Here is a 72,089-nt window from a genome sequence, read left to right on the forward strand (position 1 = left end):
CAAAGAAAATGGAGTTGATGGAAGGACGAATGGAAAAGTGACCTGGCTCTCCACCTAATCTCTCTCTCTCAGCTTACTTTGGTGATTTACAATAATCAAAATTGTCAACATAACAACAATAACCAAGGGTAAAAAATAACCATACAATAAGCATAGAGGACATGTGCAGGTTGGTTGGTCTGTCAGACACTATCCCTCATCTCTCTCTCTCCCTCTCTCTCAGCAGCAGCAGCTAACACATTGTCATTTAGCCAGAGGAACTAAAGACTGAGAAAGAAGCATGTCTTCCCCTTAGTCCTCATTGTACTGAAGAGGTTATAGAGGGATTCTGGGGTCTGGAGCATTGGGACTCACATGGCTGATGTATTCTTGTGAGCCATTTATACATTTGCGATATTCCAACAACAAAGAGGAAACATCGTTTTTCCCCTTTGACATCGTTGCGAGACGCTCCTCACCTCCGCTTTGTCAACAAAACAAAAACAATACAAAATGTTGGTGAGGGGGACAATGGCGCTGTTTCCCCTAATGCGGATTCCATCTTTAAGATTGAGCATGTCAGATGCCTGGCGTTGGCTGTCCAGCCAAGGAGACGTCTCCTGCCAAAGAGACCGTCTGATAGAAGTGCACAGATCGGGGATGGATTCACAGCCAAGCCGGGCGGGTGTTCGTGACAGCTGACAGGCTGAGTGGCATATTGTGTGGCCGAGCTGAGACGTCGATCGATTCACAGCTGCTGTGATGGCACAGTGTGTGCCAGCGCGCTGCGGTGACAGAGACAAACATGTGCACCATGCCTCTGTCTGTTTATGCCAGTCCAAACCGTCCCCTGACTCCACAGAGTCTGTCAGCGATGTCATGCTGTGTCACAACAGCCGTTCACAACTCCCACTCTCTCCCATCAACTCACAGAGAAGTCTACACAACAGCACATTTCACAAATACATTCTTTGTAGAATAATATTTTTCAATGTGTGTTATTTAGTGCAAGATGAGCTCAGATGAGTCAACTTCTTTGACTCTCTCATCACTCAACGTTCAGAGAGCAAGGCTACTGAAAAAAAAGAACAGAACTGAGAACACAAAGCTCACACGCAAAAATCACACACATAATTCTTCATGGCCACCTACCCAGAGCCCAACAAACAAGGTCTAGTCATGAGTCACAACTAAAAGTGAATGGCTGCATCGTAAATACACTCTACTATACAAAGAGCTGAAGGCCCTCTCTGCATGATAGAGGAAGCAATACAATTTCAACGTCAAAATGTCTTAGTAATAGGTTACTGCCTTAAAGGTCTTTTACATTTCTTGGGCACTGGGTCGTGTGTGTAAATAAACATTTTAAAAAGCTAGTTTGCATTCGTCACGGGTTAGCTAGGCATAAAACTTTTTTCTTCAAAGCACATTTCTAGAGTGGTAATTTGAAAATCTGCAGGCCTCTTTCTCTCACTGCTTTAGTGCTCCTAAGTGGGGATTTTTCTCCCTGCTACTCTTAAACATTAACCACTCACAGCCTACAATACTTTTTAGCTCACTGTATGTACCAACAGGCACCCTATATAACGCACTAATGTTGACCAGGCCCATTTGGGAAGTATACATTGTTCCCATTCTGGACTGGGGGCTGAAAGGTGAGGGGAATACATAGAAAATAACATATGCTCAAAATGGCACCAATTTGAAATGTTTTTATCATTGAATGTCCACTAGGCCCAAGTCTGCTGCAATTACTTTTGGAAAAGTACTCAGATAAAAAGGGTTCATCTTGAGATTTGGGGTTTTGTCTGCTCTGATAATAATCACTGTGGATGATTGAGCTAAATGTATGTTAACATGTCTGAATTATTAGTTAAAATATTTCATAGACTCCAGACATAAACATAACAAACCATCTTCAAAGTTTCTGGTTCTCAGAGGTCCTGGCAAAACAATCGGTGGCACTTTCTGCATGACACATACATTTCCTCTTAAAGAATTCACCTCCTATCCCCTTGAAGAGACTCCGTGTGGTCCTTTCCTAATTTAGTTTTCAGCTCGAGGGGACAAAATAAAGATTGATTCATGTTTTGGGGACGAATAAGAAATAGCTTTGCAGATACACACCATAGATTTGTGTTGTTTCATTATTGCTGAAAATGTGTTAATGGATTGATTATTGATGTTGGTCAAAGGTCAGGTATCAGTAGCGTACTGACGTCACCAAAGCAGGGTCATGATGGACAACATAAAGAGGTCATATGATCACCATAAAACCACAGAGCATGGAGCATGAAGAAAAACTATGATATGAGAAAACAAATCTAGCTACAGTATTTCCACAGAATGGGTCTAAATTGTTATTCTATTGTATTAATAATATGATGTTACCACCCACCTAGCCTACTCTCCAGAGTCACCAGCCGCCTCTCTGACAATGACAAAATAACAACTTTAACAAACTTCTTTGTTCCTTTGTGAGTTTTGCTGTTCATTGAGTTTCATGTATTCATTTGTTTCATTATAAACTCCTAGTGGAATGGATAAGGAAGTCAACAAAGCTCTACTAATTAATTAGATTTAGAATGCCAAGCATGGCAGCATTTTCTTAATTACAGCTACAGTCACAGTGGAGGCTGCTGGAGCGAGGAGGAGGGTAGCACTCCTCTGAAGATTCCCTTACGAGCCAGAAGGGGGAGCCGGTGGACCCAGGGACCAGTCCACAATGGATGTGTCCCAAATGGCACCCTATTCCCTATATAGTGCACTGCTGTTGACCATGGCCCAGAGGGAATAGGGTTACATTTGAGACACACTTTGGCTAAGGTGTGCTAGTTAGCAGTTAAAGGCTAGCAGTTAGCAGGCACAGGGGGGTTCAGGGTTTTATAAGAGGAAAGAGGGGTAATCATAAAAAGCATTTTGTGTGAAGCTAGAGGAGGCTGATTTGAAGTGGAGGATTGAGGTTAATGGAAAACGGTTAATTAGCCCCCTGTAGTGTCTAACCCGGATTTTTTAACAACAGTGTTCACAGTAAAGTCACTAACAGAGAGTCTAGATAAATGCAGTGTTTTTCAAGATGGGATACAGCTTGAGGAAACACAAGGGATTTTCTGTTGTCTGTGTTCAAATTCAAACAGCTAGTCTCTGAACAGAACAGAGTTGCCCTACTTACTGCATCAATCCACATGGGCATTGAATATTTATGAGGATGTTGGAACATTTTCAACTTCCTCCACAGAGGCTAATCAATGTTCATGTAACAGCAGCCGGGGGACTCAAGAGTCTGAAAGGGTATGGATTCAGTTTGATCCACGAGACAGACAACTCACAACAAGCATCCAATCACACAACCCTATTGTCCTTATTTTTAGTAAACAGAAATAACTCTCCTAGCTGCTATTCATCAGATCCATGGAGAGATAAAGTCTCCAGTGGTGAGGGATGGTCTGTCTCTCTGGGTTAGCACAAAGTAGGAGTTTCAGGTCATTATCTGATTGCATCAAACACTTGTTGTGTCCTAACAGCATCAAGGCCACTGGCTGCTAACACTGCTGTTGATGCAGTTAATGAAGACACTGTAGAGACATCATGCCTCCCAGAACACCATCCCAGGGGAAGGCTGGAGGACAGTGTTTAGGGGAGGAGCGATTCATTTGGAGGGAGAGGACAGGAGTACATTGTTGAATCATCCCGAGAGTCTGAGACAGTAACAGTCCCTCCCTCAGGGGAAGCTCTGGGATTGGGACACTGATGCGAGACTGTAATTACAATGTGGACTGTAGGTCTTACAAAGCTCCATCTCTTTCGCTCCTCCGCTCTCCCTCACACACACTCCCTCTCTCTGGCATTGCTGTCTAATGGTGATCGCTGCTCTTGGTCTGTGGTGGCTATGTTTATACCAGCTACAGCTCAAGAGAATAGACCGTGGCAGGTGAGGTGGAGCCTCAGAGGGACAGAGAGAGAGAGATGATGGAGAAACTGTGTGGAGGTTTGGCTCAGAGAGAGTAGGACAGATGGACATGGTGAGGCTGTGTGGAGGTATAGCTCAGAGAGAGGAGAGATATACACACATAATGTCCTCTAGAGAATATACAGTATATATTCTGTTTGGCCAGAAGGAAACTCCAGCAAAGTGATGGTCCTACTGTTGCCCCAAAGAGCATTGTAATGCTTCATGCAGGAGCCTAGTGAGTGAGGTACTAGAATGGCTCATCTCCTCCACTCTATACTTCCAGTCATTAAAATCACATACCAACCCAGGCTTCATCCATGAATCTCTGGCTCAGCCTATAGGCCACTTCCGGTCCTCCTATACATTACTGTACACAACATTATGAACACCTGCTCTTTCCCTGACAGACTGACCAGGTGAAACCTATGATGTCACTTGTTAAATCCACTTCAAATCAAACTTTGTCACATGCACCAATACAACAAGTGTAGACTTTACCTTGAAATGCTTACTTACAAGCCCTTAACAAACAGTGCAGTTCAAGAAGAGTAAAGAAAATATAAGAATAAGTAGACTAAAACAAAAAAGTAATAATAAAAAGTAACACAATAAGAATAACAATAGCAAGACTATATACAGGGGGCACTGGTACCGAGTCAGTGTGCGGGTGTACAAGTTAGTTGATGTCATTTGTACATGTAGGTGGGGGTGAAGTGACTATGACCAGTAATTAACGAACAGCAGAAGTGTACAAAAGGGGGGGTCAATGTAAATTGTTCATCAGTCTTATGGCTTGGGGGTAGAAGCTGTTGAGGAGCCTTTTGGTACTAGACTTGGTGCTCCGGTACCGCTTGCCTTGCGGTAGCAGAGAAAACAGTCTATAACTCCTGAGGGGCCCCAGTGTTAAGGATCGACGTGGCAGAGGTGTTATTGCCTACTCTTACCACCTGGAGGCAGCCCGTCAGGAAGTCCAGGATCCAGTTGCAGAGGGAGGTGTTTAGTCAGTCAGTGTAAATGAAGGGGAGGTGACAGGCTAAAGAAAGATTTTTAAGCCTTGAGACATTTGAGATGAATTGTGTACAGTTGAAGACGGAAGTTTACATACACCTTAGCCAAATACATTTAAACTCAGTTTTTCACAATTCCTGACATTTAATCCTAGTAAAAATTCCCTGTCTTAGGTCAGTTAGGATCACCACTTTATTTTAAGAATGTGAAATGTCAGAATAATAGTAGAGAGAATGATATATTTCAGCTTTTATTTCTTTCATCACATTCCCAGTGGGTCAGAAGCACACATTCACTCATCATGCACATTTGGTAGCATTGCCTTAAATTGTTTAACTTGGGTCAAACGTTTCGGGTAGCCTTCCACAAGCTTCCCACAATAGGTTGGGTGAATTTTGGCCCATTTCTACTGACAGAGCTGGTGTAAATGAGTCAGGTTTGTAGGACTCCTTGCTCGCACACAATTTTTCAGTTCTGGCCACAAATCTTCTATAGGATTGAGGTCAGGGCTTTGTGATGACCACTCCAATATCTTGACTTTGTTGTCCTTAAGCCATTTTGCCACAACTTTGGAAGTATGCTTGGGGTCATTGTCCATGTTGAAGACCCATTTGTGACCAAGCTTTAACTTCCTGACTGATGTGTTGAGATGTTGCTTCAATTTATCCACAATTTAATTGCCTCACGATGCCATCTATTTTGTGAAGTGCACCAGTCCCTCCTGCAGTAAAGCATCCGCACAACATTATGCTGCCACCCCGTGCTTCGTTTGGGATGGTGTTCTTCGGCTTGCAAGCCTCCCCCTTTATCCTCCAAACATAATGATGGTCATTATGCCCAAACAGTTCTATTTTTGTTTCATCAGACCAGAGGACATTTCTCCAAAAGTACAATCTTTGTCCCCATATGCACTTTTTTATGCCGGTTTGTGAGCAGTGGCTTCTTCCTTGCTGAGCGGCCTTTCAGGTTATGTCGATATAGGACTTGTTTAACTTCACAAGGTCCTTTTGCTGTTGTTCTGGGATTGATTTGCACTTTTCGCACCAAAGTACGTTCATCTCTAGGAGACAGAACGCGTCTCCTTCCTGAGCGGTCTGATGGCTGAGTGGTCCCAAGGTGTTTATACTTGCATACTATTGTTTGTACAGATGAACGTGGTACCTTCAGGCGTTTGGAAATTGCTCCCAATGATGAACCAGACTTGTGGAGGTCTACAATTTTTTTCTGAGGATTTGGCTGATTTCTTTTGATTTTCCCATGATGTGAAGCAAAGAGGCACTGAGTTTGAAGGTAGGCTTTGAAATACATCCACAGGTACACCTCCAATTGATTCAAATGATGTCAATTAGCTTATCAGAAGATTCTAAAGCCATGACATAATTTTCTGGAATTTTACAAGCTGTTTAAAGGCACAGTCAACTTAGTGTTCATAAACTTCTGACCCACTGGAATTGTGATACAGTGAATTATAAGTGAATATATCTGTCTGTAAACAATTGTTGGAAAAAATATCTGTGTCATGCACAAAGTTGATGTCCTAACCGACTTGCCAAAACTATAGTTTGTTGAACAAGAAATTTGTGGAGTGGTTGAAAAAACTAGTTTTAATGACTCCAACCAAAGTGTATGTTAACTTCCGACTTCAACTGTATGTGTGCCATTCAGAGGGTGAATGGGCAAGACAAAAGATTGAAGTGCCCATGAACGGGATAACTTAATATTAGGATGGTGTTAACTCAGTGTATCTTCTCCACACTGCTGTCAGAGCTCTCATGGCTTTGTGTGTGTGTTGAGGGCAAGGCTGACCTGGATACTTGGACGTCACAGTCTTACTCTATGGTTGTATTTTATAATATTAAACATTTATTACATGAAGCTAGAACAGTTACCTCCTATATACAGTGCATTCGGAAAGTATTCAGACCCTTTGACTTTTTCCACATTTTGTTACGTTAGCGTTATTCTAAAATTGATTACATTATTGTTTCCCTCATCAATCATCATACAGTACCCCATAATGGCAAAGCAATTTTTGAAAATGTTTTAAAAATATAAAACGAATACCGTATATAACTAAGTATTCAGACACTTTGCGGTGAGACTTGAAATTGAGCTCAGGTGCATCCTGTTTCCAATGATCATCCTTGAGATGTTTCTAGAACTTGACTGGAGTCCACCTGGGGTAAATTAAATTGATTGGACATGATTTGGAAAGGCACAAACCTGTCTATTTAAGGAACCACAGTGCATCAGTGCAAAAACCAAGCCATGAGGTCGAAGGACTTGTCCGTRGAGCTCCGAGACAGGTTGTGTTGAGGCACAGATCTGGAGAAGGGTACCAAAGCTGCAGCATTGAAGGTCCCCAAGAACACAGTGGCCTCCATCATTCTTAAATAGAAGAATTTTGGAACCACCAAGACTCTTCCTAGAGCTGGCCACCTGGCCATGCTGAGCAATCGGGGGAGAAGGGCCTTGGTCATGGAGGTGACCAAGAACCCGATGGTCACTCTGACAGAGCTCCAGAGATCCTCTGTGGAGATAGATTAACCTTCCAGAAGGACAACCATCTCTACAGTACTCCATCAATCAGGTCTTTATGGTAGAGTGGCCAGACGGAAGCCACTCCTCAGTAAAAGGCCCATGACAGCCCTCTTGGAGTTTGCCAAAAGGTACCTAAAGACTCTCAGAACATGAGAAATAAGATTCTCTGGTCTGATGAAACCAAGATTGAACACGTCTGGAGGAAACCTGGCACCATCCCGTCGGTGAAGCTTGGTGGTGGCAGAATCATGCTGTGGGGATGTTTTTCCAGAGGCAGGGACTGGGAGACTAGTCAGGATCGAGGGAAAGATGAACGAAGAAAAGTACAGAGATATCCTTGATGAAAACCTGCTCCTGAGCGCTCAGGACCTCAGACTGGGGCGAARGTTCACCTTCCAACAGGACAACGACCCTGAGCACACAGCCAAGACAAACTAGGAGGGGCTTCGGGACAAGTCTCTGAATGTCCTTGAGTAGCCCAGCCAGAGACCAGACATGAACCTGATCGAACATCTCTGGAGAGACATGAAAATAGCTGTGCAGCGATGCTCCCCATCCAATCTGACAGTTTGAGAGAATCTGCTGAAAATAATGGGATTAACTCCCCAAATACAGGAGTGCCAAGCTTCTAGCTTCATACTCAAGACTCGAGGCTGTAATCCCTGCTTTGTTATTATGGGGTATTGTGTGTAGATTGATGAGGGTAAAAACAATTTATTTTGAAAAAGTCAAGGGGTCTGAATACACTGTATTCTTCAGTCTTGGTAGTTGCCTGAACCTCTGCATGAAAATAAATATGATACCTAGAATTGAAACGATACATTTTGTTTGGACACCTATGAATCAACAGAGGGGTGGTGTTGTCTTGCACACCTGTAACCCAGCTGCAAGAGATGAAACTTCTCAACCACAGAAGTTTTTTTGGGGGTGCCTCCATAAGCAGATAAACTCAGCAAAAAAAGAAACATCCCTTTTTCAGGACCCTGTCTTTCAAAGATAATTYGTAAAAATCCAAACAACTTCACAGATCTTCATTGTAAAGTGTTTAAACACGGTTGCCCATGCTTGTTCATTGAACCATAAACAATTAATGAACATGCACCTGTGGAACGGTCGGTAAGACACTAACAGTTTACATATGGTAGGCAATTAAGTTCACAGTTATGAAAACTTAGGACACTAATGAGGCCTTTCTACTGACTCTGAAAACACAAAGAAAGATGCCCAGGGTCCCTGCTCATCTGCATGAATGTGCCTTAGGCATGCTGCATGGAGGCATGAAGACTGCAGATCTCGGCAGGGCAATAAATTGCAATGTCCGTACTGCGAGACGCCTTAGACAGCGCTACAGGGTGAAAGGACTGACAGCTGACCGTCCTCGCAGTGGCAGACCACGTGTAACAACACCTGCACAGGATCGGTATATCCGAACATCACACCTGCGGGACAGGTACAGGATGGCAACAACTGCCCGAGTTACACCACGAACGCACAATCCCTCCATCAGTGCTCAGACTGTCCGCAATAGGCTGAGAGAGGCTGGACTGAGGGCTTATAGGCCTGTTGTAAGGCAGTTCCTCACCAGACATCACCGGCAACAACGTCGCCTATGGGCACAAACCCACCGTCGCTGGACCAGATGAGTAGCGGTTTTGTCTCAACAGGTGTGACGGTCAGATTCACATTTATCTTYGAAGGAATGAGCGTTACACCGAGGCCTGTACTCTGGAGCGGGATCGATTTGGAGGTGGAGGGTCCGTCATGGTCTGGGGCGGTGTGTCACAGCATCATCGGACTGAACTTGTTATTGCAGGCAATCTCAACGCTGTGCATTACAGGGAAGACATCCTCCTCCCTCATGTGGTACCCTTCCTGCAGAGTCATTCTGACATGACCCTCCAGCATGACAATGCCACCTGCAATACTTCTCATTCTGTGCGTTATTTCCTGCAAGACAGGAATATCAGTGTTCTGCCATGGCCAGCAAAGAGCCCRGATCTCAATCCCATTGAGCACTTCTGGGACCTGTTGGATTGGAGGGTGAGGACTAGGGCCATTCCCCCCAGAAATGTCCGGGAACTTGCAGGTGCCTTGGTGGAAGAGTGGGGTAACATCTCACAGCAAGAACTGGCAAATCTGGTGCAGCCCATGAGGAGAAGATGCACTGCAGTGCTTAATGCAGCTGGTAGCCAAACCAGATACTGAATGTTACTTTTGATTTTGACCCCCCCCCTTTGTTCAGGGACACATTGTTCCATTTCTGTTAGTCACATGTCTGTGTAACTTGTTCAGTTTATGTCTCAGTTGTTGAATCTTATGTTCATACAATTATTTACACATGTTAAGTTTGCTGAAAATAAACTCAGTTGACAGTGACAGGACACAAGCCCAGATCCATCGCACATTTTAGGCATTCTACTCCCTGTCTCCATGGTGAGAGAGAGGTCCATTCGCCACAGCTTTCATGTGGCTTCTGAAATCTCCCTGTGTAATACCCCTGCAAAGTAAAGTGCATCAGGCAGACTCTATCCTCTATCTATACACTTACACTTAAGAGCCATGAGATGAAGAAAATACTATTATACAGGAATGAGAACTATGCAGAGAGAGGGAGAGAATGAGAAGAGAGACGGGGAAGAGAGAGGAAGAGAGATATGGGCAGAAGGAGAAAGATAGAGGTAGAGAGGGATGAAGGGACAGAGGGTGCAGAAGGAGAAACATTGGGCTGTCACTAGAGCTGCTATAATACAGTGGGAACATATTGAAGGCCACAATACAATACTATATTCCCCTAAAGGCTTGTTATTGCTTTTCTTAATCAAAACATGGTGGATCTCCAAAGACCTTTCATCAGATACTAAATGAGGGGAGGGAGATTGTGTGGTTTTTATACGATAGGAAAGCAACACGTTCCTATGGCATACTTCCTGGTCGTGTCCAATGATGTACAGTACTAGTCAAAAGTTTGGACACACCTACTCTTTAAAGGGTTTTTCTTTATTTCAACTATTTTCTACATTGTAGAATAATAGTGAAGACATCAAAAACCTCCCGCCTTTTCCTGTAGTGCACAATCATCTCCTTTGTCTTGCTCACATTGAGGGAGAGGTTGTTGTCCTGGCACCACATTACCAACAATGATGAGAGGTCAGAGACCTGGCAATCAGGCCTACCACTGTTGTGTCGTCAGCAAACGTAATGATGGTGTTGGAGTCGTGTTTGACCACACAGTCGTGGGTGAACAGGGAGTACAGGAGGGGACTAAGAACGCACCCCTGAGGGGCCCCAGTGTTGAGGATGTGTTGTTGCCTACCCTTACAACCTGGGGGTGGCCCGTCAGGAAGACCAGGATTCAGCTGCAGAGGGAGGTGTTTAGTCCCAGGGTCCTTAGCTTAGTGATTAGCTTTGTGGGCACTACGGTGTTGAACGCTGAGTTGTAGTCAATGAACAGCATCCTCACATGGGTGTCAGGTCAGGGAGAAAAGACACCTGCCACGCATGCTTTGAGTACACATCCTGGTAATCTGTCTGGCCCTGTGGCTTTGTGAATGTTGACCTGTTTAAAGGTCTTCCTCAAATCCGCTACCGAGAGCGATATCACACAGTTGTCTGGGAACAGCTAGTGCTCTCATGCATGCTTCAGTGTTGCTTGCCTCGAAGCGAGCATAAAAAGGCATTTAGCTCGTTTGTTAGGCTCGCGTCACTGGGCAGCTCATGGTTGGGTTTCCCTTTGTAGTCCGTAATAGTTTAAGCCCTGCCACATCTGACGAGTGTCCGAGCCGGTGTAGTAGGATTCAATCTTAATCATGTATTGACGTTTTACCTGTTTGATGGTTCGTCTGAGGGTGTAGTGGGATTTCTTTTAAGCATCCTGATTAGTGTCCCATTCCTTGAAAGCGGCAGCTCTAGCCTTTAGCTCGATGCGGATGTTGCCTGTAATCCATGGCTTAAGGTTGGGATATGTACGTACGGTCACTGTGAAGCTGATGACTGAGGTGGTATACTCCAATGCCATTGGATGAATCCCGGAACATATTCCAGTCTGTGCAAGCAAAACATTCCTGTAGCGTAGCATCCGTGTCATCTGACCACTTCCGTATTGAGCGAGGCACTAGTATTTCCAGATGTAGTTTTTGCTTGTAAGCAGGAATTAGGAGGATAGAATTATGTCAGACTTGCCAAATGGAGGGCGAGCTTTGTAAGCGACTCTGTGTGTGGAGTAAAGGTGGTCTAGAGTTTTTTCCCCCTCTGGTTGCACATGTGACATGCTGGTAGAAATGAGGTGAAACAGATTTCAGTTTGCCTGCATTAAAGTCCCCGGCCACTAGGAACGCCACTTCTGGATGAGCATTTTCTTGTTTTCTTATGGCCTTATACAGCTGGTTGAGTGCGTTCTTAGCGCCAGCATCAGTTTGTAGTGGTAAATAGACAGCTACGAATAATATAGATAAACTCTCCTGGTAGATCGTGTGGTCTACAGCTTATCATAAGGTACTCTACCTGAGGTGAGCAATACCTCTAGACCTCTAACATTAGACATTGCGCACCAGCTGTTATTGACAAATAGACACACACCCCCACCACTCGTCTTATCAGACGTAGTTCCTCTGTCCTGCCGATGCATGGAAAATCCCGCCAGCTCTATATTTTCTGTGTCGTCGTTCAGCCTAGACTCTGTGAAACATAAGATAGTTTTTAATGTCCCGTTGGAAGGATAGCCTTAATCGTCTATCATCCATTTTAATGTCCCGTTGGAAGGATAGCCTTAATCGTCTATCATCCATTTTATTTTCCAATGATTGCACGTTGGCCAATAGAACGGATGGTAGTGGAGGTTTACTCACTCGCCTACGAATTCTCAGAAGGCAGCCAGACCTCCGCCCCCTTTTTCTCCGTATTTTCTTCACGCAAATGAGGATTTGTGCCCGTTCCCAGAAAGCAGTACATCCTCCGTGCATGTGCATAAAGGCAGGTAAATTGACTAGGCAATAGGATAGATAAGAATAAAAAAGTACAGAACAGGAGCAGTATATGATGAATGTGAACGTGTGTTGTCAGCATGCGCGCGTGTGTGTTGGGGGGGTGAGTGTCAGTGTAGTGTAGTGTGTGTGTAGTGTGTGTGTGTGTGGTGTGTGTGTAGTGTGTGTGTAGTGTGTGTGTGTGTGTGTGTGTGTATATATATAAACAGTGCCTTCAGATACTATTCATACCCCTGGCTTTTTTCCACATTTTGTTGTTACAGCCTGAATTCAAAATAWAAAATATATGTTTTACATCTACACACAATACCCCGTAATGACAAAGTGAAACTTTAAAAAAAACACACAAAAAAAACACAATAATGTATTGAAAATGAATTACAAGAATACTTTGAAGCACCACCTTTGCCAGAAATTACAGCTTTGAGTCTTCTTGGGTGTCTATCAGCTTTGCACATCTGGATTTGTGGATTTTCTCCCATTCCTCCCTGCAGAGTTTATCAAGCTCTGTTAAGTTAGATGGGGAGCAACAGTGAACATTAAGCTTCAAGTCTTCCCAAAGATTTTAAATGGGATTCAAGTCTGGGCTTTGGCTGGGCCACACAAGGACTTTCAAATTCTTGTTCTGAAGCCATTCCAGTGTTGCTTTGGCTGTATGCTTGATGTCATTGTCCTCAAGAGTATTTATGATATTTATATTTATGAGTATTTAGCAGTCTTATGGCTTGGGGGTAGAACCGGTCCAAGAGCAGATGCTCCAGTACCGTTTGCCGGATGGTAGCAGAGTGAACAGTCTTCGGCTTGAGTGGCTGAAGTCTTCATAAATTTTCTGGGCCTTCCTCTGACACCGGCTGATATAGAGGTCCTGGATGGCAGGGAGCTCGGACCCAGTGCTGTACTGTGCCACTAGCACCACCCTCTGTAGTGCTTTGCGATCGAGGGTGCTGTATTTGCCATAGCAAGCAGTGATGCAGCCAGTCAAGATGCTCTCGATGGTGCAGCTGTTCTGAATGACATTGGTATCGGTAAGGAGAGGACCCACTGATGGCCATTGTGGGTGGAACACATTGTCCAAAATTGATAGTCCAAGGACTCAATGAAAGAAAAAAATGGAACAATAAAAACAGAATACATCAGCAAAGATGAAAGGCAATAAAGAAAGAAAGAGTAGAAGAGTATTAGATATTCACTTTGCTAAAAAACTTGCATAACAATATTCTACAGCTAATTGGCTTAGAAGAACTAACATGAGGTTGAGTGGGCACAATGAACGTGTCTATTACGTGGCTTGATAATTAGCATTTCAAAGGCTGTAAAGAGGAGCAAATAGGACCCGATTTAACTTGGGGTTTGATGTGCAGAATGATATAACATGTCTGATCAAGGAAGGCTGTTTATCTCATGTATCAACAGTTGAAGAAGAATACAAGAATACTCCATTGCCAGAGTTAAGCTACACAGTAGGCTACACGTTTCATCTGCATGTATGATGATAGTGAAGGTTCATAATAGTTTGATGGCTATTGTTGACCCAAAACACACAACATTTCCCTGAGATTTCCTATCAGAATAGTTTGAAGATGCAGCCAAACAATAGAGTGTGTACAGTATAATACTGCCCTCACCTGGAGGATTTTTCAAACGGCAAGCGGTTGGGATAATGACAAGTTGACCACATTCTTTAGGATGATAAACCATTTATTTTAATTTGAGTGCGAGTTGACCATTCATTTATACAGTAGGTTTGCAAATCATTTTAAAGATCTCTTTATAAAAAACAAAACATCTGTAAAATAAGGGAACCCTGTTTCGGTACCAATTTCTGTAACATTATTAGAAAATAGCACTGTTGTAACTCTTTAATTACATTTAAAATCAAATTTGTGTTAACATTAGGAAGACATAATATAAAGTCAATTAAATCAATCTACAGGATAAGTCTATACAGCTGAGGCCAACCAATGACCTACATACACAAAGTAACATTAAACAATGTGAAGTAAAAATATATCCATGTTCCTGCCGCAGTCTTTCAACACCAACCGTTAAATAATTATAGTGTATGTAAGCTTTAGGTTGTGTCTTAAATTATATTAGTTCTAACGTTTCAAATTGTACAACTTCCTTATTTTTTATTACTTTAAATGTCCATTTTAACAATATGGTTCCTTATTACTACGCTGAACAAACGATTAGTCAGCTTATATTATGGGCTGTCACAAAATCACTTAGATAATCAACAGAACACAGTTAAAATGCACATCATTGTGTTTGGGAAAATGGAGCGATGCTGAATAAGGTCTATGTAACACAGCTAGATAGCTGACTAGCAGACACTACATTTGAGTTTCAATTTAACTAATGTCTTGTGGTTGGACAACTAAACCCATCACCGACATGTAGGCTAGCTATAGCCATTTCACATTTACTCCATACAGTTTCCGTACCACTCCATGTATTGTCCCATTAGAAATAAGGTCGGTACCATTGGGTACCCATAAACACACGTTTGAGGGTTTCACCAGCGTCATGTAGTCTAACAAAGTTCTGTATCACATTTAGTTGAACAATAAATCATTAATACTACCGTGTACTAATGTTGACCATCGTCATGATCAACAATCAACACGTATACAATTATTTTCTGTTCTCAAATAAAAATAGGGCAAAGTGTTGAAGGAACTCTAAAAACCAGGTACAGTAAAGGCCTCTTGGGAACATTCTTGCTTTAGGGAACGACAGAGAATGGAGGTGATGTGTGGAACAAAACAGGACATCCTTTGTCACAATCGCCGTCTGTCCCTCTTGTCCTTCCTATTCTGATAGTCAGTGTTGGCACAACGAACCTACAAAATGGCAACTGAAATAGGCCTAAACCACTACACCTCGTTCAGCTAGTTCTTCTCCAGCTCTCCCTGTGGGTTGTCTGGTCCGACAGATCAACGCTGGAGTACAGTAGTACCAGTAGTCCCATGGATTCATATGCAAGGGGTTGGACCGATGGAGGTCACCTCTAGTCCATGGTTTTAACAGTAAGTGGTTTGGCCAAGAGGCCAAATCCCTAGTCCATGGTTTTAGATGCAAGTCGTTTATCTATAGGCCACACTTCTAGTCTGTGGTTTTAACAATGACTGGATGGACTGAGTGGCCACATCCATAGTCCCTTGTTTTAACAATGACTGGATGGACTGAGGGGCCACATCCATAGTCCATGGTTACAGACAGGCTATACCTCTAGTCCGTAGTTTCAGATGTAGCCATCAACAGTGTTCCTTACAGGAGAGGAACAGGCTTGTGCCAGGACAGGGGGCTGTGGAAATTGCAGTCACCAGGGGTCTGTGTGCTCCGTATTGCAGTCCTGCAACCCCCCGGCTCAGTATTGCACTTGTTCTGCAGCCGGGCCAGGGAGAACAGCTAAGGCCGATGGAATCTGAGGAGTGGGGACAGAGAAAAGTCATAATGTGCACTGGCTAAGAAGATCTAGGGTTTCAACTTTCAAAATTTCAACCACAGTTCTCGAGTTTTAGAGAAACCTTGGTTCGTTTGGAGTCCCGGGTCAGGGTATGAGTAAATAAAAGAAAAAAATATATTGGTATTGGATAGGACACTAACCTGGTATAGATCCTGCTCTCTTCGTGAACCTCCATCTCAGAGCTCTTGAACTCGTTCAGTTCCTTGCGGATGGCAGCCTAGATTGAATAGAATAGAGAGCAAACATTGAGTCAGGTGTTATGTGATGTACTGTACAGGCAGCAACATCCTAGAGCAAGTCTACTTGTGAATAATGTACAGTACAGAAACAGATCAAACGATCAGTGCCTACAGTTCAGAATTCTGTCTTTTTTGGATGTGAATAAAATGAAAATGGAGCCACAGAATGTTCTTCTCTCCAGCTGTCAGACGTATTTGCGACGGCACACGGCCTCATATCCAAATCCTGGAACCTCAAAACTCATAAATATCAACCTCTCAAGATTTTTWACTTGTCAATAAAAGTCCTGCAAATTTAAAAAACTAAACAGCAAATGTTTTAAGACCTCAGTTTTAATCTAAGAAACGGTCAAACAATTTTTTCCCTCAGGGATTTTAAACCTCAATAGCAGAAAGTACGCAATAATTTATGTTTCAACCTCTTCTCCTAGCTTAACTGGTCCAGGTAATACTCTGGGGACAACTCAGCAAAGCCATTTAGAAGCGGTTATATGCATTATTGGGATTTTAGTTTGACACAGTATACAGTTGAAGTTGGAAGTTTACATACACTTAGGTTGGAGTCATTAAAACTCGTTTTTCAACCACTCCACAAATTTCTTGTTAACAAACTATAGTTTTGGGAAGTTGGTTAGAACTTCTACTTTGTGCATGACAAGTAATTTTTACAACAATTGTTTTACAGACAGATTATTTCACTGTATCACAATTCCAGTGGGTCAGAAGTTTACATACACTAAGTTGACTTTGCCTTTAAACAGCTTGGTGAATTCCAGAAAATGATGTCATGGCTTTAGAAGAGTCTGATAGGCTAATTTACATAATTTGAGTCAATTGGAGGTGTACCTGTGGATGTATTCAAAGGCCTACCTTCAAACTCAGTGCCTCTTTGCTTGACATGGAAAAATCAAAATAAATCAGCCAAGACCTCAGAAAAAAAATTGTAGACCTCCACAAGTCTGGTTCATCCTTGGGAGCAATTTCCAAACGCCTGAAGTACCACGTTCATCTGTACAAATAATAGTACGCAAGTATTAACACCATGGGACCACACAGCCGTCATACCGCTGAGGAAAGAGACGCGTTCTGTCTCCTAAAGATGAACGTACTTTGGTAAGAAATGTTCAAATCAATCCCAGAACAGCAGCAAAKGACCTTGTGAAGATGCTGGAGGAAACAGGTACAAAAGTATCTATATCCACAGTAAAACGAGTCCTATATTGACATAACCTGAAAGGCCGCTCAGCAAGGAAGAAGCCACTGCTCCAAAACCGCCATAAAAAAGCCAGACTACGGTTTGCAACTGCACATAGGGACAAAGATCGTACTTTTGGAGAAATGTCCTCTGGTCTGATGAAACAACAATAGAACTGTTTGGCCATAATGACCATCGTTATGTTTGGAGGAAAAAGAGGGATGCTTGCAAGCCGAAGAACACCATCCCAACCGTGAAGCACGGGGGTGGCAGCATCATGTTGTGGGGTGCTGTGCTGCAGGAGGGACTGGTGCACTTCACAAAATAGATGGCTTCATGAGGATGGAAAATTGTGGATATATTGAAGCAACATCTCAAGACATCAGTCAGGAAGTTAAAGCTTGGTCGCAAATGGGTCTTCAAAATGGACGACCCGAAGCATACTTCCAAAGTTGTGGCAAAATGGCTTAAGGACAACAAAGTCAAGGTATTGGAGTGGCCATCACAAAGCCCTGACCTCAATCCTATAGAAAATGTGTGGGCAAAACTGAAAAAGCTTGTGTGAGCAAAGAGGCCTACAAACAGGACTCCGTTACACCAGTTTTGTCAAGAGGAATGGGCCAAAATTCACCCAACCTATTATGGGAAGCGACCCAATACGTTTGCTCCAAGTTAAACAATTTCAAGTCAATGCTACCAAATACTAATTAAGTGTATGGAAACTTCTGACCCACTGGGAATGTGATGAAAGAAATAAAAGCTGAAATAATTCTCTCTACTATTATTCTGATATTTCACATTCTTAAAATAAAGTGTTGATCCTAACTGACCTAAGACAGGGGATGTTTACTAGGATTTATTGTCAGGAATTGTGAAAAACTGAGTTTAAATGTATTTGGCTAAGGTGCATGTAAACTCCCGACTTCAACTGTATGTCTGGAACCCTGCTGAAATGGTTAAGTAAAGAACCTCAGGACAAAGGTAAAGATTTTAAAGATTTATCACTCTATACTATAGTTGAAGAGCACTCTTACCATTTTTTACCAATCTTTTACAATCTACAATGTATTTGGTTAGTCGCTTAACTGCGACTCACCTTGTCGGAGGGAGTGAGCTTGGTCCAAGGTTTGTCTGCACGGCGGTCGTAGTCTTGAGTCGTGGTACACTCTACGTACTCATGGAAACGCAGGATCTTCCTGGCCTGAAGCTCTGCTATGGTGGGCCTCTGGGACAGCTGGGGGGAGGTAGAGAGAAAACACACTGAGTGACTGTTGAACTAAAATGATAAACTCTGGTTAGTTACATTTGAGTGTTTTATTTGTATATCCGTGTACAATTGCTTTGTCACCGGTGTGTGTGTATGCACGTTGGTGTACTGTATCTAAATGCGTTTCAATTCTGCAGTGTTTGTGTGTGTGTTAGGTGTGTGTGTGAGTGAGTCAGGCTAACCTTTCTGGTGAGTCTGCGTTTGATCTCGCTCCGCTCTGCCCTGATATCAGCTTCGTTCCTGGCTACAATAAGACAAGACATTCCATCCCATCAGAGACAGAACAAAAACATGCCTCTAGTCAGAGAGAAAATGGTAGACTGGACCAGGGCCCATATTCACTAAGCGTATCAGAATAGGAGTGCTGATCAAGAATCAGTTTTTCCTTTTTAGATCATAATCAATATGATTATATGTTCAGGGGGGGACCTGATCCTAGACTAGCACTCCGGGCCCTGAGCTTCTCCTGGCGTCTTCACAGCACAGGAGTAACGGGAGTCGTTTTAATCAGTCTTTACCCTCTGGGACAAGGAAGTGCATTGTCTCAGATACACTGCAGTCGGAACATTATGTAGTCCTTTTACAGAGCTGTCTAAGGACAACGCTTGTAAGTAGTGCTTTYAGAGTCTAAAGATAACCAAAAGACAAATGTGAAAAACTTTACCTGTAGGCTACATGAGTGAAAATACCTTTTGGACAATATGATATCAAATTCTAAAAAGTGTTGGCACTACCGTTTTGGTGCCAATGCTAGACTCAAGAACAAACAAGTGCAATGGTSAAATTGCACCATGAATCAAGTCATTGCTTTTATTGTATGTAAGTACTCTAACAGACCACAAGGGGGCATCTATAGGGCAGACAGACTGATGTATCGTAATAGATCATTTTGGGTTACTAGTAAAACCAGAGAGATGCTTGTCTATCTAAAGGTGAAGGACATTAAACCAACTGCGAGGGGAGATGAAGCATGAAGTTGATATTGACTGAAAAAGTAGAAGTGACAGAGAAAGAGGGAAAGAGAGTTACCTGGAAGGATGTTTCTCTGCTCCAACTCCTCTGCTGTGGGTCTCTGACTCAACCTCCTGATTAGAGAAACACACAACACACACACGTTTAGGGTAGGGGAACACCCCCCCTCCCCAACTCACACCGATCTCTAGATGTAGTTACCTGTTGAGYGTGGTACCGATCTTGTTCTTGAGTGCCTCCCACTGCTCCCTGCTCTGCAAGCCGACTCCGTCTTGTCCTTCTCCTCCCTCCTGCTCCTCTCTCTCCTGCTGTCTCTCCAGCTTCAGAGCCAGGGTGTCCTTCCTTGTCACACGGCTGGCCAAGGCACCTGGGTGGTGCAGACAAACAGTTCCAGTAACATGGGACAATACTTTCACTCTACATCACATTTGAAAATTGTACAATTCTCAGATTACACTTCTCATTTGGATTATCTTTACCTGCAAGTAGTAAAATACATACAATGAAGAAAATAGAAAGATCGATTTGGAATTTCCCTTATTGATACTGTATTTACTAATAATGAAAGGGCCTTCCTTGATAGTACTGTATTTACTTTGACTTCTGAGATTGAAATCTACACCAGACTTGACTGATTAATTAGGGCCGATTTCAAGTTTTCATAAAAAAAATCGTAAATCGGTATTTTTGGGCGCCGATTTGCCGATTTCTTAAATGTATTTTTTTTACACCTTTATTTAATCTTTATTTAACTAGGCAAGTCAGTTAAGAACACATTCTTATTTTCAATTACGGGCTAGGAACGTTCTGCCTCCTTAAGGGGCAGAACGACAGATTTTTAACCTTGTCAGCTCGGGGGATCTAATCTTGCAACCTTACAGTTAACTAGTCCAATGCTCTAACACCTGATTACATTGCACTCCACGAGGAGCCTGCCTGTTACGCGAATGCAGCAAGCTAAGGTAAGTTGCTAGCTAGCATTAAACTTATCTTATAATAAACAATCAATCAATGACTGTCATTGCTCCAATGTGTACTTAACCATAAACATCAATGCCTTTCTTAAAATCAATACACAAGTATATATTTTTAAATCCTGCATATTTAGCTAAAAGAAATCCAGGTTAGCAGGCAATATTAACCAGGTGAAATTGTGTCATTTCTCTTGCGTTCATTGCACGCAGAGTCAGGGTATATGCAACAGTTTGGGCCGCCTGGCTCTTTGCGAACTAATTTGCCAGAATTTTACGTAATTATGACATAACATTGAAGGTTGTGCAATGTAACAGGAATATTTAGACTCATGGATGCCACCCGTTGGATAAAATACGGAACAGAATAAACGTTATGTTTTCGAGGTGATAGTTTCCGGATTAGTCAAAGGTATATGGTTTAGAGAGAAATAGTCGACGCGTTATAATTCCTGTAATAACTTGCGGCTGAATTTGAAAGGGGTTCCTTCGTTATTTTACCGTTCATGTCTTCCATAGAGAATGTCTTGATCTACTTCAAATAAGGTCTGTGTTTCGTGCAGGCTTAAACCGCCTCGACGTTTTGATACCCGTGTAAATCTCACTAGGATAAGGTAACGTTTGTCAACATATTTTCATAAATCCACTCAACAAAAAAAATGATCTTCGCTTATATTTAGCCAATATTGATCAGAGTTACCTTGTCCTATGGATATCTACACAGTTATAAAATTGGCAAGGTGGTGTAAGCCTACACGAAACACAGACCTTATTTTAATATCCTATGGAATAAATGAAGGAACCGCTTTTCAGATTTTGCTAGAAGGTGTCATGGGAATTATGACTCGCACTTTGGTCGTCAATTCTTACCATGCCCATTATTAAAATAGGATTTCCTGCATATAGAAATGACAGTTTTTGTTTTCAACATTCATCACAGGTAATTTAAACTCTATTTTTATTCAAACAGTTGAGAGTATTTGACTCTTCAGTATCATTGTCACTTCAGAGCTGTGTGTGTGTGTGTGTGTGTATTTATGTATTAAGTTAAAATAAAAGTGTTCATTGTTCATTCAGTATTGTTGCAATTGTCATTATTACAAAAATGTGTGTGTGTGTGTATGATATGTATTTTTATACATTTTTTTTTAAATGATATAGATATATATATATATATATACTGCTCAAAAAAATAAAGGGAACACTAAAATTACACATCCTAGATCTGAATGAATGAAACATTCTTATTAAATACTTTTTTCTTTACATAGTTGAATGTGCCGACTACAAAATCACACAAAAATTATCAATGGAAATCAAATTTATCAACCCATGGAGGTCTGGATTTGGAGTCACACTCAAAATTAAAGTGGAAAACCACACTACAGGCTGATCCAACTTTGATGTAATGTCCTTAAAACAAGTAAAAATGAGGCTCAGTAGTGTGTTTGGCCTCCACGTGCCTGTATGACCTCCCTACAACGCCTGGGCATGCTCCTGATGAGGTGGCGGATGGTCTCCTGAGGGATCTCCTCCCAGACCTGGACTAAAGCATCCGCCAACTCCTGGACAGTCTGTGGTGCAACGTGGCGTTGGTGGATGGAGCGAGACATGTTGTCCCAGATGTGCTCAATTGGATTCAGGTCTGGGGAACGGGCGGGCCAGTCCATAGCATCAATGCCTTCCTCTTGCAGAACTGCTGACCACACTCCAGCCACATAGGTCTAGCATGTCTTGCATTAGAAAAAACCCAGGCAACCGCACCACATATGGTCTCACCAAGGTCTGAGGATCTCATCTCGGTACCTAATGGCAGTCAGGCTACCTCTGGCGAGCACATGGAGGGCTGTGCGCCCCCCAAAGAAATGCCACCCCACACCATGACTACCCACCGCCAAAAACCGGTCATGCTGGAGGATGTTTGCAGGCAGCAGAACGTTCTCCACGGCGTTTCCAGACTCTGTCACGTCTGTCACATGTGCCTCATTGTGCTCATGTGAACCTGCTTTCATCTGTGAAGAGCACAGGGCACCAGTGGCGGAAATTTGCCCAATCTTGGTGTTCTCTGCAATGGCCAAACGTCCTGCACGTGTTGGGCTGTTTAAGCACAACCCCCACCTGTGGACGTCGGCCCTTTCAGTACCACCCCTCATGGAGTCTGTTTCTGACCGGTTGTAGCAGACACATTGCACATTTGTCGCCTGTGGAGGTCATTCAGGGCTCGGCCCAGTGCTTCCTCCTGATCCCCTTGCACAAAAGGCGGACGTAGCTGGTCCTGCTGCTGGGTTGTTGGCCTCCCTCCACGTTTCCTGATGTTACTGGCCTGTCTCCGGTAGCGCCTCATGCTCTGGACACTACGCCTTGACAGACACGAAGCAAACCTTCTTGCCACAGCTCGCATGATGTGCCATCCTGGATGAGCTGCACTAACCTGAGCCACTTGTTGTGGGTTGTAGACCTCCGTCTCATGCTACCACTAGAGTGAAAGCACCGCCAGCATTCAAAAGTGACCCAAAACATTCAGCAGGAAGCATATGAACTGAAAAGTGGTCTGTGATTTCACCAACCTGCAGAAACCCACTCCTTTATTGGGGTGTCTTGCTAATTGCCTATAATTTCCAACTGTTGTCTATTCCATTTTGCACGAACAGCAATGTGACAATTATTGTCAATCAGTGTTGCTTCCCTAAGTTGACAGTTTGATTCACAGAAGTTGTGATTGACTTGGGTTACATTGTGTTTGTTTAAGTGTTCCCTTTATTTTTTTGAGCAAGTGTATATATTGTTTAAATTATATATATATATATTATATAATATATATATATATATATATTTTTTTTTTATTTTTTATTTTTTTATTTTTTTATTTTTATTATTTTTTTTTTAAATCGGGCCGATTAATCGTTATCGGCTTTTTTTGTCCTCCAATAAGCGGTATCGGTGTTTAAAAAAAATCATAAAAGGGGTCCGGTCGACCTCTTACAACAGACCCATGTCGATTTCACAACTTCACTACTTACTACCACCCGACAAACCATGTAGGCATATATCAACAGACTTCAGATCTACTACGACATTCACACCAGACCCATGTGATATCATCAACAGACTTCAGATCTACTTACTACATTCAACACCCAGACCCTTGATATCATCAACAGACTTCAGATCTACTTACTAATCTATACACCAGACCCATTGGATTCATCAACAGACTTCAATCTACATTACTAATTCACACCAGACCCATGTCGATATATCAACAAGACTTTCAGCATCTACATACTTTTACCACCAGACCCATGTGGCATTTATCAACAGACTTTCACAATCTACATACTAAAATCTACACCAGACCATGTGATTATCAACCAGACTTCAATCTACTACTACAATCTACACCAGACCCATTTGGATATTCAACAGACTTTCACATCTACATACTAAATCTACACCAGACCCATGTGACATTATCACCAGACTTCAGATCTACTTACTTGGTGGATCGTCGTCCTCGTCTTCATCGTCATCTCTGTAGAGGATGGGTCCGTCAGAGTCTGTCTCCTCATCCTCCTCACTGCTGTCTCCGGGCCCCCGGCCCTCTGGGATTACACTGACCCTGGGATCGACCACCAGACCCCTCCTGCTCCTGGGCTCCAGCTCAGGCTGCCTGGGGGGCAGCATCCGTCTGGGATGAAGCTTCTCCAACTCCTCCTCCATGTCAAAGTCATCATCCTCAGGTCTGGAGAGAGAGGGAAAAAGTTAACAATTGAATCTGACTGTTGAATAGAGAGTGATCAAGTGGGTATGATGTATGCATATACAGTTGAAGTTTACATACACTTAGGTTGGAGTTATTAAAACTCGTTTTTCAACCACTCCACAAACTTCTTGTTAACAAACTACAGTTTTGGCAAGTCRGTTAGGACATCTACTTTGTGCATGAAAAGTAATTTTTCATGCACAAAGAGCAATTTCCAAATGCCTGAAGGTACCACGTTCATCTGTACAAACAATTGTACGCAAGTATAAACACCATGGGACCAAACAGCCGTCATACAGCTCAGGAAGGAGACACGTTCTGTCTCCTAGAGATGAACGTACTTGCGAAAAGTGCAAATCAATCCAAGAACAACAGCAAAGGACCTTGTGAAGATGCTGGAGGAAACAGGTACAAAAGTATCTATATCCACAGGAAAACAAGTCCTATATCGACATAACCTGAAAGGCCGCTCAGCAAGGAAGAAGCCACTGCTCCAAAACCACCATAAAAAAGCCAGACTACGGTTTGCAACTGTACATGGGGACAAAGATCATACTTTTTGGAGAAATGTTCTCTGATCTGATGAAACAAAAATAGAACTGTTTGGCCATAACGTCCATCATTATGTTTGGAGGAAAAAGGGGGATGCTTGCAAGCAGAAGAACACCATCCCAACTGTGAAGCACGGGGGTGGCAGCATCATGTTGTGGGGGTGCTKTGCTGCAGGAGGGACTGGTGCACTTCACAAAATAGATGTCTTCATGAGAAAGGAAAATGATGTGGTTATATTGAAGCAACATCAAGACATCAGTCAGGAAGTTAAAGCTTGGTCGCAAATGGGTCTCCCAAATGGACAATGGCCGCAGGCAAACTACCAAAGTTGTGACAAAATGGCTTAAGGACAACAAAGTCAAGGTATTGGAGTGGCCATCACAAAGCCCTGACCTCAATCCTATAGAAAATGTGTGGGCAGAACTGAAAAAGCGTGTGCAAGCAAGCAGGCCTACAAACCTGACTCAGTTACACCAGTTCTGTCAGGAGGAATGGGCTAAAATTCACCCAACTTATTGTGGGAAGCTTGTGGAAGGCTAGCCAAAACATTTGACCCAAGTTAAACAATGTAAATGCTACCAATGCTACCAAATACCAATTGCCTGTATGTAAACTTCTGACCCACTGGGAATGTGATGAAAGAAATACGAGTTGAAATAAATCATTCTCTCTAGTATTATTCTGACATTTCACATTCTTAAAATAAAGTGGCGATCTTAACTGACCTAAGACAGGGATTTTGTACTAGGATTAAATGTCAGGAATTGTGAAAATCTGAGTTTAAATGTATTTGGCTAAGGTGTATGTACATTTGACTTCAACTGTACATGTCTTTTTCTATTGCAATGATCAAAGTCACGTTTTTAGCTCAGCGTAAATATTGTTCCCGTTTGTACTGTGGTTAATAGATATGCTGTGACATTATGGAAGTATGATAGAGTAGTATACTCACAGTCTGAGGGGTTCTATGGTGACGGGTAGGGAGCGTCGGCCTCCAGCCTCAGTGAGGAACTCTGGGGGGGACTCAAACAGCATGGAGTGGGCTCTCTGGGACCCATCTGGTTTAGCCTGAGCCGGGCTGGGGGAGCACAGGGCCCGCTGGATCAGGATGTGAAGGGGGATGGCTGGGACTGAGGCTGGGGGGTGGCTGGGTGGCTCTGTGGTGGGGCTGGGAGGATCCTTCTGATGGATAGGGAGGGGGACGGAGACAGGGTTGGGGAGAGGTAGGTAGGGGTGGGAGCTAGGAGTGGACATGGGTATATGGGGCAGAGGTCGTGGTGCAGGGTCAGAGGTGGGTAGTTGGAACCCTACTGCTCTGAGGGTGTCCCTGGTGCCGTCTCGGTCTGTGCTGGGGGGTACAGAGACAGTAGGTATGGGGACTGGAACAGGGGCAGAACTAGAGGGGAAGGAGGCCTCTGCCTCAGGGGACGGGTCGTCGGAGAGGCGCTTGGTGACGGGGGTCATCCTCTTGGGCGGAGTGGGTGGAGAGCGCCTGGTGGGGGCAGGAACAACAATGATACCACTGCCAGCCTGAGAGAGCTCCGCTATGGAACAAAACACACAACAGAATGAATACTAGTCATTTACAAGGACTGACATGCAGTAGACACAGAACAGAACTGACAGAGAAAGAGAGTGTTACTAATCTGAAATATAAAAGGCATCACATTCACACTCAAGCAAACTGGTTAAAGGAATATCATGACTTGTTTARTTTCATGAAGGCACAATGCATGATTTGCCAGTGGATAGATGGAACATATTTAAAAAGCATGATGATATCAGGCCTGGACATTAGCAGAACGGTACACATCTAACCCTATGGTTTAGATGGAAATCATTCACAGCAGGATTCAAGCCTGATTCATTTGAAAACAACCAGAAAAGCATTTTATTAGTGCGAATCCATTATTTTGAAGTCATTTCACACGTCTCCGCAGTCTCTCCTGACCGTTCATCGAAGTCATCCAACAAGCTGGGGCACACTGCCTGGCAGTTAACTTCCATGCATTGTTTTCATTCCAGCTAAGTCAAGTTAGTTCAGTCAGTTCAGCAACAACTCAATCCGACATGCAATGAATGAAGTAGTGGGGGACCATCGATCTATGCTGGTGGTGCTTCACACCATCGGCTATGGGCAGAATGGGTAACAGTTATTCAGTTGTTATAGACACCCTGGCATTAGACTTGGTGGTGTGCAACAAAACGTGCTGTGAAGCGGTTATGGTTATTCAGAAGGACAGCGTCACAGCATGGCAGGCTTGGGTTGCGCCCCTCAGGACAGGGTACCTGAGCAGGCTTGTTCAGCCCGTCGGCTGTGGAGGTAGGTGGGCAGGGAAAGGTACAGGCCCAGCTCCCCCTGCCTTCTCCAGCTAGTACAGTAGTGAGGAGAAAGGGGACCGTGGACCCTGGAGSCACTGTTCAATGTGGACACTGACAGAGATGAGGGAGGTCAGAGGTCAACGCCTTCAGCAGGCTGCTTGGAGGTGCGGGACACTGAATAACTGGTCACTGTTGCACAGCTAGGCAGATTGTTACCTCAATATCGAAACTAATATCATACTAAATCTAATATTTAGCCTCTAAGGATAGAAAGCTGCCAGATAAATACATGATTGTCTGGTGAGGATGTAGACCTATTGTATGTACATATTGTGATGACACAAACCACTGTTCTCCAACAGAGAGAAAGGATGTTTGCAATATGACCAATGACAGGGTTATATACACTGCATGTACAATACATTAGGAACACCTTCCTAATATTGAGTTGCACCCCCCTTTTCCCTCAGAACAGCCTCAATTCGTAGGGGCTTGGGCTCTGCAAAGTGTCGAAAGCATGCCACAGGGACGCTTGCCCATATTGACTCCAACACTTCCCACAGTTGTGTCAAGTTGTCTGGATGTCCTTTGGGTGGTGGAACATTCTTGATAAACACGGGAAACTGTTGAGCGTGAAAAACCCTGCAGCGTTGCAGTTCTTGACACACTCAAACCAGTGCCCCTGGCACCTACTACCTTAACCTGTTCAAAAGGCACTTCAATCTCTGAATGGCGCACATACACAATCCATGTCTCAATTGTCCCAAGGCTTAAAAATCATTACTTAACCCGTCTCCTCCCCTTGATTTACACTCATTGAAGTGGATTTAACATGTGACATCAATAAGGGATCAAAGCTTTCCCCTGGTCAGTCTGTCATGGAAAGAGCAGGTGTTCCTAATGTTTTGTAAACTCTGTGTATATGATATAACTACTGGGATTAGCCAGGAGACATGGAGGGAAAACAGCAGCAGCTGCAGGACTTAAGACTTGCTGAGTGGGAAGAACTGAACCGTGAGGTGTGTGTCAGTGTGTCACTGTAGCAGCCAATCAGAATACAGTCTCTGAAAGCCTATCAGAGAGGAGATCCAAATGATGAATACTTTCATTTCTGCTGTACACAACTTTATGTTCAGCAGATGTCCGCTGTATGAATGCTGAGTGAGTGTGAAATGGAGTAACGCATCTATGAGGACCAAACCTTCAGAACGGCATAGGAATTTTCTAATTGCGTCACAACAACTGTTACTACATTGACTGTTGGGATGGGCTCCGACCTAGGGCAGCTGCAGCATGCTGGGTCAGAAGACACAGAACACTGAGGCAGCCAATCAGAGCACTGGACGCTCCGGAGTCACTTCCAGCCTGTCGGAGGAGTGCCAGTGCGGCAATGTGTGTGTGTATGTTGTGCTTGCATAAACGCGACAAAGACAAACCCCCTGCCCCTCTCTTTGGAGAGTGTCTTGATGTACACTGAAAATGCAGACTAGGGCCTTTTCAGTGAGCCGGAAACTGAAGAGTGGTTGAGGAGTGTGTCAATTTGCTAATAGGCAAACGGAAGATGGTTCTCCCCTCCTCGATAGCCTCCTTTTGGCGAGGAAGCACAAGTGTCTCCCATCGGAGACCTTTGCGGCAGTTTTGAAATCTGTCACATCCCCTTTGAATCAGCTGTTGTTTTCTTGAAGGAGAAAATTATGCAAACATTTACAAACGATATGCTATTGAAAATGTCTTGCATAACTAACTAAATTTGTTTTTATCACTTTACACAAATTTTGGGATCCACCCCTGTAAACGTAATTTGCCTGATGACGAGCGAGTGGAGAAGGCGAGTCATTTCATACAAGAGCATTTTCATCCACATTCCCTCTMCTCGATTACCTTTGACCTTTTTCAAAAGGAGGCGACAAGACGAGAAGACGCAGGATTTGAGCAAATCCAGGAGAAAAAGGGCGAGGTACTGTACAGAACACCCTGCGTTTCAGTACGCATCGAGACTAACCATTACACAGAAAAATACACTTAAAAACAGTCTCATTGCTTTGGGTTCAAAAAGGTCAAACATAATTGCAACACTTTACTTGAAGGGTACAGAACTTAACTCATCCATAAACCCACGTAGTACAATTAAACGCAGTACTTTATGGAGTGAAACAGCAGTACAAACAGGAAGCAGAGGCAGGGTAAACTCACCAAGCAGAGCAGGGTTGCTGTTGCGGTTGGTGGGTTTGGGTGGGGGTACAGGTGGCTGCTTGGCATGGGGGGGTACGGGTGGAGGAGTGGCCGATTCCCCCGTGGTGGAGGAGGGGGGTACCTGGCTGGACCGTACAAGGGGAACAGGGTTGGAGTGGGTGGGAGGAGGGTCATCACTGATGACCAGGGAGACAGTCCTGGCGGGCTTGGCCACCGCTACAGCAGGGGAGGTAGAGGAGGAGGGTGGGGTGGAGGTCCGGACAGGCTCCGTGGAGGTGGTGATAGTGGGGTGGCTCTTAGGAGGGAGCATGGCCTGTTTAGTAGGAGGCGGCTCTCTACGGGAGGAGTCACGGGTGGAGTCAGGATCTGGGGTGTGGCCAGGGGCGAAGCGGACACCAGTGGACTCTACAGACAGGCACAGGACACACACACAGAGAGAGGGGGAGAGGTCAGGAGGACAATAGGAGTTTCTATTCCCCCTGGTCCCGGGGCTCAAAGTGCAACCACAACAAGCACACTGTTACTGTACAGTGCTGAGCACATAGAACACAGAGCTGAGATAAGCTGCAACTCAACGTTGGACAATAAGCAGCTTCTTAACAGATTAACTAAAGACGGATTCTGGTCAAGTCCTCACACCTTTCACAGGGCTGAGAACAAGGAGATTCACAGGGTTACCAGATATACAAAACAGAATCTCCTAGACAGTCAACTAGCAGACAGTAACACATTGCACTTGCAAAATGTCCAATAAACTGGGTGGAACGAAGCTTCGTTCCACTAAGAATGGTTAAACTTCAACAACTTCAGAGCAACCTTCAGACATACAAGCGAATGCATTGAAATTTACGCCACAGGCTGTTTCTTACCTGCTCGTCCGCGGGTCTCCCCTCCTTTGGTCTCCTCAGATGGCATGTACCTGGGCAGGGTGCTCCCGCGGTAAGCCTCAGAGGCAGGGCGGACCCTGCTACGGAGGTCCTCTGAGGTCTTCTGGAGACTCTGCCTTAGCTCCATCTCAGAGTGAAGTCTGACCACAGGACGACACTCTTCTATAGGTCTCAAGAGGGTCTCTGGTTTAGCAGCCCTAGGAGGACTCCTCTTCCTATCCCTCTCCTCCCCCCTTTCGTCTGGCTTTTCACGAACGATTATCTTGTACCGGTCATCTTTTCTTTCCCGGTCATCTCTCCTGTCGTCTCTTTTCTCACGATCATCTCTTCTCTCTTTTCCCTCTCTTCTGTCATCTTTTTCTCCTCTCCTCTCCTTGTCCTCCTTCTCCCCCTCTTCTCTCTTCTCTCGATCATCTCTGTCCCTCCTTTCCCTCTCCTCTCTCCAGTCTCTCTTTTCCCTGTTGTCGCTCTCTTCCCTCTCCCACCGATCCTTTCTTTCTCTCTCCTCCCTCTCATCACGAGGACCTCTCCTCTCCTCCTTCCCATCTCTCCTCTCCTCCTTCCCATCTCTCCTCTCCTCTCTCTTGTCCTCCTTCCCATCTCTCCTCTCCTCTCTCTTGTCCTCTTTCCATCTCTCTCTCCTCTCTCTCTTGTCTCTTTCCCATCTCTCCTCTCCTCTCTCTGTTCTCTTTCCATCTCTCCTCTCTCTTCTTGTCTCTTTCCCGTCTTCTCTCCTTCTCTCTGTCCTTCTTTCCCATCTCTCCTCTCCTCTCTCTTGTCCTCTTTCCCATCTCTCCTCTCCTCTCTCTTGTCCTCTTTCCCGTCTCTCCTCTCCTCTCTCCCGTCTCTCCTCTCCTCTCTCTTGTCCTCWTTCCCTTCTCTCCTCTCCTCTCTCTTGTCCTCTTTATCCTCTTTCCGTTGCCTCCCCTCCTCTGGAGCAGGTCCTCTCAGTAGTGACCCTCCTCTCCTCTCTGACATGTCAGACGGCACTCTACTCCGTCTCTCCAGATCTATGACCGATAGCCTGGCGTGTGAGTCTACGTCCAGTGGGGCTCGGTTGGAGCGTGAGGCGTCAGAGGGCACCCGGCTCCTGCTCCGGGGGTCGTCTGAAGGGACGCTGCCCCGCTGTGGGTCCTCTCCCCGGGGTAGCCAGGTGGGGTTAAGCCCTGGGCCTGCCTCCCCCCGGGACACCTTGATCCCTGACTCTGAGACCCGGTCAACATCCATAGGTACTGGCAGGCCATTCTTCACCACCAAACCTTTGKAATGGTTCACATCGTTGCCCTCTGTCACACAGAAATACATTCTGATAAGGAATTTGAGGTGAGCAAAGATATTCTCTACATCTCAGCATTCTCTAAAAGTGTTACCCTACTATTAGTTTTGTTTCCCCTTGATAAATTATAGGCTACTAGTATCTATGTAGGTCTTTGTCTACTCCACTATGATCAGGGCCCGTATCCACAAAGCATCTATGAGTAGGGAGTGCTGATCTAGGATCTGTCCATATAATCTTTTTTTAAATTATGATCAAAAGGCCTGATCCTAGACCAGCACTCCTACTGACAGGCTTTGTGGACACGGGCGCTAGTCTGCATACCATTCTCTGGGAGTTCTTTCAGCACTCCTCTGTCGATCAGCTCCTGACGAGGTCTCCTTACTGAGATCTTCCTCTCCAACACTGAAAGTAAACAAATATGTTTAATTTCCCCGTAACAGAGGTGGCTTGATGGGTAACCTTGTCTGAGACGATGAAGACCTGAGCTCTCTTAAAAACATAACGTCTAGGCTTTAGCTCATCGGGCTAGCACAGTCTTGTTCAGAATCAGTAAGATATAAGAAAACGTTCAACTTCAACACGTCCTTACAATGATGTACAATCCATCCATCAATTTGACTACTTCTAAAGGGGATGTACCTATTGAGGTTTCCAGAAACGTCTCACTGCTCTTCTTCTTCCTCCACTTCCAGGGCTTGAACATATTCCCGAAGCTGGAGAACTTGCCCTTGCGTTTGGAGGGAGGGGTTCCGCCTGATGAGTTCCCCCCCTCACTCCCTGTCGTACTCTGCTGCAAGTCCACCTCATCATCTGGAGAGGGAGAGGTGAGTGGCATGACACTTATAACAAGACAGAAAATTAAGGCAAGGGGGAAAGAAAATGATAAAATAGGCCTACTGAATGTGCTGCCCTATTGGTTAAAAAGGGAAACATTTCCTCTATAGACTAGGCCCTAACTAACTCTACAGTATGTCTCCAACAGTAATGTTACAGAATGTGGTATTTTATTAGGATCCCCATTAGCTGTTGTGAAAGCAGCAGCTACTCTTCCCGGGGTCCACACAAAACATGACATTCATAGMCAAGAACAGATCAAAGACAGAACTACATCAATTTAAAAAAGGAACACGTACCCTACATATCAATAAATACACAAACTAACTTGGCCAAACAGAGGAGAGGCGTTGTGCTGTGAGGGGTTGCTTTATCTCTTTTCTTTCAACCAGATTTGTTGTTTATTTGAGCAAAATGAGATGGGAGTTCCATGCGATAACGGCTCTATATAATACTGTATGGTTTCTTGAAATTATTTCTGGATTTGGGGACTGTGAAAAGACCCCTGGTGGCATGTCTGGTGGGGTAAGTGTGTGTGTCAGAGCTGTGTGTAAGTTGACTATGCAAAGAATTTGGAATTTAACACATTAATGTTTCTTGTAAAAAAAAAAAAGTGATGCAGTCAGTCTCTCCTCAACTCTTAGCCAAGAGAGACTGGCATGCATAGCATTCATGTCAGCCCTCTGATTACAATGAAGAGAAAGACGTGCCGCTCTGTTCTGGGCCAGCTGCAGCTTAACTAGGTCTCTCCTTGCAGCACTCCACAGGAGAAAACTAGAGCCTGTAGGACTATGAACTAGGCTTGAGCTAGTTGGTTCTACATTCCAGCGCCATCTTAGAGTACAGAGTGTCTGTGTCTTACTAGACCACAGTACAGACTGAGCCAGGCTTAAAGCTGAAGGCTGGTCTGAATTCCACTCTTATTGGCTGTTGAGTTGTACCAGCTGGCAGAAATTCTTATGTAGGTAAGTTGATAAGAGCAGCAGCCAAATACGTATTAACACAAGAGTTCAACATCGAACTGAGTGGGACGGTTTCAAAACTGTTTCAATACAAACATAAGCCCATCACAGTCAATGGTAAACACATAATTACCACAGAAACTGCATTTAAACAAAACACGTTCAAGAGGACAGGGTAGGTTACTCTCCCAGAAACAATGACTCATAACTGCTTTCCAGCTGATAAAATCACCTGCTGCTGCAAATCATGTAACAGATCCCGGAAGACTGGGTGTGAAATATCCACCCATTCTTAGGTGATGAGTCGTCCTTGCACACACTCGTTGCACAAGAGAACGATGTTTAGGACACACAGCAGGCTGATGGTTGACTGACAATCAAATGCACTACCTAAGGAACCAGCCAAGAAGCTTTGAATAGCATGAGGTTCCTACACAACCAGTTCACATTGAGTTCTATATAAAAACGGCAGACATCTGTTGCAGTCATCTGTCTTATATTGCTGAGGTCACACCAATCCAGTTTATGGGTCACACTTTAGGGCATAGCCAATTTGCAACTTCATCCTCCTTCCATCTCTCCCTCATCCCCCTCTATTCTGACTCTTACCAGACACCTTTCATCCCTCATTCGCATGCCAGGGTAAGTGGAAAGCAACAGATCAAATTCACTCAATGGGCAATTTGACAGATTCAAAAAGAGCTAGAGGGAGAGAGAATGCATATCGTGCCCTCAGGTAAAAGCACAACGTTGTCCTCGCTCAGCAGTTTTGACAGACTAAATAGTAGGAATAGATAAAATAATGCTAAAAGCAGGATAGAGGTGCAATTGACTGCGGGCAAGGGTGTCTGCTACACAAACTAATAATATAATAAAAGACTAGTAGAGAGAGATGGCAAATAGAGAGGTTGGGAGACAAGACATAGCAAGTCAAGAGATACATTCCAAGATGGCGTAGCAGTTGGACGTGTGTGTTTTTGTCTTTGTCTTATCCTGTGTAAATAGATGTTTTTTTCCATATATATGTTAATCTCACTTTCTATCTACAAACTAAATATACTTTCCTGCAACCCACCTCACCCAATGTGGTACAGATCTGCTATTTTTATTCCTTATAACTGGAACCTCCATTAGGAGCTAGCCAGCTAACTAGCTACTAGTCTTTGTTAGCCACGGCTAGCAGTCTTCACCTTTAGCTCGGTCACCAGCCAGCCTTAGCTCGGACAACACCTGCCAGTCTGCACAGCGAGATATCAACCCAGAGCATATGGGATTGCTTCTCTCTACCACATCACCGGATTCCTGCCGCTCTGGATCATTACACCGGATCATAGCTAGTTGCAAACGAGTGGCTACTGTTAGCTAACGCCTCTGTCTTGATGTAAGCACCAGTTAGCCTTGAGCTAGCCTCGAGCTAAGCCCATATACCAGCTAATTATAGGGCTACAATACATATTTTGCCAAATGGCCTGGACTTGTCGACACGGAGCCCTGCCGATCCATCACGACTGGACTGCCGACGTGATCGCCCGATGTGGTCTCAACAGGCTATTCTGTTATGATGTCGCCCTCAGAACCATCTGCTAGCACCGGCCCTCTAGCTTTTGGGAACGCTGTGTCCCCTGCTCGCCTAGCGTAGTAGTGACTACTGAACGGCACCCTGACTCACCTACTGCTGCTCTTTTGACCCTATGATCACTTGGCTACACAGCTGATGCCCCCTGGACAGTTTCAATACCTCGGTACCTCATTTTGTTTACCTGCCGGCCTCAGCCTCGAACTCAGGTCCTGTATGTACCTAACTGACCCGCTGTGCACATTCATCGCCATTTACACGTTGCTATCTTAGCTCTCCTGATCAACACCTGTGATTGCTTTATGCCTCTCTCTGTCAATATGCCTTGTCTACTGCTGTCTTGGCTAGTTCTTATTGTTTTATTTCACTGTAGAGCTGATGAAGGAATTTGTTTCCTATATGTTCATTAACCAATTTAATTATAATAAAGCAAACACTCTGTCCGTTTCTAAGAATTTGTAAGATCCTTATTTGCATAAACCAGCCACCAAATTAATCAATAGTATTTATTCTCGAGAGAGCTCTGACCAAAAAAACCATGTACATTAGGTTATATATTACACAGTGTCATAGCTTTCTAAATGTCCCTCTTATCCAATCAAGGACAAAGCTGATCAAAAGTCCATTCCAACACACTTACACACATACCTTACACACAATATCTGGATAATCTCCTGAAATCTCTCCACAGTTTATTACCACTTCACTTCTTATGGCTGCAGGGGCAGTATTGAGTAGCTTGGATGAAAGGTGCACAGAGGTGCCCATATTAAATGGCCTGCTCCTTAGTCCCAGTTGCTAATATATGCATATTATTGTTCACATTGGATAGAAMACACTCTAAAGTTTCTAAAACTGTTTGAATTATGTCTGTGAGTATAACAGAACTCATATGGCAGGCAAAAACCTGAGAAGTTCAACTTCCTGTTTGAATTGTTTCTGAGGTGTCAGATTTTCAACCATGCTCTCAATTGAAATGACAGTGAGATATAGATGAGTTTTCACTTCCTACGGCTTCCACTAGATGTCAACAGTCAACAGAACTTTGATGACTCTAATGTGAAGGGGGGCCGAAGGAGACAGGAATGAGTAATCACTTCCACGGGCTGATCACGCATTCACCACGCGCCTTCACATGAGTAGGACGTCCGTTCCATCGCTCTTCTGAAGTCAATTTAATTTTCCGGTTGGAACGTTATTCAAGATGTATGTTAACAACATTCTAAAGATTGATTCAGTACATCGTTTGACATGTTTCTTCTGACTGTTACGGAACTTTTGGACATTTCGTCACGTTATAGTGGAGGCGCTTTCTGACTTTGGAATTGTTTACCAAAGGCGCTAACCAAAGTAGCTAATTGGACATAAATAACGGACATGATCGAACAAATGAAGCATTTATTGTGGACCTGGGATTCCTAGGACTGCATTCTGATGAAGTTCAAAGGTGAGGAAACATTTATCATGTATTTTCTGGTTTCTGTTGAGTCCAACATGGCGGCTAATTTGGCTATTGTTCTGAGCTCCGTCTCAGATTATTGCATGATTTGCTTTTTCCGTAAAGTTTTTTTGAACTCTGACACAGCGGTTGCATTAAGGAGAGGTATATCTATAGTTCCATGTTTATAACTTGTATTATCATCTACATTTATGATGAGTATTTCTTGTGAAACGATGTGGCTATGCACTATCACTGGATGTTTTTGGAACTAGTGAATCTAACGTGCCAATGTAAACTCAGATTTTTTGTTATAAATATGAACTTTATCAAACAAAACATGCATGTATTGTGTAACATGAAGTCCTATGAGTGTCATCTGATGAAGATAATCAAAGGTTAGTGATTAATTTTATCTCTATTTCTGCTTTTTGTGAAAGCTATCTTTCGCTGGAAAAATGGCTGTGCTTATTGTGGTTTGATGGTGACCTAACATAATCGTTTGTAGTGCTTTCGCTGAAAAGCATATTTGAAATCGGACACTTGTGGGAATAACAACAAGAATACCTTTAAAATGATATAAGACACATGTATGTTTGAGGAATTTTAATTATGAGAATTCTGTTTTTTGAATTTGGCGCCCTGCACTTTATCTGGCTGCTGTCATATCGATCCCAGTAGCGGGATGCAGCCATAAGAAGTTAACTGACAGTTCCAGTCCCCCCCAGATACGGAAAAACCTAGAGGGGCTTGAGCTGTCTTCCCTTATCTCCACAGTTATAGCTTAGTCGGTTCAAACATAGGTTAATGATCCACTTAGTTTCCTTTAGGCACACACACAGACATTCCTTTCTCCCCCCCCTACATGCTACATAACCTCTAATCCTAATGATTACGTTTCTGGGTAGAATTATTTAATAATTTATCTTAAACCTTGATAAAATATCTTAAGAGCCCTCAGTACCGCTCAACATGCATTAGATAGCTCTTTTGTCCCATCGCACACACATGTGGAGAACTCACCTGTCTTAACTGGTGACTCCAGAGACAAAATCTCTCTTATCGTCACTCAACGCCTAGGTATACCTCCACTGWACTCACATCCTACCAAACCCTTGTCTGTACATTATGCCCTGAATCTATTCCACCACGCCCAGAAATCTGCTCCTTTTATTCACTGCTCCCAACGCACTAGACAACCTGTTCTTATAGCCTTCAGCTGTACCCTTATCCTACTCCTACTCTGTTCCTCAAGGTGATGTAGAGGTTAACCCAGGCACTGCAGCCCCCAGTTCCACTCCTATTCCCCAGGCGCTCTCATTTGTGGACTTCTGTAACAGTAAAAGCCTTGGTTTCATGCATGTTTACATCAGAAGCCTCCTCCCTAAGTTTGTTTTATTCACTGCTTTAGCACACTCCGCCAACCCTGATGTCCTAGCCATGTATGAATCCTGGATTAGGAAGGCCACCAAAAATGTCCATCCCAACTATAACATTTTCCGCCAAGATATAACTGCCAAAGGGGGTGGAGTTGCAATCTACCGCAGAGATAGTCTGCAGAGTTCTGTCATACTATCCAGGTCTGTGCCAAAACAGTTCAAGCTACTACTTTTAAAAATCCACCTTTCCAGAAATAAGTTTCTCACTGTTGCCGCTTGATATAGACCCCCCTCAGCCCCCAGCTGTGACCTGGACACCATATGTGAATTAATTTCCCCCCATTTATCTTCAGAGTTTGTACTGTTAGGTGACCTAAACTGGGATATGCTTAACACCCGGCCGTCCTACAATCTAAGCTAGATCGCCTCAATCTCACACAAATTATCAAGGAACCTACCAGGTACAACCCTAAATCCGTAAACACGGGATATCATAGATATCATCCGTACCAACCTGCTCTCTAAATACACCTCTGCTGTYTTCAACCAGGATCTCAGCGATCAATGCCTCATTGCCTGTGTCCGTAATGGGTCCGCGGTCAAACGACCTCCCCTCATCACTGTCAAACGCTTCCTAACACACTTCAGCGAGCAGGCCTTTCTAATCGACCTGGCCCGGGTATCCTGGAAGGATATTGACCTCATTCCGTCAGTAGAGGATGCCTGGTTATTCTTTAAAAGTGCTTTCCTCACCATCTTAAATAAGCATGCCCCATTCAAAAATGTTGAACTAAGAATAGATATAGCCCTTGGTTCACTCCAGACTTGACTGCCCTTGACCAGCACAAAAACATCCTGTGGCATACTGCATTGAATAGCCCCCGCAATATCCAACTTTTCAGGGAAGTTTGGAACCAATATACACAGGGAGTTTGAAAAAGCATGCCTTTACTTTCCTAACAGAAATTTGCATCCTGTAGCACAAACTAAACAGTTCTGGGACTCTGAAAGTCCATGGAGAATAAGAGCACCTCCTCCCAGATGCCCACTGCACTGAGGCTAGGAAACACTGTCACCACCGATAAATCTACGATAATCGAGAATTTCAATAAGCATTTTTCTACAGCTGGCCATGCTTTCCACCTGTCTACCCCGGCCAACAGCTCTGCACCCCCCCCCCCCCACCCCACAGCAACTTCCAAGCCCCCCCCCCACTTCTCCTTCACCCAAATAGTGGATGTTCTGAAAGAGCTGCAAAATCTGGACCCTACAAATCAGCCGGGCTAGACAATCTGGACCTCTCTAAAATTATCCGCCGCAATTGTTGCAACCCCTATTACTAGCCTGTTCAACCTCTTTCATATAGTCTGAGATACCTAAAGATTGGAAAGCTGCCACGGTCATCCCCCTCTTCAAAAGGGGGAGACACTCTAGACCCAAACTGTTACAGACCTATATTCATCCTACCCTGCCTTTCTAAAGTCTTCGAAAGCCAAGTGAACACACAGATCACCGACCATTTCAAATCCCACCGTAGCTTCTCCGCTATGCAATCTGGTTTCCGAGCTGGTCATGGTGCACCTCAGCCATGCTCAAGGTCCTAAACAATATCATAACCGCCACCGAAAAAAGACAGTACTGTGCAGCCATCTTCATCGACCTGGCCAAGGCTTTCGACACGGTCAATCATCGCATTCTTATTGGCAGACTCAACAGCCTTGTCCTCAAATTACTGCCTCGCCTGGTTCAACAACTACTTCTCAGATGGAGTTCAGTGTGTCAAATCGGAGGGCCTGTTGTCCGGACCTCTGGCAGTGTCTGGGGGTGCCACAGTGTTCAATTCTCGGCCGACTCTTTTCTCTGTATATATCAATGATGTTGCTCTTGCTGCTGGTGATTCTCTATCCACCTCTACGCAGACGACACCATTCTGTATACTTCTGGCCCTTTCTTTGGACACTGTGTTAACTAACCTCCAGACGAGCTTCAACGCCATACAACTCTCCTTCCGTGGCCTCCAACTGCTCTTAAATGCAAGTAAAACTAAAAGCATGCTCTTCAACAGATCGCTGCCCGCATCTGCTCGCCCGACTAGCATCACTACTCTGAACGGTTCTGACTTAGAATGTGGACAACAAATACCTAGGTGTCTGGTTAGACTGTAAACTCTTCTTCCAGACTCACATTAAGCATCTCCAATCCAAAATTAAATCTACAATTGGCTTCCTATTTCGCAACCCTCACTTATGCTGCTAAACATACCCTCGCAAAACTGACTATCCTACCGATCCTTGACTTCGGTGATGTCATTTACAAAATAGCCTCCAACACTCTACTCCGCAAACTGGATGTAGTCTATCACAGTGCCATCCGTTTTGTCACCAAAGCCCCATGTTCTACCCACCACTGCGACCTGTATGCTCTCGTTGGCTGGCCCTTGCTTCATATTCGTCGCCAAACCCACTGGCTCCAGGTCATCTATAAGTATTTGCTAGGTAAAGCCCTGCCTTATCTCAGCTCACTGGTCAGCATAGCAACACCCACCAGTAGTACACGCTCCAGCAGGTATATTTCACTGGTCATCCCCAAAGCCAACACTTCCTTTGACTGCCTTTTCTTCCAGTTCTCTGCTGCCAATGACTAGAACGAATTGCAAAAATCACTGAAGCTGGAGACGTATAACTCCCTCTATAACTTTAAGCATCAGCTGTCAGAGCAGCTTACCGATCATTGCACCTGTACACAGCCCATCTGTAAATAGCCCACCCAATTACCTCATCCCCGTTTTTTCCTCCCCCTCCTTTGCACCACAGTATCTCTACTTGCACATCATCTTCTGCACATCACTCCAGTGTTAATGCTAAATTGTAATTATTTCGCCACTATGGCCTATTTATTGCTTTACCTCCCTAATCTTACTACATTTGCACAACACTTTATATAGATTTTTCTATTGTGTTATTGACTGTACGTTTGCTTTCCCATGTGTAACTCTGTTGTTTGTGCGGGACTGCTTTGCTTTATCTTGGCCAGGTCGCAGTTGTAAATGAGAACTCGTTCTCAACTGGCCTACCTAAAGGTGAAATAAAATAAAAAAAGTGGTGCGAGACGGGGCAAAGATTGAGGGGAAGATGGGGGTGCTGATATCCCTGTGGCAGGCAGGTGCCAGTTTCACCTCAATTCCACAGAACAGGTTGAGAGAGACAGAAAGAGAGAGAAGCCAGTCAATGCCAGCAAAAACAAAACATATTCAAACCAGAGCATTGAGTTCAGTTGTTTTGGCTGTAGCCTCTAGCCCAGGGGTTCTCAAACTTTTTTTGCCTACGACCACATTTTGTTGTTATCTGAAAATTCTCACAACCCCAATCATGAAAAGTACTCGTTACGTTTCAAAAGCTTAGCAGGACAGGAAAATGGTCCAATTCACACACTTATCAACTGAATATTCCTGGTCATCTCTACTGCCTCTGATCTGGCAGACTCACTAAACACAAATTCTTCCTTGGTAAATGATGTCTGAGTGTTGGAGTGTGCCTCTGGCTATCCTTCAGCAGCCGTTCGATTTCACTTAACGGCATGTCAACTGAGCCAGGCTCACAGTCAAACAGATTGGGAAGTAGGTCCCAAAGTGCACTTCCAAGCATTGGAGGTGATTAGTCATCACTCGTGTGGGACACTTACTGATGCTGAAACATGCAGTCGAGGGAAGGGGGCATGGTTGGCTTTTGAAAGACTCTCCAATAATAAGTATTTCCTCTGAAACCACTGATTCAGTCACTCATCTGTAGAATGTTTTTGTATCTCCCCTGTATGCTTGCGTTCAGTTTTCTAAACATGTCTGTTACATAGGCAAGGAGACACATGTTATTTTTATTAGACAGAAAGTCAAAGTCAGTTTCATTTTTTACATCTCTCTCAGTCCTAGGACCATGCTTCAGGACTACCTGGCCTGRTGGCTGTCCCCAGTCCACCTGGCCGTGCTGCTGCTCCAGATTCAACTGTTCTGCCTGCGGCTATGGAACCCTGACCTCTTCACCGGACGTGCTACCTGTCCCAGACCTGCTGTTTTCAACTCTCTAGAGACAGCAGGAGCGGTAGAGATACTCTTAATGATCGGCTATGAAAAGCCAACTGACATTTACTCCTGAGGTGCTGACCTGTTGCATGTTCTGTTATAATCTCCACCCGGCATAGCCAGAAGAGGACTGGCCACCCCTCATAGCATGTTCCTCTCTAGGTTTCTTCCTAGGTTCTGGCATTTCTATGGAGTTTTTTTCTAGCCACCATGCTTCTATACCTGCATTGCTTGCCGTTGTAAGCACTTTGAGATATCAGCTGATGTAAGAAGGGCTTTATAAATAAATTTGATCATTGTCATGCGCTGATCCCATATGTCCAGATATACTGAACAAAAATATAAAATGCAACATTCAACAATTTCAAAGATTTTACTGAAATCAGGAAATCAGTAAACTGAAATACATAAATTAGGGCCTAATCTATGGACTTCACATGACTGGGAATACAGCTAAAAAACTGACTCGGTTGGTCACAGATACCTTAAAAAAAAATCAGAATCTCGTCATGTTATTTTTGCACATTTAAATTGTCATAGATAAAATGCAATTGTGTTCATTGTACGTAGCTTATGCCTGCCCATACCATAACCCCACTGCCACTCTGTTCGCAACATTGACCTCAGCAAACCGCTCGCACACACACACCACCATACAAGCGGTCTGCGGTTGTGAGGCCGGTTGGACGTACTGCCAAATTCTCTAAAACGAAGTTGGAGGCGGCTTATGGTAGAGAAATGAACATTCAATGCTCTGGTGGACATTCCTCCAGTCAGCATGCCAATTGGTGCACCTGCGTAATGATCATGCTGTTTAATCAGCTTCTTGATATGCCACACCTCAGGTGGATGGATTATCTTGGCAAAGGAGAAACGCTCTAACAGGGATGTAAACAAATTGGTGGACAAAATGTGAGAGAAATAAGCTTTTCGTGCATATGAAAAATGTATTTTATTTCAGCTCATGAAACATGCGACCAACACTTTACATGTTGCATTGATATTTTTGTTGTGTACTTTTGGGAACAGGCTTGCGCACAGTGGATGTAGTTTACAATCAAAGTTACCTGCTGCAGTATATCTGAGTTATGTGCTCAGCTCTTTTGCCACCAGTTGCTCTCAGTGGCAAATACCTGCCCGCCGTAGATGAAGACCCATCTGTGCAAAAGCCCACCATTCGATCCCATATGGAATCTGTTTTTCGTCAATATAGCCATGCAGCACACTTAACATCTCCTGTGCAGTTTCATGCTCGGGAATCATGAGACAGAGAATATGTCCTCGTGAATATTATCCCCCAACACGTATAGCAAACAAAATGCAATGCATGGGCTAGAGGTCGACCGATTATGATTTTTCAACACCAATACCGATTATAGGAGGACCAAAAAAAGCCGATACCGATTAATATATGACAAATACAACAATACTGAATGAAAAATGAACATTTATTTTAACTTAATATAATACATAAAATCAATTAAGCCTCAAATAAATAATGAAACATGTTCAATTTGGTTTAAATAATGCAAACACAGTGTTGAAGAAAGTAAAAGTGCAATATGTGCCATGTTTAACAGCTAACGTTAAGTTCCTTGCTCAGAACATGAACATATGCACGCTGGTGGTTCCTTTAGACATGAGTATTCAATATTCCCAGTTAAGAAGTTTTAAGTTGTAGTTATTATAGGAATTATAGGACCATTTCTCTCTATACCATTTGTGTTTCATATACCTTTGACTATTGGATGTTCTTATAGGCACTTTAGTATTGCCAGCCTAATCTCGGGAGTTGATAGGCTTGAAGTCATAAACAGCGCTGTGCTTCAAGCATTGCTAAGAGCTGCTGTTTGAATGAATGCTTACGAGCCTGCTGCTGCCTACCACTGCTCAGTCAGACTGCTCTATCAAATCATATACTTAATTATAATATAATAAACACAAAATACGAGCCTTAGGTCATTAATATGGTCAAATACGGAAAWTATCATTTCGAAAACAAAACGTTTATTCTTTCAGTGAAATACGGAACCGTTCCGTATATTATCAAACGGGTGCCGTCCATAAGTSTAAATATTCCTGTTACATTGCACAACCTTCAATGTTATAAGTATGTAAAATTCTGGCAAATTAATTACGGTCTTTGTTAGGAATGAATGGCCTTAACAGTTCGCAACGAGCCAGGTGGCCCAAACTGCTGCATATACCCTGCCTCTGCTTGCACTGAATGCAAGAGAAGAAGTGACACAATTTCCCTAGTTAATATTGCCTGCTAACATTAAATTATTTTAACTACATATGCAGGTTTAAAAAAATATATACTTGTGTATTGATTTTAAGAAAGGCATTGATGTTTATGGTTAGTAACATTATTGCAACGATTGTGCTTTTTTCACGAATGCACTTGTTAAATCATCACCCGTTTGGCGAAGTTGAAGGAGGCTGCGATTCGATGATCAATTAAGACACCACATTGATTATATGCAATGTGGAACAAGCTAGTTAACTTAGTAATATCAACCATGTGTAGTTAACTAGTGATTATGTGAAGATTGATAGTTTTAAGATAAGTTTAATGCTAGCTAGCAACTTACCTTGGCTCCTTGCAGCCACAAGGTCATTTTGATGCTGCACTCACGGAACAGGTGGTCAGCCTGCCACGCAGTCTCCTCAATCGATTAAATCGGTTGACCTCTAGCATGGGCATCTYGGCCTTCACAGCTAACGCCCATTTGAAGAGCATAAGCTGGGGAGTTTGAGTCGTTCAGGCAGAGTTTCCTCTTGACTGCTAGCAATACCATAAATTCATAATTTAACAGTGATATCTGACAACGGTATTGATGTGAGTTTGTGCCTCTGCCTCCCCACATATTGTTTTCACCATATCAATTGCGGCCAGTAATATCAAAGACTCTGCAATAGTGTGTGGTTTCATAGTGTAGTGGGCCTAGACATTCACTGTGGGAATGACTCAAGTGCGGCCTTTTCCCATGATCTAAGCACTCTCTGGTTGAATTTTATATTTTCATATAGATTTAAGGTTAACCACATTACAATGATTGAGATACAAAAACCATAAGATAATACATATATTTTGTGTGTGATATATATATATATATATTCACATACACACACACTCAAAAGTTTGGGCACACCTACTCATTCCGGGGTTTTTATTTTTACTATTTTTGTCAACACTCAGAAATGCAGTTCCCTGCAGTACGTCTTCTTAAGGTTAGTCTAGGGTAAATGTATCAGCAGCAGAGCTCAGAACATATTTCATTTGGGTACAGACAGTTCCATACTTTATCATGGTCACCAGAACTGGCCATGCCAAMTGAACACCAGCAATCGCCATGCCACCATAACTATTAGATTAGCTACACTGTATTCTACATGAAATAATTTGGGATTAAGTCTAATCCTTAGTTTACGTTGCTGTGAATGATACACCTCATTCAAATGAGTGCTCCTTTTTATGTCCCTTTAATTTCAGAACAATGTTGTCAGGTGCAGGTATTTCTATGAGARGTCTTTGTCGGTTCAGTTCTATGAGTCTTGTGTGATCCCCGGTTGACCGCAGAGAGGTCTTAACCTGAACTGTTTGGCAGTGCAGCGATGCAGCGGACAGGGAGTGGTGGTGGGTAGTGAATCTTCCCTCAGTCAAACACACTGGCCTCACAGCTGCTCCTCACACTATATCCTGGACAGATAGACTAAACAGGTGCTGGGAGGGGAGGAATAGGGGGGTTGTCTGTCTCTTGGTGTGTGTGGCGAGGCGACCACGTTACAATAAAACGCGACAACGTGAGAAGAGAAGGCAGGTATCCGAGTACAGCAGAGATGGAGAATAAAGGTGACGCCACAGAGTCAGACAACCCTGAGACCGATAGCCCGCTACACAGAGACCGATAGGCCCCCCGCTACACCTATCAGCACACACACTTCTTGTTTGAACAGATATCTGTGACAATATTGTCAAGGTGAATGCACCCATTGTTTCCCGGCTTTAAAATCCACCTGCTGCAATTACTGTGTTAACATGACAAGCAGAGAGAAGCAGTGAGAGCTGCTAGAGTAGCCTAATTCTTGGTTTGCTCTTGCGCAACCAGCAGTAATACTGAAGGGTCCATACGGTAAATGACCCATACCAATGCCATGACACGAGTCAACAGCTTCTGACACCTACATGGAGTAACATAGCCATAAAGTTGGAATGACATTCTATTCCTAGGAGCGTAGCACTGTGGTGGTATACCATGCGCACATGCAGTGGACGTATGCACAGGAGAGTACTGTACTTAAAAAATACATACACTACCGTTCAAAAGTTTCATTCATTAAATAGTACCCGCAAAACATCAGTCTCAACTTCAACAGTGAAGAGGTGACTCCGGGATGCTGGCCTTCTAGGCAGAGTTCCTCTGTCCAGTGTCTGTTCAATTGCCCATCTTAATCTTGTATTTTTATTGGCCAGTCTGAGAAATTGCTTTTTCTTTGCAACTCTGCCTAGAAGGCCAACATCCTGGGGTCGCCTCTTTACTGTTGACGTTGAGACTGGTGTTTTGCGGGTACTATTTAATGAAGCTGCCAGTTGAAGACTTGTGAGGCCTCTTTCTCAAACTAGACACTAATTGCACAACTCGTGCACTCCTCTTTCTATTTTGGTTAGAGCCAATTTGCGCTGTTCTGTGAAGGGAGTAGTACACAGCGTTGTATGAGATCTTCAGTTTCTTGGCAATTTCTCGCATGGAATAGCCTTCATTTATCAGAACAAGAATAGACTGACGAATTTCAGAAGAAAGTTGAGCCTGTAATCGAACCCACAAATGCTGATGCTCCAGATACTCTAAAGAATGAGTTCTATTGCTTCTTTTAATCAGGACAACAGTTTTCAGCTGTGCTAACATAATTGCAGAAGGGTTTTCTAAAAATCAATTAACCTTTTAAATKATAAACTTGGATTAGCTAACACAACGTGGCATTGGAACACAGGAGTGATGGTTGCTGATAAATGGGCCTCTGTATGCCTATGTAGATATTCCATTAAAAATCAGCCGTTTCCAGCTACAATAGTCATTTACAACATTGACAATGTCTACAGTGTATTTATGATCAATTTGATATTATTTTAAATGGACAAAAAAAAGTGCATTTCTTTCAAAAACAAGGACATTTCTAAGTGACCCCAAACTTTTGAACGGTAGTGTATATATGTATGTACTGCACTGTATGAGTCACCATGTGTTACAAGTTTATTGTATGCAATAACTTCATGACATAACATTACCAACTCAGTTTAAAGTATGCAATACCTGCTAGGCCTACACTACATTAACATGCCCCAATGGGCTCCAATATAAAAACCCACATGTATTTTGTTATTTAACTAGGCAAGTCAGTTAAGAACAAATTAATATTTACAATGACAGCCTGCCCCGGCCAAGCGCTAACCCGGACGACGCTGGGCCAATTGTGCGCCGCTCCTTGGCACTCCCAATCATGGCGCCACTCAGGAGCACAAATCTGTACACATTGTACAGATAAAATAGCTAAACCAAGGCATACAATTTCTTTACCTTTTTAAAGAGTTCGAAGTGCACAACAAAACAATGCCAAACTATCACACTAGGGCCATATAAAATATTATATCACGTATTTAAAAAATTTGACAGTATGACAGTATTTTTTGTTTTTTATAATAAAAGTTGTACATTTGCTTTATGGGTAATGAGTGACCCTATGCCTGTGGGCACAACGTCGCCTATGGGCACAAACCCACCGTCGCTGGACCAGACAAGACTGTCAAAAAGTGCTCTTCACTGACGAGTCGCAGTTTTGTCTCACCAGGGGTGATGGTCGGATTCGTGTTTATCGACAAAGGAATGAGTGTTACACCTAGGCCTGTACTCTGGAGCGGGGTCGATTTGGATGTGGAGGATCCGTCATGGTCTGGGGCGATGAGTCAAAGCATCATCGGACTGAGCTTGCTGTCATTGCAGGCAATCTCAATGCTGTGCGTTACAGGGAAGACATCCTTCTCCCTCATGTGGTACCCTTCCTGCAGGCTCATCCTGCCATGACCCTCCAGCATGACAATGCCACCAGCCATACTGCTCATTCTGTGTGATTTCCTGCATGTCAGGAATGTCAGTGTTCTGCAATGGCCAGCGAAGAGACCAGATCTCAATCCCATTGAGCACATCTGGGACCTGTTGGATCGGAGGGTGAGGACTAGGGCTAATCCCCCCAGAAATGTCTGGGAACTTGCAGGTGCCTTGGTGGAAGAGTGGGGTAACATCTCACAGCAAGAACTGGCAAATCTGGTGCAGTGCATGAGGAGGAGATGCAGCTGGTGGCCACACCAGATACTGACTGTTACTTTTGATTTTGACCCCCCTTTGTTCAGGGACACATTATTCCATTTCTGTTAGTCAAATGTCTGTGGAACTTGTTCAGTTTACGTCTCAGTTGTTGAATCTTGTTATGTTCATACAAATATTTACACGTTAACTTTCCTGAAAATAAACGCAGTTGACAGTGAGAGGATGTTCAATTTTTTTCAGAGTTTATATTGTCATATCACCCAGCCCTAATGCAGACTGAACACAAGTGTCTCGTGGTTCAGGAACATCAAATGCGCTCCTTGAGTGACAAGGGGCGTGGCTAGGTCTGTGTGGAAAGTGGCACGGAGAGAAAGATCAGAGAGAGATGACTCAAGTAGCGAAGTAAACTATATACATTGACATTACACCTGGCGTATCACATTTAACAAACCAAACATTCAAATACCGGCATAGAAGGTAAAGTAAAAACCCAACCCGGTCCCTGCATCAATACCGGTATATCATAAAATACAGTATACTGCCCAGCCCTACGTCACACAGCAAACACTGACTGGCCAGACCATGTCATGCGGTTCACATTTTTACTAAGCAAATAAACCTATGGGGGGCTAAATGAGTTGGATTAGAAACTCACAATACAAGCACAATAAACTTGAGCACAAGAAGAAGCAGGATAATAAGGAGATGACTTTATTGTCCACAGAAAATAGCATGCTGCTTCATCCCAACGACTCCAAGACAATCTCGGATGAGCCACCAACCCACCATAAGTCTGCACGGTACAGAGATCCAGACAATTGGGCCGAAATCCAACTGTAATGTGTTCTTCTCACCGACTACAACTCACAATCCAAGCCTAATAAATTAGACTGGAGCTCAACTATACGGAGCCACCCCCCCCATCAAGCAGGGACTGGAGATCGCTCTCTACATACAGTTTACAGAGGAACAGTCTAAATCCAACAGTTATGTGTTCTGCCCTTTCAGTCACAGCAGCAAAAACAGGTTTCTGTGTTTGTCTCTGTGTATTAGAGAGGAACAATGGTGGCTTTAGGCTAGGCAAACTGTACAACACCATAAGAAGAGATGGAATCCTGACACACACTCACGATGGCAGCTGGTGCCTTGTACTCCCAGCTCCACTGTTTTTAATAAAATATTCCATGTTCCATCATAAAAAAAAGGGGTGAGGGAGAGATAGTGAGGGAAAAAGAGGAGTTTAGACAGCAGAGTGGTCGGTGTAGTCGGTGTAGTTTAGACAGCCGAGTGGTCGGTGAGGTTTGTGTATTACACAATCACCACATTCCAGCATCCATTCCCTCACACCGGTATGTGCCTGCACTTCTCTGCCTCCGTTCTTCCTCTGTTTCCAACACAAAAACACCTGCACCACATTTCCTCCATTTCCACCTACCCTCTCAGTTCCATGTTAACACAAACACTTCTCTACAAAACATTCAACAAAAAAACTCCTCTTCCAAAGACACCAATACAAAAGCAGGTCCTTAGGTCCTCTGTTCTCCCATGCCAACACAAACAAATAGCACTATCCTGAGTAGGCTACTTCACAGACAAACTCCTCTTCCAAAAACAAATACAAAGTCAAATACAAAAGCTCATGTCCTCAGGTTCTGTACATGCTCCTGTCCTGTCAGACTCACCGGTGTTGTGTTGAGCAGGTTGCTGTTGGTGTTGCTGGGACACTGTCTCAGCGTTGCTTGCATTCTGTCCCATGTTACCCCACGCCCCTGTCCCACCAGCCCCTACCTCTCCTGGGGTCCACGGCAGGGAGGAGGGATACAGACACAGAGGAAAAATAGATCCCCAGCTACGATCCTCGCCAACAAACCCAAACGCCTTAACACTCCTGTAACCCAAGACACTCCTACTTCCTCGGCTCACATCGTTCTCTACCGCTTTCTCTCTTTCTTTCTAGTCCTGCCCTGCCCTTCCGTTGATTTCTCTGTGTGTTTTGGTATTGCTCTCTCTCACACACACTCACTCTGTTTGAAGCTAGCCCCTCCTCCCTTCCTTCCTGTCTGTCTAGCTGACTTCATAAATAAAGTATGCCAGTTATAAGGCACCAGCATACCAGCAGACTCAGATGCCGGTCATTCCTCACTACAGATCTTTCAGGGGCAAAGTTTACAGGAGGCGAGAGAGTGAGCTTGGTAGTGGTGGTGGGTAGGAGAGGAGTGGAGGGTAGGCCCAGAGAGTAGTCAAGCCCAGAGAGGTTTGAGTCAGAGTGGGCCCCCTCCAGCAGAGCAGAGAGAGCAGCCCCCAGGCACAACGGCAATGGGAGGGCTCTCTGCTCGCTGGATAACAGACCTGGGGTCAAATATTATTCAACACTTTTTCAGATACTTTATCTGGGCTTGATTGAGGTTGCCTAGCACAATGGGACCAATATAACATGTGCAAGAGTGCAAACTCCGCCCATCTGGTACTCCAGGCAGACTAGAGCAAAAGCTAACACTATTTGAGAGAATTCAAATAGTATTTGAACCCGTGTCTGCTGAGGAGAGAAGAGGTTGGTAACGTGAGAAGTGGTGGAAGGTGAGATGGGTCTAGGTGGAGGGTTGAGCTTCGCACCAGGAAAAGAGGAAGTGATGTCACTGAGGTGTCTTGTTACTCTCCCGGAGTCAACCACATAGCCTGTAATGTGAAGTACACCACACATGAGTGAAGGGAGGACAGAAGCATGTGCTGTTGTGCAGAAGGACAGCTGAATKGTAGAGTTGTTGCTGACTGACTTAATCAAAACACTTTTCTTATTTTATGGATAGTTTGAAAAAGCCCAACTGTTGAAGAAGAGAAGACACTAGCATAACAACTCACCTAAGATGCCCCAACGTCAACATAATGCCAAAATCAACACCGGCACAATATCGCAGGGCACGCTGAGTTCTACAGAACACCTGAGCACACATTTCCTGTAGGTGTTTCTGCTTTCTATCGGTCTTTCTTTCACAGTGGGAATATTGGGGGAAGTGAACTGACAAAGGGAGCAGGACATTTCAGTGAGTGTTTAACATGGTCAGTCAGAAGTCCCTGTTTAACAGCAATGTTCCTTCAGCCCTGCTGTACTGAACTACGGTAGCAGTGAGTGGTGTGGTTACATGTAGCCACTGTTTAGGCTGAGGGTGTGAGAGGAGAAATAGCTACTGGAAGGAGAGATAAGGTGGGTTCGAGGGAGGGAGGTAAGGAAGGGGTGGGAGAGGAAGGCATGTCTTTCCTCCAGCCAATCAGACCGAGCGGGCTGTGCACTAGACTAAGGACGCAACCCCTTCAAGTCTACAAGAAGATACAACCCAGAGTCCACAAAGACATTCCATTTACTGAGAATCTTATCAAGAGAAGATTTGACAATTGCCAGCCCAGTCAGCATTGCCTGGTTGACCGTGAGGCCAATTTGTGAATAGCTAGGCCTATAGCCTAACAAACTATTGCTGATCTTAAAATCACTCCTGTTCCATGTAGTGGACAAGAAAGCGTGCGAAGCTGTATAAATGCCTACACTCAAATTCAGTCTGTGGCAATACATGAAACAGTAGATACCAGCTTACCTAAAAATGTGCTAAAATGCTATGAAATACAGGAACCCTGCTGGATGAGAGATTTCGCAAATAGCAACATGCACAAAGTCCATCTCAAACTATGACTGCAGAGCATGAAGGAAATCAACAGTTGGTTCTTCCCTTAGCCTAGCAATAATAGCCTAAGACTAAATGAACTAGTAGCCTAGTGAACCTAAACAGTCACAGAAATGCATTTACTCAACCTTTAGAGACTAGCCTACAATATTGACAGTATTGTAGGCTAATAGAAGGCAAACAAACTAAACCAGGAAATGTGGCTCATTAAAAGACAACTAAAAACTCACATACAGTTGAAGTCGGAAGTTTACATACACTTAGGTTGGAGTCATTAAAACTCGTTTTTAAACCACTCCACAAAYKTCTTGTTAACAAACTATAGTTTTGGCAAGTCGGTAATTTTTCCAACAATTGTTTACAGACAGATTATTTCAGTGTATCACAATTCCAGTGGGTCAGAATTTTATATACACTAAGTTGACTGTGCCTTTAACTTCACTAGGGTAGGGGGCAGCATTCGGAATTTTGGATGAAACGCGTGCCCAAATTAAACTGCCTGCTACTCAGGCCCAGAAGCTAGGATATGCAAATAATTAGTCGATTTGGATAGTAAACTCTAAAGTTTCCAAAACAGTTAAAATAATGTCTKTGAGTATAACAGAACTGATATGGCAGGYGAAAACCTGAGGAAAATCCAACCAGGAAGTACTATTATTTTTAAAGGCTGTTTTTCCATTGAAAGCCTATCCACCATACAAAGACTTAGGACCCAGTTCACGATATCTATGGCTCCCTCTACATGTGGCCAGTCTTTAGGCATTGTTTCAGGCTTTAACTCTGAAAAATTAGGGAGATACAGCACTTTCAATGAGAGGACAGTGGAAATTTCCAGCTATGAGTCCTGCGGGTGATCGGGAACATGCCTTTCTTGTTTCTCCTTTTCTATTGACGAAGCTTTTGTCCGGTTGAAATATTATTTATTATTTATGACAAAAACAACCTGAGAATTTATTTTAAACATCGTTTGACATGTTTCTACGAACTTTTATTCGTAGAAATATATATATTTTTTTTTAACTTTTCATCTGGACTTGTGCATTTGGATTACTGGACTAAACGCGAGAACAAAAATTTGGTTTTTGGTAATAAAGAGGAATATTATCGAACAAAATGAACATTTGTCTAACATGGAGACCTGGGAGTGCCACCAGATGAAGATAATCAAAGGTAAGTGATTCATTTTAATGCTATGTCTGACTTTTGTGTCACCTTTCCTTGGTTGGAAAATGGCTGTATGGTTTTCTGTGACTAGGCGCTGACCTAACATAATCGTTTGGTGCGCTTTTGCCGTAAAGCCTATTTGAAATCGGACACTGTGGTTGGATTTACAAGACGTTTATCTTTATAATGGTGTATAATACTTGTATGTTTAAGGAATTTTAATGACGGGATTTCTGTTGTTTTGAATTTGGTGGCCTGCAATTTAACTGGCTGTTGTCGAGGTGTCCCACATACATATAGAGAGGTTAAACAGCTTGGGAAATTCCAGAAAATGATGTCATGGCTTTAGAAGCTTCTGATAGGCTAATTGACATCATTTGAGTTGATTGGAGGTGTACCTGTGGATGTATTTSAAGGCCTACCTTCAAACTCAGTGCCTCTATGCTTGACATCAGGGGGAAATCAAAAGAAATCAGCCAAGACCTCAGAAAAAAATTTGGAGACCTCCACAACTCTGGTTCATCCTTGGGAGCAATTTCCAAACGCCTGAAGGTACCACGTTCATCTGTACAAACAATAGTACGCAAGTATAAACACCATGGGACCACGCAGCCGTCATAGTTGAACGTACTTAGGTGCGAAAAGTGCAAATCAATTCCAGAACAACAGCAAAGGACCTTGTGAAGATGCTGGAGGAAACAGGTACAAAAATATCTATATCCACAGTAAAACGAGTCCTATATCGACATAACCTGAAAGGCCGATCAGCAAGGAAGAAGCCACTGCTCCAAAACCGCCATAAAAAAAGCCAGACTACGGTTTGCAACTGCACACGGGGACAAAGATCATACTTTTTGGAGAAATGTTCTCTGGTCTGATGAAACAACAATAGAACTGTTTGGCCATAATGACCATCGTTATTCATGAGGATGGAAAATGATGTGGATATATTGAAGCAACATCAAGACATCAGTCAGGAAGTTAAAGCTTGGTCGCAAATGAGTCTTCAAAATGGACAATGACCCCAACCATACCTCCAAAGTTGTGGCAAAATGGCTTAAGGACAACAAAGTCAAGGTATTGGAGTGGCCATGACAAAGCCCTGACCTCAATCCCATAGAAAATTTGTGGGCAGAACTMAAAAAGCTTGTGCGAGCAAGGAGGCCTACAAACCTGACTCAGTTACACCAGCTCTGTCAGGAGGAAATGGGACAAAATTCACCCAGCTTATTGTGGGAAGCTTGTGGAAGGCTACCCGAAACGTTTGACCCAAGTTAAACAATTTAAAGGCAATGCTACCAAATACTAATTGAGTGTAAACTTCTGCCCCACTGGGAATGTGAAAKAAATAAAAGCTGGAATAAATCACTCTACTACTGTGACATTTCACATTCTTAAAATGAAATGGTGATCCTAACTGACCTAAGAAAAACTGAGTTTAAATGTATTTTAGCTAAGGTGCATGTAAACTTCCGACTTCAACTGTAGCCTGAGTGGAACTATGTGAATAAACCTATTCAAGCTCAATATAATATTCACTCAATTGCTCGTTTATTAGGTACACAACCCTGTTCACAAAAATTATTTGCACCTACAGACAGTGAGTCACCACGGCCACCGTGGCTTGCTATATAAAGCAGGCAGACAGGCATCGAGGCATTCAGTTAATGTTTGATTGAACGTTAGAATGGGCAAAACAAGTGACCTAAGCAACTTTGAGCATGGTATGATCGTTGGTGCCAGGCGCGCCAGTTCCAGTATCTCAGAAATGACCAGCGCCCTGGGCTTTTCAAGCACGCCAATGTCTAGGGTTTACTGAGAATGGTGCAACAAACAAAAAACATCCAGTCAGCRGCAGTCCTGTGGGCGCAAACAGTTTTTTGATGAGGCGTCGAAAGAGAATGGCAAGAATCGTACAAGCTAACAGGCGGGCCACAAACAGGCAAATAACGGCGCAATACAACAGTGGTGTGCAGAACGGCATCTCGGAACGCACTACTCATCGATCCTTGTCACGGTCGGGCTATTGCAGCAGACGACCACACCGGGTTCCACTCCTATCAGCTAAAAACAATAAGCTGCTCCAGTGGGCACGCAATAATCAACATTAGACAACTGATGAGTGGAAAAACATTGCCTGGTCTGATGAATCCCAGTTCCTGTTGCGTCATGCTGATGGTAGAGTCAGGATTTGGCACACATTAGGTCCCTTGATACCAATTGAGTAATGTTTCTATTCCCCGAATACTTCAGGCTGTTCTGCAGGAAAATGGGGGGTCCCACCTGAAACTAGATGGGTGTACTTAATAAACTGGCTACTGAGTGTATATGAGTAATAATAATGGCCATTGAGCAGATGCTTTTATCCAAAAAGACTTAGTCATGTGTGCATCCTTTTTAATTTATTTTACGTATGGGTGGTCCCGCTACCCTGGCGTTTCAAGTGACATGCTCTACCAACTGAGATACAAAGGTCCACCATAACCAATGAATGATCTACAGACTAGTTGGCTGTGGGACTGTGCAGTTTGTTGACACATTCCTAAACCGTTCAGTTACAGGTGTCACAATTCTTGGAACGATAGTTCAAACCTGTCAATGTTTCAAACAGTGCTGTTTTGAATACAGAGTGTAACCTATAAATGTAGCCAACTGTTTACTGCTCTGAATGAAGTAGTCAGTGTGTGAATGTATACAGTGAATGACATTGACTTAAAAATAAAAAAGATTGAGTGTGTGCTTGAGTGTGCGTCTTTTCAAATCTGACACTACTCGATTCAAAAACCTATTTGCCTCTGTTGAGCCACAGTGCAGAACACAGTAGCTCCCTCTAGAGGTGGAACCAGGTAAATACAAGAAACTGAGCCCTCAAGAGGAAATGACAGGTAGGAATGTTAGGAATGTGAGGCTATAAATCAGCTTTTGATAAAACGTCCTAATCTGGCCCACTACACTGGGAACCATAGCTGGCTGTCAGCTGGTCTCTACCTTGATCCATACCGGTCTTATTGACTATTATCAAAGGAATCAGAATCTGTGATAACGAAAACACTTATTTGTTTGGGCTAAATAAAAATAGGCTAGTGCATGACTCAACACAATACAAATTCCATAATAATGATGAATCATCATCAAGTCACACACACAATACAGGAGTCAAGGGCAAGAGATCATTCTTATTATTTACATGACTATACAAATAGATTGAATTACTGCCACTGACTATGTCACTCCAGTCACTGCCAAAACCACCACCATTGATATAAAAGGCCCCATCAGAGCCCTGTACAGCTCTGGGCACTATGATGGGGAAGGAATCAGTCCGGTTTAAACACCTCAGTTAAAAACAGTTTGAGACCAGGAGGAAATCAAATCAGTGAGGTGTATTTATACTGAGCTGGTCCACTAGGCCAGCCAGGGTCAGAAAGCCAGCCAGGGTCAGAGTTGAGTAGATCTGGCCTTCTATTCTGTCCTAGCTGGTGACTGTGTGTCTGTTCCTCTAAGCCTAATAGAGTGGCAGGTAGCCTAGTGGTTAGAGCGTTGGGCTAGTAACCCAAAAGTCCCTGGTTCGAATACCCGAGCTGACAAGGTGGAAATCCGTCGACATGCCCTTGAACAAGTCACTTAAGCCCAATTTGCTCCAGGGGCGCCGTAGTGCTTTGGCTGACCCTGTAAAACAACACATTTCACTGCAACTGTAAATCAACACATTTCACTGCATTGTGATAACATATTTATTTGTTTTTGTGTGTTGGTCAACCAGGACACTGCCCTGACCTGTCCAGAACTGCACCAGACCAGCCCCCAAGTCTTTCACTGCCTGGCTTAGGAAAACCAGGGCAGGCCACACATACAGCACCTATCAAAATATCTCAGCCAGCTTAAAGTACAAACACACCACTCCCCAATTCAGTTATCAAGTTCAGTCTTTTAGACTCTGCTTGATAAAACTGCCTCACAAACAACTTTGACATTGTTCACCAGTTTCAAAACAAATTTTTAAAAACAATTCAACACAAGAACAGAACAGAGAAATCACAAACAGAAAAAGCATTTTACTCACATTGTACAGCCATTGCTAGGCCTTTCAGAGATCAATAAACAGACAATACAACCAACGATAGAACACAACAGATCGGTCTGCGACAGGTCAGGGAGACACTAACGAGACTGTACTTGATACTGTCTCCTCTTCCATGGACTCACATGGAGGTCCTTCCGCAGTTGAAACTAGAGACTACAGCCACGGCCGTGTGGGGCAGGTAAAAAAAAACTGAGCTGCTTCCTAACCTTCACAGGTGTGTCCTTTGCTGGGAGAAAGGCCCTGCCAGATAGCCCCTGTCAACAGAGCCATGCGTCACGCTGCACCCAACCCCTAATGGATAGGACAGGCTAGTATCGCTTACCCAGCACAGCCAACTTCGCACTTTATACTGTTAGTGTTGACTCCCCACTTTCGGCTTTCCTGATACCATTCCTGATTGTAATCTCCAAAGCACACCACAGTAGCATGCAACACTTATAACATCTAGCTAGGTTAGAACACTCTTGTGTGTGGGTTTTCAGATGTTTTGACTGAGGGAAAAAGCTAAGACCACTACAAACAAAATCTAACTTCCTTAGACAATAAGACCCAAGCCATTCAAACAGTAAAAGGCATGCCACACTATTACAGCTAGGCTAAATCCATTTTCATAAATTAGTAGGCTGGGATAGAATTTAGGCCTGAATTGAAATCATACTTTTCTTACCACGATTTTCCATCACAGTCCAAAGGCCAGCAGCTCCTAAGTCAGACAAAAGAGGAAGAAGCAGAGCAAATGAGGAAGTAGAACTACTAGATTAAAATATGCACAGACAAAAAAACGACATAGCCTAATTAGACATTTGTTTGACCTAGCCACCCTCATCCTGCATGACTGTGTCTCAGTGGAGACTATCAACAGAGGTCCTTATAACTCAGAGAAGAGCGTTTGTGTAAAAAGAGTAATTCACACCACATCAGATCATCTTTCCAGCAGGCAGAGCATTCAGTCTGTAAGAGGGGGAGGAGAGGAGCCACAGAGTAGTAAAGTGGTGCTTACCTCATCTCCCCAACAGACACCAGACAGGCCGCAAAGCCAGGAAGACGCAGTTTAGTTACTGTAAAATGAATAACTTTATTCAAAATGGTTTGAGTCTAATATACAGTACCAGTCCAAAGTTTGGACACACCTACTCATTCAAGGGTTTCTGTATTTTTACTATTTTCTACATAGTAAAGTTTCTTCAAAGTAGCCACCATTTGACTTGATGACAGCTTAGCACATTCTTGGCATTCTCTCAACCAGCTTCATGAGGTAGTCACCTGGAGTGCATTTCAATTAACAGGTGTGCTTTGTTAAAAGTTCATTTGTGGAATTTATTTCCTTCTTAATGCGTTTGAGCCAATAAGTTGTGTAGTGACACGGTATGGGTGGTATACAGAAGGTAGTAGAGGTCGACCGATTAAATCGGAATGGCCGATTAAATCGGGGCCGATTTCAAGTTTTCATAACAATCGGAAATCGGTATTTTTGGGCGCCGATTTGCCGATCTTTTTATTTTATTTTTTATTTTATTTTTAAACCTTTATTTAATCTTTATTTAACTAGGCAAGTCAGTTAAGAACACATTCTTATTTTCAATGACGGCCTAGGATCGTTCTGCCTCGTTCAGGGGCAGAACGACAGATTTTTAACCTTGTCAGCTCGGGGGATCCAATCTTGCAACCTTACAGTTAACTAGTCCAATGCTCTAACACCTGATTACATTGCACTCCACGAGGAGCCTGCCTGTTAGCGAATGCAGTAAGCTAAGGTAAGTTGCTAGCTAGCATTAAACTTATCTTATAAAAAAACAATCAATGACTGTCATTGCTCCAATGTGTACTTAACCATAAACATCAATGCCTTTCTTAAAATCAATACACAAGTATATATTTTTAAACCTGCATATTTAGCTAAAAGAAATCCAGGTTAGCAGGCAATATTAACCAGGTGAAATTGTGTCATTTCTCTTGCGTTCATTGCACGCAGAGTCAGGGTATATGCAACAGTTTGGGCCGCCTGGCTCTTTGCGAACTAATTTGCCAGAATTTTACGTAATTATGACAACATTGAAGGTTGTGCAATGTAACAGGAATATTTAGACTCATGGATGCCACCCGTTAGATAAAATACGGAACGGAATAAACGTTTTGTTTTCGAGGTGATAGTTTCCGGATTAGTCAAAGGTATATGGTTTAGAGAAATAGTTGACGCGTTATAATTCATGTAATAACTTGCGGCTGAATTTGAAAGGGGTTCCTTCGTTATTTTACCGTTCATGTCTTCCATAGAGAATGTCTTGATCTACTTCAAATAAGGTCTGTGTTTCGTGCAGGCTTAAACCACCTCGAAGTTTTGATACCCGTGTAAATCTCACTAGGATAAGGTAACGTTTGTCAACATATTTTCATAAATCCACTCTACAAATCCACTCTACAAAGAAAATTGATCAGAGTTACCTTGTCCTATGGATATCTACACAGTTATAAAATTGGCAAGGTGGTGTAAGCCTACACGAAACACAGACCTTATTTTAAGTGAATCTAAAAATATCCTATGGAATAAATGAAGGAACCGCTTTTCAGATTTAGCTAGGTGTCATGGGAATTATGACTCGCACTTTGGTCGTCAATTCTTACCATGCCCATTATTAAAATAGGATTTCCTGCATATAGAAATGACAGTTTTTGTTTTCAACATTCATCACAGGTAATTTAAACTCTATTTTTATTCAAACAGTTGAGAGTATTTGTCACTTAAAATAAGTGTTCATTGTTCATTCAGTCTTATTGCAATTGTCATTATTACAAAAATATGTGTGTACGATATATATAAATATATATATTTTTTTATAAAACCGGCCTGATTAATCGGTATCGGCTTTTTTTGTCCTCCAATAATCGGTATCGGCATTGAAAAATCATAAATCGGTCGACCTCTAGAAGGTAGCCCTATTTGGAAAAAGACCACATCCATATTATGGCAAGAACAGCTCAAATAAGCAAAGATAAACAGTCAATCATTACTTTAAGACATGAAGGTCAGTCAATCCAGAACATTTCAAAAACTTCGAAAGTGTCTTCAAGTGCAGTCAAAAACAATCAAGTGCTATGATGAAACTGTCTCTCATGAGGCCCGCCACAGGAAAGGAAGACCCAGCGTTACCTCTGCTACAGAGGATAAGTTCATTAGAGTTACCAGCCTCAGAAATTGCAGCCCAAATAAAACCTTCAGAGTTCAAGTAACAGACATCTCAACATCAACTGTTCAGAGGAGACTGCGTGAATCAGCCCTTCATGATCGAATTGCTGCAAAGAAACCACTACTAAAGGACACCAGTAAGAAGAAGAGACTTGCTTGGGCCAAGAAACACAAGCAATGGACATTAGATCCAAATTTGAGATTTTTGGTTCCTACCACCGTGTCTTTGTGAGAAGCAGAGTAGGTGAATGCATGATCTCCGCATGCGTGGTTACCACCGTGAAGCATGGAGGTGGTGTGATTTGTGGGGGTGCTTTCCTGGTGACACTGTCAGTGATTTATTTAGAATTCAAGGCACACATAACCAGCATGGCTACCACAGCATTCTGTAGCGATACGGCATCCCATCTGGTTTGCGCTTACTGGGACTATTATTTATTTTTCAACAGGACAATGACCCAACACACCTCCAAGCTGTGTAAGGGTTATTTGACAAAAGAAGGAGAGTGATGGAATGCTGCATCAGATAACCTGGCCTCCCAACAGTCACCTGACCTCAACCCAATTGAGAAGGTTTGGGATGAGTTGGACCGCAGAGTGAAGGAAAAGCAGTCAACATGTGCTCAGCATATGTGGGAACCCCATCAAAACTGTTGGAAAATCATTCCAGGTGAAGCTGGTTGAGAGAATGCCAAGTGTGGAAAGCTGTCGTCAAAGCAAAGGGTGGCTACTTTGAAGAATCTCAAATATAAAACAAAAACACTTTTTTGGTTACTACATGATTCCATGTGTTATTTAAAAGTTGTCTTCAATATTATTCTACAATGTAGAAAAGAGTAAAAATAAATAAAAAACCTTGAATGAGTAGGTTAGAAATCAATCTCTCACCTTCCCTAGCAGTCCCTAGTTATTAACATGGCCCTTGATCCTCAGTTAGCAGGCAGTGCAACCAACCTGTGGTGCTCACTGTGTTATGGACTCTGGTCACACATAAGACAGGAGGAAATCGATGTTGAGCTTTCCACTCGACACAGAAACACACCTCAGATTAAAATGTAGGACTCTGGGCACACGGGATAGTAGCAAATCAATGTAGTGTTCCACAAGCTTGTCCAGACTCAGATTGATCATTTACACTGAGCCAGAGAGCAGATGGAAGTGGAAGAGGATGACTTCTAAAAAGACTAGCTTGAGCCAGCAGCTGTGACATAATTGTGCATTAATCAGCCTAGCCATGAGTCAGACAGGTGAAGCTCGGCCAAGTCAAAACTAATGTCATTACACTGGCAAAATGTAAACACCTGTCGCTATCAAGCAATTACTTTCTGTCTGAGCCAGATCTGAAGTTTGTGGCCATATGAAAGAGACCCAGGTGATGGAGGAACGAACCAGTGTCATGTGAATGTCTGTGTGGATTTTAAACTAAAATGTTGATAACCCAGTCAAAAGCAGTCTGCTGACTTTTTGATGTGCTCCAGGCAAGCTTTAAGTGAACAGATCCAAGCAGGGTTGCATCACAGGTCCTCAATGTGTGTTAGCCAATTACAACCACAGTACAATCAATTACAACCAGCTGATTTACAACCACAGTACAATCAATTACAACCAGCTGATTTACAACCACAGTACAATCAAATTACAACCAGCTGATTTACAACCACAGTACAATCATTTACATCCACAGTACCAGCTGCACAGCTTCTGGTTATTAACAACAACATGTGTGGAGGCAATATCACGTAGGGTTTCTTTTAGGGTTGACCCCATTTAGTCGACTTGTCGATTGTTTGGTCGACCAAGATTTCTTTAGTCGAGCAGTCAGTCGCAACTGTTTTACATTTATTTTTATGGTGCAAAAGACACCGGTCGAGATTCGCACCTGTCTGGGTGGACTAATTTATTGCGGAGGCCGTAGGGATGGCACACTCCTACAGTGGCATGTGCTACTGAAATTGTATCGGGTTATATTAAAAGGTGTAAAACTAATACAAATAATAGTTGATAACAAATGCGCATTCCCCCGCGTTGGATAGCGGTCACTGTCCACAGTTCTGAAACATCACTGCGCTGTTAAATTGCGCCTTTTCCTAGACCATGTTACCAAGTGTATAGTAGCAAAGTTAAGCATATTGGTGTTGAGAACAATGTGGAGGAGGCAGCAACGGAGTGAGGATACGAGAAAACTGCCAGCTCTGGCCTTAATTGTCTAAGTGAGGAAGCCAACTTAATTAAATCTATAAATCACTAGCCTAACTTTGTAAATGATCCATAAATATCTGCAGAAATAAGACATATCCTGCCTCTTGCCTGTTTGAGTGTTTGTTTAATACTCTACCGATTCCATGAGCTCCAAGCTTCATGCTACCACAACATGTCAGATAAAGCAATTAAACAAATTCATCTGTTTTTAAACTTTGCTATGCTGTAATAAAGGCGTTAAATCAGCCTCTCCGGTATAACCTAATGTATTCGGTGTTGATTACACGGTTCCAAATGGTCAGAAAAATATTGTAATCTAACAGCACACAATACGCACGGAGATCTTGCTCCTATACCCTCCTTTTTCTTGATCTCATTGTTATTATTACAATTATTATGACCATCATTATAACAATAAATAATGTCATTATCATTATTAGGCTTAGTATAGCAGCATTGTATAACCACCATCGAGCTGTAGGCCTAAGAGCGCATCCTGTTGAGCTGTCTTAATACCGTAACTTACCGAGGACTATATGTCAATATATAGGTTACTGTACCAATCAATCATTAATTTGTTCATGTTCACAGCATATGAGTCATTCATGATTCGAAATGCAATCAAGCATTTTAGTTTTAAAATGAAATAAAGGGAGCCTTGAGTAATTAGCCTAAACAATAAATCTGTTCCATGTCAGCAATTGCATTCACGCACGCATTCGGCTGTTCTTAGTCTTTGCTATAACAAAGGCTTTACAAAAAAAGTATGGTTATAATATATTTATTGTTTACACTGTTCCAAATGGTCAGAAGAACATGTATATTGTATTGTAACAGCACCCGTTTGGCACACAGAGCTTCTTACGTTCCTTTATGTTGATCTCCAGTAGTTCAGTCAAACTTCATCCACTCATCTGACTTTCCCTCCTGAGCAACTAGTAAACATTCCCCTTTTAGAGGTTATTTTTCACGTCCTCTGCATCCATTTTGCTGACATGTGTTACAGTGTTCGGAGTTTCTTATAAACAACTTATTGATGCGATTATGATAGGCATAGGTAAGTCCCCATTGGTCACGTGCATGTGATGGATACATGTGTCAGGTGAAGAGAGCAGGGGTTGAATAGGGAATGTTTTTTGCACTAACCAGGTTTCCATCAAACATTTTTATGTGAGTGAAGTACGAAATCATACATTTTTCACTCAACTTTCCAAATGTCCACAAAACTAAATACAAGGTGGGTTCGTTTTGTGTCGTGCCAATACCAGTGTGGTTTCTCTTTGCTTATTTGACCGGTTCTTGACATAATATGGACTTGGTCTTTTACCAAATAGGGCTGTTCTGTATACCAACCCTACCTCGTTACAACACAACTGATTGGCTCAGTTAAGGAAAGAAATTCCACAAATTAACTTTAAACAAGGCACACCTGTTAATTGAAATGCATTCCAGGTGACTACCTCATGAAGCTGGTTGAGAGAATGCCAAGTGTGTGGAAAGCTGTCATCAAGGCAAAGAGTGGCTACTTTGAGGAATGTCAAATATATTTTGATTTGTTAAACACTTATTTGGTTACTACATGATTCCATATGTGTTATTTCATAGTGTTGATGTCTTCACTATTATTTTACAATGTAGAAAATAGTAAAAATAAAGAAAAACCCTTGAATGAGTAGGTGTGTCCAAACTTTTGTTTGGCACTGTACACGGGTAAAAAAGTTCCACCAATCGACTGGTCAAAGAACAGATGACTCAGTCAACAAATATACATTTTTCCTTTGGGACAGACCTAGTTTCTTTACTACTAAGCTATAACCTACTACATAACACAAACTATGTTTAAGCAAAAAACCAGTTAGTTATTTTCTATTCTGGACAATGGGACGAGACAAGAGCAGCCAGTGACTTATTGTATTAAATGGAAGCCTACTGTCTGTATATGTGGCCCGCAGGAACAATCACCTCTTCAAGCATTCAGGTACCTTTCCTGTAATCACAGCTAAGGACAGCTTTAGTGGTTATCCAGGGAGGCTCAGAGCTGCTCTTTGAACTGAGAGAGAGACAGTCAGTGGGAGTGTTTGTTCGTTGAGGCAGACGCACCCAGACCCAGGGCTGGATCAGGGTCTGACAAAGTTGATCACCACAAAGGGCCGATCGCTACTGAGTTGAACGGTCACCGCAGCAATAAAGAATTCTGTGGTCGCCTAGCTTGTGATTTGATTGGCCTATCGTTGCAGAAAATGGGCGGGCGGTTAGTGGTAAGTACAGTATCGACCCTTTGCTGCACTTTGGAATGTAGTAGTCCCTGACCGAAGTCCACTGATCAAAACAAACAATCCCTCCCTGCTACTCATGTGACCAACCTGAGCAGAAAAAAGGTCTGCGTTCATCTTGTTGTGAAACGTCAATGTTGTGAAACGTCCAGGTAGAAATATGTCACGTAGAACAAACATGCCTCCCTGAAATGTAGAATAAGGCTCCATTTATGCCATTTCTATCCGCAACTTCCCTCAACATTCACCTTGTGAAAATGGCTCAGAGCTCAAACAGGAAGTAAAATATTTGACCTACATATCAATCAGAAGGTAACACCCCTGGCAAGGTGCCCAGTGAGCATAACTGGGGCCGACAGCTAGGTAACTTACTCACTTCAGAAGACCATAGGCCTTGTAACGTCCCCGGTCAGTAGTAGTGTCTGGGATTCCTGACTTCTGTGGACTTGAATTATTCCTATAAAAAGAGAGAAAACAAAGTCAGTAAAGGTTAAAACAACAGCCTGACAGACTGTAGAGGTGTGACTACTACTGCAGATGTGTAGAGTGCTGTACTTTACTACAGAGTGCTGACAATGCAGCATGTATGTGGTCTGGTACCACAGATCAATATCTCCGCCAAGGACAGGGACGGTCACTAGGGACTAATACATCCAGACACATGACCAGGGCTGTGACGGTCTTGGAATTTAAGGTTACGGTAATTGGCCAGACCAATGTACACTGTCACTGACATAACCATACCATTGATTGGCGCATATCAGACTCAAAAGAAAACACGTGGCTTTTCTCTGCAACTTCACTATTACCAGTACAGTTTGTTATTATCAGTAGCATTTCGTTATTTTTATTATTCACGTTATTACTTTATTCATCTAGTATATAAATTATGAAATGTCAGATTGGAGAAGAATTCCCCCCCAAAAATACTGATGCCGATTGACGCACTAAACCATTATCATCAAGTCTAACGCGTTTCTCTCCACTTTTCTGAACAAATCGCATAACGTCACCAACGCTGCTGAGGTTATTTTCTGCTGCAATATGTTGGTCAAAGAGGCCAGAAAACACAGTAATGAGAAAAATCATATACTACTGGAAAAATAATATGCTGCTGAAAATAGCATATAGGCTATGCATCCTACAGGATGAATCATGAAAGGAGCTTGGCTACGTTTCATTCTGTTGCACCCCATTTAAGAGAGGAAGCGCAAAACCTGCACCGGTAATTAACAAGATAGCTTTTTCTTCTGATTAAAGACATGAAGTCCAGGCAGGCTGGTCGATTTCAGGAAACTTTCTGAATGGACATAGAGACTTAGTGAACTCATACAAACACACACCCACCTAAAAGGACCGGTCAATCAAAGCTGCCTACAGCGCATCTCACTCAGACACATAAGCAATTCACATTTGTCCTTTAAACATTTAAAAAATTTAAAAAACCTTGCCTTAGCTTCAAATCCTTTCAGTAGGATATCAGAAAATTGTCTACATTATAGGATAATGCTAAATCAATGCACCCCATTATATAAATTGGTGAGGAAGTATTAAAGGGGATATAGAGACAGCTGTGACAGGCATGAAGACAAAATTGACAACCATTAGAAAACAGAAACACATGCATGCAGCCTGCCCACAGCCTAATGATCAGCCTGCCACAGCCTAATGATCAGCCTGCCACAGCCTAATGATCAGCCTGCCCACAGCCTAATGATCAGCCTGCCCACAGCCTAATGATCAGCCTGCCCACAGCCTAATGATCAGCCTGCCCACAGCCTAATGATCAGCCTGCCCACAGCTAATGATCAGCCTGCCCAACAGCCTAATGATCAGCCTGCCCACAGCCTAATGATCAGCCTGCCCACAAGCCTAATGATCAGCCTTGCCCAACAGGCCTAATGATCAGCCTGCCCACAGCCTAATGATCAGCCTGCCCACAGCCTAATGATCAGCCTGCCCACAGCCTAATGATCAGCCTGTCCACAGCCTAATGATCAGCCTGTCCACAGCCTAATGATCAGCCTGTCCATAGCCTAATGATCAGCCTGTCCATAGCCTAATGATCAGCCTGTCCATAGCCTAATGATCAGATGTTGATCCATTTTAGGAAAACAATGGATGGTTATGTTGACATTACATTTCCATTTGAGTGGCTTATCTAAATATGTGCAACACACTTATTGATAAGGGTAAACGCCGGCAGATATTTTTCTCTGTCAGGGTTGTCTATAGCACAGGTGGTCCAGGCCTAAAAGATATAGGCTAATATATAGACTATACAAATGATGCATTCATATATTAACTTCTAACTTACACATCTTTGTCTTCTTCACTGCTCCAGTCCTGCGCAAATCACACATCTCTGCTGCCAATTCCACTGGCCTCTAGCTCCCTCTCTCTTCCCTAGCTCCCTCTCTCTTCCCTAGCTCCCTCTCTCTTCCCTAGCTCCCTCTCTCTTCCCTAGCTCCCTCTCTCTTCCCTAGCTCCCTCTCTCTTCCCTAGCTCCCTCTCTAGCACGCATATATATAGACAATGAGCAGCAATATAGTTTGAAACTTATTTCAAGCTTTTTTTTTTCTTTTTTTTTTACTAATAGGCCTAGGCCTATTTGAGGAGAGAAGCATCGATCGAACCTCTTGCGTTGGCAATGAACTTGTGGGGAAGTTTAAATGGTGAGAGCGACGTGTAGCCTAGCACTGGGGTAATGCGACCACATTGGCTAAATTGATACCTTGCTTCACTGATACAATGCAAATGTAAAAAATTAAATAACACAGGCAGAGAAATTAATGAAATTCACACAACGAACCCACAGACTTGTCAGTGGCAGTGTCTCAGATCATTTTTATTGGCCAACTTATTTTCGCATGTGAAAAGACGCAAAAACCTAACCTGTTCCGAATAAATAATTGACAGACTGTGGCAGGACGATATTTCACAATTGCTGTGAACGGGGTAATAAACAAGAAGTGCTTGTATGTTTTTTTTCTTCCTAATTATACGGACGAAAATTACAGACTTGGTGAGAAAGGGCCTTTTCTGAAATATGATTTAATCTTGTAAAAGGCCTAACAGGAGTGTTTGATTATTAAAGAGATAATACAGAGAGAATCAGCAAACTCAAAAGCACACTCCCGTAAAAAAGGACCCGTCAATCAAAGCCACCAGCGTATGTCGGACACGAGCAAATATTTCTAATTTCCTTACAGGTATTAAAAAACCTGGCCCTACCTTAATTAACCTACTTTCGGAAAGCCTATAAGATAATGAATTGATAAGGAAAGTATGAAGGGGAGAGAGACAGCTATGCCAGAGTAGGACATTGACAATCATTAAAATAGAAACAAATACACACAACATGTCCATAGCCTATTTATCAGCGTTAGTCTATAAATTAAGGTTCCGTATCAAATGAAACCATGCCAGGTTGGAGAGGATTGGCGCCTTGTCCATTTGACACAACATTTGTGCATTATTGGCCTAATAGCCATTACAACCTTGTCGACTGCTGTTGAATTGTTAATGAATAGTCAGACACATCCAACCGGATTGTAAAAAACAATTTATTCACTAGCAAGCAATGAAAATGTGCATTGTATTAAAAATTCACACATCCTATATGCTAGCGCTTCTACACCCACGCACAACTAGCGAATTAGCTGCACGAGCATCAAACAGATGGAAAGAAGAGATGTAGACAGATTAAGTTTCCATAACTGCTTATAAACCATTAGTAAACAATCCTGCTATTAGGTGAAGTTTAACTACATGAAAATAAAGTTTATACAAAAAACAAAAAAAATGTAGGCCTATTTAAACGACTTTGACGATTATTTTATTTAAATGCGGTCTCCATCCATAACCATCAGTTACACTTATTCAATTACAGTCACAGCCCTAATCATGAAAAGTGACAACACCAAAAACACACTGCTTGGACTACTGAACCTAAACACTAATTTAGCCGCTGCTCAGTGGCAAAATAAATAATTCATAGAACAGTCAGGCTAAGTTGTCCTGTTTCAGTTGCAGCAATCTCACGCCTGGTCAGCTTTGATCTGTCTAACCGGTTTGGCGACTAGTCCAGTGTTACTGTAGTGTACACAGATGCACACACACGATGTCATTCCTCTCAGCAGTAGCTGTAGCAGTGTCCGTCTGTATGCTACTCTGTACACCACTTAAATTAGCCCAACTAATCCCCACTGCTAGCCGGATCATCAGGCACTTGGTGGAACTAGACAGAGCCTGCCAAGTGTCTGCCTGGCCCTGGTTACTCTGCTTTTCCTATATTTAATGGGATAATCAGTAGGCTATTTATTTGTAGACCTACACTGAGTGGACAAAACATTAACCTTTCAGTGATACCCATCCCGGATCCGGGAGCATCCTCATCAAAAAAGTTGACTAGCATAGCCTAGCGCGACAGGGATATCATATAATATAATTTCATGAAATCACAAGTCCAATACAGCAAATGAAAGATAAACATCTTGTGAATCCAGCCATCATTTCCGATTTTTAAAATGTTTTACAGCAAAAACACAATATGTATTTATATTAGCTAACCACAATAGCAAAACACACAACGGCATGTTTCCACCATGTTTCCGCATAGGTAGCTTTCACAAAACCCAGAAATAGAGATAAAATTAATCACTAACCTTGAACAACTTCATCAGATGACAGTCTTATAACATCATGTTATACAATACATTTATGTTTTGTTCGAAAATGTGCATATTTGAGGTATAAATCGTAGTTTTACATTGCAGCCACCACCACAAATAGCACCAAAGCAGCCAGAATAATTACAGAGAGCAACGTGAAATACATAAATACTCATAAAACATTTATGAAAAATACATGGTGATCAGCAAATGAAAGATAAACATCTTGTGAATCCAGCCAATATTTCCGATTTTTTAAGTGTTTTACAGCGAAAACACAATATAGAATTATATTAGCTTACCACAATAGCCAAACACACAAAGCTATTTATTCACCGCCAACATAGCTTTCACAAAAAACAGCAATAGAGATAAAAATTAATCACTAACCTTTGGACAACTTCAGATGACAGCCGAAAATGTGCATATTTAGAGCTGCAAATCGTGGTTATACATTGTGAATACGTAGCAACAATTCACCAAAATAGCCAGAGATATTTTGGACAGTCAGTTAAACTAACCAAAGAACTCATCATAAACTTTACATAAAAATACTTGTTGTATGGCAAATGAAAGATACACTGGTTCTTAATGCAACCACTGTGTTAGATTTTTTTTTAAATAACTTTACTACAACATACAGCATGCATTATTGTGAGACAGCGCTCACCTATTCTCCGCCGTGTTGGAGCCAACATATTCCACAAAAATACGAAATATCATAAATATTCTCTTACTTTTGCTGATCTTCCATCAGAATGTTGCGCAAGGAGCCCTAGGTCCAGAATAAATCGTTGTTTGGTTTTAGAATGTCCATTTCTTCTGTCGAATTAGCAACTTTGGCTAGCCATGCGGAGCTCACGTGTCCAAGAAATGTTTGCGCATGGAACGAAAAATTCCAAAAGTCCCAATAAACGTTGAATAAACTGGTCAAACTCGGTTGAAAAATCCTACTTTATGATGTTTTTCTCATATGTATCAAATAAAATTAGAGCCGGAGCAATTCGTCGTGTATACCGAACGCTTTTCAGAAGACAATGTGAGGTTCCCCGGCGCGCAGATGAAAACTGACAAAAGAGCAGACCTGTCACTCCAAAAGCTCTTATTTCGGCCTCACATCAAGCTAGACACCCCATTCAACCTTCTACTGCCTGTTGACATCTAGTGGAAGGCGTATGAAGTGCATACAGATCCATAAATAAAAGCCAGTTGAATAGGCAGGCCCTGAAACAGAGCCTCGTTTTCAGATTTTTCACTTCCTGTATGGAAGTTTGCTGCTAAATAAGTTCTGTTATACTCACAGACATGATTCAAACAGTTTTAGAAACTTCAGAGTGTTTTCTATCCAAATATACTAATAATATGCATATCTTATCTTCTGGGGATGAGTAGCTGGCAGTTTAATTTGGGCATGCTTTTCATACAAAATWCCAAATGCTGCCCCCTACCCAAGAGAAGTTAAATCCACTTCAAAATCAGTGTAGATGAAGGGGAAGAGACAAGTTAAAGAAGGATTTTTAAGCCTTGAGACAATTGAAACATGGATAGTGTATGTGTGCCATTCAGAGGGTGAATGGGCAAGAAGAGATTAAAGTGCCTTTGAACAGGTTATGGTAGTAGGTGCCATGCACACTGGTTTGTTTGAAGAACTGCAACACAGCTGGGTTTTTCACGCTCAACAGCTTCCAGTGTGTATCAAGAATGGTCCACCACCCAAAGGACATCCAGCCAACTTGACAACTGTGGGAAGCATTGGGGTCAACATGGCCAGCATCCCTGTGGAAGACTTGACAACTTTTCGAGTCCATGCCTGACGAATTGAGGCTGTTCTGAGGGCAAGGGGGGGCTCCATAATACACCACAACAGGTCCTGGCCTGAACACTTGAACAAGCAACAGATAGTTACACACACACACACACACCCCTTTGTCCACCGCCATTTTACATTGCGTCAAAGGGTAAGCAAGCAGAGCAGGTGACGACCTGTCTCTCTGTGCTTACTGGTATTTTGTTTGCATACATGAGTGACAGTTTTAGAGTCCTCTCTTGCCTCAGGAAACCAGACAATTACACAGAAAGGAATAAAGTAACACAGGAAGCCAGATTTCCAGGTTTGGTAAGGTGATCAAGCCAGAGTATTGTATGTACTTTCACTGAAATGAAAGCACTTGTGACGGTGTGGGTGCTCCCTTGACTGTGCCAATTACATAAATACCTAGCCTACATGGGCGGCAGGTAACCTAGCGGTTAGAGCACTGGGCCAGTTAATGAAAGGTCGCTAGTTTGAATCCCTAGGCAGACAAGGTGATCTGTTGATGTGCCCTTGAGCAAGGCACCTAAACATAATTGCCTCAGGGACGCCGTTGATAATGCCAGACCCTGGCCGTGACCCAACTCTCCGAGGGCGTCTCAGAGGTAGTTGGGATAGTCAAAAAACATTTCCAACTCACACATACGTATAATACACACTTGTGTGAGATAGGACAAATATAAGCACCCGCCAAAGCACCCGCCAAATTATTAATGTATTACTTATTAGGCTATAGATTAGTAATGCATGAACTGTAGGAGGGCAATAACTGCATAAGGCTAAAAATGCCTACATAAAATGCCTTCTGGTGCTAAATCAGCTGCTCTCCACTAATTGTGTGATAGCTTTCAGAAATATTGTAGAGAG

At 43.0% G+C, this 72,089-nt stretch overlaps 1 protein-coding gene across 1 annotated transcript; it reads right to left on the bottom strand.

Annotated features, from left to right (window-relative positions):
• Positions 1-14,136: 14,136 nt before the first annotated feature.
• phactr4a (phosphatase and actin regulator 4a) lies at positions 14,137-50,421 on the bottom strand. The gene is given in 15 exon segments (XM_070436371.1): positions 14,137-15,889; positions 16,072-16,148; positions 18,462-18,599; positions 18,815-18,876; positions 19,662-19,717; positions 19,806-19,971; positions 24,073-24,317; positions 25,843-26,434; positions 27,180-27,323; positions 29,406-29,810; positions 30,275-31,031; positions 31,034-31,578; positions 31,893-31,973; positions 32,211-32,381; positions 49,844-50,421. Coding segments are annotated over 15 exon segments (3,528 nt in total). The 5' UTR covers positions 49,917-50,421; the 3' UTR covers positions 14,137-15,873.
• Between the last annotated feature and the right edge of the window lie 21,668 nt (positions 50,422-72,089).

This window comes from Salvelinus sp. IW2-2015, linkage group LG31, assembly GCF_002910315.2.
Source record: "Salvelinus sp. IW2-2015 linkage group LG31, ASM291031v2, whole genome shotgun sequence".
Classification (NCBI taxonomy): domain Eukaryota; kingdom Metazoa; phylum Chordata; class Actinopteri; order Salmoniformes; family Salmonidae; genus Salvelinus; species Salvelinus sp. IW2-2015.